The 72,089-nt window shown below is 42.9% G+C and overlaps 2 protein-coding genes across 2 annotated transcripts in view; one reads left to right on the top strand and one right to left on the bottom strand.

The window, feature by feature from the left end:
* Positions 1 to 12,765: 12,765 nt before the first annotated feature.
* Positions 12,766 to 48,867, bottom strand: sdad1 (SDA1 domain containing 1). Its single transcript, XM_084324536.1, has 22 exons — positions 48,672 to 48,867; positions 48,300 to 48,404; positions 48,049 to 48,147; positions 47,781 to 47,891; positions 43,275 to 43,346; positions 40,062 to 40,162; positions 39,869 to 39,926; positions 39,661 to 39,735; positions 38,220 to 38,321; positions 37,653 to 37,722; positions 35,757 to 35,860; positions 33,915 to 33,972; positions 32,477 to 32,535; positions 32,275 to 32,351; positions 28,564 to 28,661; positions 27,992 to 28,068; positions 27,278 to 27,419; positions 25,755 to 25,852; positions 23,880 to 24,073; positions 23,155 to 23,236; positions 15,094 to 15,255; positions 12,766 to 13,255 (listed from the first exon to the last, which is right to left on the bottom strand). Exons 1-22 carry the CDS (start codon positions 48,759 to 48,761, stop codon positions 13,208 to 13,210), a joined length of 2,082 nt encoding a protein of 693 aa, XP_084180662.1. The 5' UTR covers positions 48,762 to 48,867; the 3' UTR covers positions 12,766 to 13,207.
* A 22,945-nt stretch (positions 48,868 to 71,812) lies between these two features.
* Positions 71,813 to 72,089, top strand: part of camsap1a (calmodulin regulated spectrin-associated protein 1a) — a gene marked incomplete at both ends in the record, with an annotated part of 82,399 nt that continues 82,122 nt past the window's right edge. Inside the window, one exon of the mRNA XM_084325009.1 lies at positions 71,813 to 71,948. Coding sequence (XP_084181135.1) covers positions 71,813 to 71,948 — 136 coding nt within the window. The remainder of the gene's footprint in view (positions 71,949 to 72,089) is intronic.

Raw genomic sequence — 72,089 nt, forward strand, 5'->3', positions numbered from 1 at the left:
TGATCAATAACCTACGTATTATTACCATGCTGTTCATTATTATTAACAGGAACAATTTAAATAAATAACGTTAGTTGGAGAAGGTTTAGTGGCCGCTTGTCATTAACTAATACATTGACAATGCGCCATGATGCACCTACTAGATGTTTTTATAAAATTTTTATTATTTATTTATCTTTTGCTGTAGTGGATAGGTATATTATTTTTTATATTTATAGATAACTTATTACATACACTAAGAAAAAAAGCTGCAAGAAAACTAAATGTCTGGCATCAATGGTTTCCAAATACTTACTGTCAAATGACAGTAAAATCAAATACATTTACAGATTATAACCTTTATTTAATGGTTAATATTTTGATAAAAGGTAATTTACTGTATTTTTATGGCATTTACACTTAAAGTAGAAAAACAAAAGTAATCAGTAAAATAATAGTGAATTTCCCGTGAAAAAACATTTATTTTTTTACAGTATGATATTGTAAGGAAGGGGCAGGACCAGATAAGCTTTGCTTCTTTCTGTCCCTTCTCGAACAAAAACCATTTGTCTTGAGCATATGTTGACAATTGCTTCCATGTCTAGGAAGATATATTTTATTTTATTTGTAATTGTATTTTATTTTTATTTTTTTATTTAGTTTGTTATTTCAAGTTTGTGTGTTTATGGTTGTTCGAGATAAATAAAGATGAAAATCAAAATCAATTGTCGTTGAGAGACTGTTAGGGCAGCAGTGGCGCAGCCCAATAGCAGAACACAGGAAGAGAGAGAATGGAGCGTTTTAGGTTGGTTTTAATAAAGGCACCAGGCAGACAGGCATGAATGTACAGCAATGTACAGCAATGTACAACAGGTGCGAGCAGGTGCACTCCTCGTGCAGCACAAGAACGTCCAGGTGGGTGGTGTCTCGGGAGACAGCGTAGCTCGGGAGCGGTGTTCCTGGGCACAGGGAGAACAAAGGTTAGGACAAGGCAGGCAATAGGGAAAGAGCAGCAAGGTTAGTGTGCATCGTCGTACCTAGGTTGTTAGGATAACACTGCGATGAGGGACGACAGGATCCGTGGGTTGATGTAGGGGCTGTTGATGAGGGAATCCCTCACAGCCGCGCTGATTGATGTCCCTCTGGCAGCGTGGGAATGCTGGGGTCGGATGCTGCCCATATAAGGGTGTGGAAGCAGGAGGGAAGAGGAAGGCTCTCGTCGTGATTATGACAGGACCCCCCCCCTCTACGGGCGCCTCCTGGCGACCCTCCAGGCTTGCCAGGATTGGCCCGATGGAAGTCCCGAACGAGATCAGGACACAGGATCATCTGGCGGGAGACCCAGCTGCGCTCCTCCGGGCCGTAGCCCTCCCAGTCCACCAGGTACTGGAAGCCGCGACCGCGACGACGCACGTCCAGTAACTGCCGGGACGGTGTAGGCAGGATGGTCGTCAATGATCAGCGGAGGGGGAGGTTCCGGAGCTGGAGGGGACAGAGGACTGGAGGCCACCGGCTTCAACTGGGACACACGGAAAGAGGGATGAATGCGCATATGGGATGGCAGCTTGAGTTGGACGACTGAGGGGTTAATGACAGACAGAATTTCGTAGGGACCAACAAAACGGGGGGTGAGTTTCCGGGAAACTGATTTTAGAGGAAGGTCCCGAGACGAGAGCCAAACCATCTGACCTGGTTAATAGTCGGGGGCCGGGGTCCGGTGGCGGTCGGCAAAGCGGCGATTCCGGTCAGCGGAGCAGCGCGGTCCTGGTGTCCTCCCATATCCTCCTGCAGCGGTGAAGGTGCGCCTGCACCGAGGGAACTGAGATCTCCTCCTGGGTAGGGAACAGTGGAGGCTGGTAGCCCAGAGAAGACTCGAAGGGAGACTGACCTGTGGCCGTGGAGGACAAGGAGTTGTGGGCGTACTCGATCCATGGCAGGAAGGCGCTCCAGCCAGAGGGGTCCCGGGTCGTGATGCAGCGGAGGGCGGACCCCAGGTCCTGGTTGGCCCGCTCCGACTGGCCATTGGTCTGCGGGTAGTATCCGGAGGAGAGGCTGACCGTGGCCCCCAGGGCTCGGCAGAAGGCCTTCCAGAAGACGTGAAACACCATCAGGTCTGCAGTCTCGGAAGCAGAGGGAAGTTTGGGGAGAGCGACAAAGTGAACAGCCTTTGAGAACCGATCGACAATGGTGAGAATGACTGTGTTACCGTGTGAGGGAGGCAGACCGGTGACGGAGTCCAGGGCGAGGTGTGACCAGGGCCGGCCAGGAACAGGCAGCGGACGGAGGAGCCCGGCAGGCGGTCGGTGGGAAGCCTTCCCACGAGCACAGACGGTGCAGGCAAGGATGAAGGCGCGGGTGTCTTCCCTCATGGAGACCCACCAGAACTGCCGCTTCAGCTGGGCGCGCTGGGCCTCTCGGACGACGGACTGGATCTCCCAGGTGGCGGAAGCCACCAAGCAGGAGGAGGGGAGGATGGTGTCAGGGTGTGAGGGACCCCCTTCGGGGACAAACTGCCGGGAGAAGGCGTCCGGATGAATGTTCTTGGAGCCTGGCCTGTAGGCCTGAACCGGCCGAAGAACAGCGCCCAGCGGGCCTGGCGGGAGTTCAGGCGCTTGGCCGTCTGGATGTAGGCGAGGTTCTTATGGTCCGTCCAGACCAGGAAGCGGATCTCTGAACCCTCCAAGTTCAAGTTCAAGTTCTTTAATAGTTGTCATACAGAAGTACAGAATACTTTCATACAAAATGCTTCTTACTGTTACGCTCCAGAGACTGTGCTAGACAAGATAGTATCAAATAACATAATAACATAATATAGCATGAATTTAGAAGAAGAAAAATGAGGTCACAGTGTTCGGTATAGACATATGTACAATGTTCTGAGTTACCATATAATATACAATACACAATACTATGCAGTGTACTAATGTACAGTACTATCTAGTGCAAAGCAGAAATGGGATGAGGTACAATTTTAGGTACAATTTACAGTAAGGTGTACGAGTTGTAGTGCAATCCTTCATCCATAAATATAAAGTGTGGGGAGTGGGTGCTACAGTGTGTTTGTTTAAAGTGGGTGTGTGCTATAAAGTGTGTGGAGTGGGTGCTACAGTGTGTTTGTTTAAAGTGAGTGTGTGCGTGTGGATGTGTGTGCTATGTGCGTTTGGTGGTTGTTGTTGTGTAGTGTTCATTCATTGTTCGTTTAGCAGCCTGATGGCCTGGGGATAGAAGCTTCTTCTGAGTCTTTCTGTGCTCGCCTTGAGACTCCGGTATCGCTTGCCTGACCGCAGCAGTTCAAAGAGGCAGTTGTTCGGGTGACTGGAGTCTTTAATGATTCTCTTAGCCTTGCCCTTGCAACGCTTGTAGTAAATGTTCTGGAGGGTGGGGAGCCCCCCTCCAATTGTGCGTTCGGCTGAACGTGTCACTCTTTGTAGTCTGCTTCGGTCTTGTGCAGTGCTATTCCCAAACCAGGAGGTGATGTTGCCGGTCAAGATGCTCTCTATTGTACATGAGTAGAAGTTCTTAAGGATCTTCTGGCTGACTTGGAACTTCCTTAGGCGCCTGAGGAAGTAGAGGCGTTGTCGTGCCTTCTTCACAACACTGTCAATGTGTGTGGTCCATGTCAAGTCCTCGGATATGTAGGCTCCGAGGTACTTAAAGCTGTTGACTCTCTCAACCGGTGCCCCGTCGATGCTGAGGGGGCTGTAGTCCTTGACCCCCGACCTCCTGAAGTCCACAATCATCTCCTTTGTTTTGCTGACGTTCAGGGAGAGGCTGTTTTCCTGGCACCATCCCGCCAGGACCTTGACCTCTTCCAGGTAGGCCCTCTCGTCGTTGGCAGAGATCAGGCCCACCACCACTGTGTCGTCAGCAAATTTGATGATTGTATTGCTACTCCGCTGAGCCACACAGTCGTGTGTGTACAGGGAGTAGAGGAGGGGACTCAGAACACAGCCCTGGGGGGCCCCTATGTTGAGGGTGATGGATGAGGAGGTGCAGTTGCCTGCTCTCACCACCTGGGGTCTGCCAGTCAGGAAGTCCAAGACCCACTGGCAGAGGTCATAGCCCAAGCCCAGGTCCCTGAGCTTGGCTATGAGTATGGAGGGGACTATGGTATTGAATGCCGAGCTGTAGTCGATGAATAGCATTCTCACATAGTTCCCCTGCCTCTTGTCCAGGTGTGATGCTGCTGTGTGCAGCACATGGGCTATGGCGTCCTCCGTGGACCTGTTTGGGCGGTATGCAAATTGCAGGGGGTCCATGTTGATGGGGAGGGAGGAGCAGATGTAGCCCTTTACTAGCTTCTCAAAGCACTTCATGGCTATGGAGGTGAGAGCTACAGGGCGGTAGTCGTTGAGGCAAGCAGGCTTGGATTTTTTGGGTACAGGGATAATAGTGGACTTCTTCAGGCAGGTGGGGATGACAGCCTGTTCTAAGGACAGGTTAAATATGTCAGTGAATACTGGGGCCAGTTGGTCGGCACAGACTTTTAGGACGCGGCCGGGGATGCCGTCCGGACCTGCTGCCTTCCTGATATTCACTTTTTTAAAGGTCCGCCTCACCTCATGCTCTGTTACCCTGAACACTGCGCCTCCATCAGCAGCCGACCCCCCCCCCCCCCCCATTGCCGAGGCTTGTGAGCTGGTGTTGTTATTACCAGCATCAAACCTCGCATAGAAGGTATTGAGGTCATTTGCTAAGGAGATGTCACTGTTCAGTTTGAGGGAGGCGCCTTTGTAATCTGTCATCGTTTTGAGCCCCTGCCACATAGCTCTAGAGTCAGCTTGTTCAAACTGGAGTTCAATTTTATCCCTGTAGCGCCGTTTGGCCTCTGACACTGTCCTCCTTACGTTGTATCGCGCCACCTTGTGGTCATTCATGTTGCCTGCCACTAGGCCGTCGTTGTATGCTTTGGTGCGCTCTCTCAGAGCTTCACGGACGGATTTGTCTACCCAGGGTTTTTGATTTGGGTAAACTTTCATTTTGGTAGTGGGGATTGTTTCTTTCACCCTAGTACAAACATAGTCCAGCACTGTTTCCGTGTAGACATTAATGTTATCTGTGTCGCGGAACACATTCCAGTCTGTGTAGTGAAACACTGACCGGAGCGTCTCCTCTGACGTCAAATCCCATTTCTGCACCTCTCGCGAGACTACAGGAGTACTTTTAATTCTCTGTTTGTACTTTGGTGAAAGAAAGATGGACGCGTGATCTGATTTACCAAAGCCACTATCAGAATGAGCCTTGTAGCCACCTTTAAATTGCGTGTAACAGTGATCTAGGATGTTACCGCCTCTGGTGTTGCAAGTCACATGCTGATAGAAGTCAGGCAATACCTTTCTCAGATTGGCGCTATTGAAATCTCCCAGCACTAAAATGGCGGCGTTAACATTCGCCACTTGTATTCTATTTACCTCGTCGTGGAGTCTGGAGAGCGCAACCTTGTTGCTGGCTTGCGGTGGAATATACACTCCGATCAGGACGATCGCCGTTAACTCCCTCGGGAGGAAGAAAGGACGACACTTGATGGTTATATATTCCAGTTCTGGGGAGCAGTATAATTCCTTCACGTTAGTTGGATCGCTCCAATTTTTGTTAAACATGAAGGCAATACCTCCTCCACGTTGTTTACCGGACTCTGCTGATGTCCGATCCTTGCGATGGATAAAGAAGTGATCTGCCGGTTGAATCGCGTGGTCTGGAACCTCCGGTGTGAGCCATGTTTCGGTGAAGCAGAGGACGTTGCAGTCCCTAACGTCTCTTTGATATTGAATCCTTGCTCGGATGTCATCCAGTTTATTGTCAATTGATTGTACATTGGCTAGCAATATACTGGGCAGTGGTGTACGGTGGCGTCTGGATCTCAGCCTGTTACGGATCCCAGCCCTCTTTCCTCGTCGTCTGGGTCCTCTTTTCCTGGGATCTAGGAACAAAGGATCTGGTCCTAATCTCCGGAGAATTTCTTCAGGCCATTGATGCGGTTCGGAAAGCTGGTCCAGTGAGTAATCCAGTTGGTAAGTTTCCCGTAATCCAATGTCTATGAGTGACTGACGGTGATATACATTAAATGCACCAACAGTTGGTACGAACAAAACTCTAAAAACTATAAATATTAACAAAAGTAAACACAGTCTCGACGGAGCGCACAGATAGGCAGCCGTTCGTTGCGGCGCCATCTCTCCAGCCAGTGCCTCCATTCCTCCAAGGCCAGCTTGACTGCCAGGAGCTCCAGGTTCCCAATATCATAGTTGACCTCCGCCGGGGTCAGGCTGCGAGAGAAGAAGGCGCAGGGGTGTAGTCTCTGGTCGAGAGCGGAGCGCTGGGAGAGGACCGCCCCCACCCCGGTACTCGAGGCGTCCACCTCCACCACGAACTGGTGGGACGTGGGATGGGCGTGGAGGTGAAGCGCCTACGCAACTCGGAGAAGGCAGAGTCCACCTTAGCGGACCAGACGAAGGGCACGGAGCGCGAAGTGAGTTGGGTGAGCTGGAGCTGGAGCTGAAAGACAAAAAGGAACATAGCATTGAAGCCTCAAATGGTACAAACATTTCTAAAAGCTGTATAACCATGAAATAAATAAAAACACAAAATTATTCTGAAACTTGATCCGGATATGATTTAGAAAATAGTTGACAGTACACATTTTGAATTTAAGAGCTAAATATGCAAAACCACCAGTGCAGTCCTTCACAATGGACTAGGAATATATATCTAATCAGCAAGCACTCGCATGAGATGCCTCAAATAGTGCGGGCCATCTGGCTTTGCAGATCAGACAATGATTTGCAGATCTTACAGTTCCATCTCATAGTCCAAGCCTAACATAATACTGTTCGAAAGATCAATTTTTTGCCGTTCTAATGCAACCTCACTCGACCAATTCCGTGCCTCGGTTCTCGAGTTACATGATGATATGTCAGGCGAGCGTATTTTTAGCAAGAACTGGTTGGCTAGTATGGGCTAGCTTAGCAAGCATGCGAGCCATGTAGACCGCAGGTGCCTGACTTGGCGAGTGGTAGCTCGCTTGCTAGCTATAGTGCATTAGCCCAGTGGTTCCCAAAGTCGGGGGCGCGACCCAAAGGTGGGCCGCGAGCAGCCACGGGTGGGCCGCGAGATGATTTACATTTTTTTTTTTTTTTTTTTATATTATTATTTTTTGTCAGGCCACTGAACTTAGAAGCAGGCCAGGACAGTGTTTCTAGTTGTATTCTAAAATTATATTCTATTGTATTCTAAAATGTGACTATATGGTTTTATATTAACTTAATAAATAAACAAAAACGAAAAATCTACTTATTTCAACGAACATTTCAAACTAAATAACAGATTATGCACATAAAACGCTGAAAACAACCGAAGCAACAATAGTATTTTAATGAGGCTATTATTATTATCATTATTATTTTGCAACAAGTTAGCCCTCTCATAAATAGCACATATAAATGAATAACTAACTTGAACTAACTTAATAGGATTGAAGTGATATTTGGCTTAAAAAATCGGTCGCCTGGCAAAAAAAAAGAAGAAAAAAAGACAGACGATGTGCATTGGGCCGCGGCTCTCTGACGCCTTATTTTCTGGGCCCTGGCCTGAAAAGTTTGGGAACCCCTGCATTAGCCAACCAAGATAGTGAAGGGGGAGTCGGAATTACATGCACTCTCCTATAACGGTCGGGAAAACATTTTTCTCCTGAAATGTAAAACTTAATAGGCTACTTTTAGCAGCATGTTACATGAATAAAAACATAGTGGTACTGCATTAACTTGAGAACAGGCAACAGATTAAATGTACTAATTATTACTCACCTGATGTGCGTGTATATTTTCCCCAACAGAGTTTCACTTCCGCGTTCGGTTTGCGCCCAATCGCGTTACTCGTAACAATCGCGCCAGCAGGCTGTTACCCTAACCCTAACCTTAACCAACTAACCCTAACCTTAACCCTAACCTTATCCAACTAACCCTAACCTGAACCCTAACCTTAACCAACTAACCCTAACCTTAACCCTAACCTTGACCAACTTCGAAATAGAGCGACTTCGAAAGAGTCACCAAGCTTAACCAGTTTGTTAGGAGTAACGCGATTGGCGCTGAGAGAAACGTCAGTGGCCAATCAGATCGCGCAAACCGAACACGAAAGTGAAACTCCGTTGGGGAAAATATACAGGCACGCCGGCCGCCTGAATACTTTTACCAACGGATTTCCAGTTCCGCGTTCGCATTCTGCGCTCTGATTGGCCACTGACGTTTCTGGTCGCGCCAATCGTGTGACGCCTGTTTCTTTCACCGGTTAAGCTTAGGCACTCTTTCGAAGTTGGTTAAGGTTAGAGTTTGTCTTAGAGCAGGGCGATAGAACACCAGCCCTGATTCCATACTCTAACCTTAACCAACTTCGAAAGAGTCGCCTAAGCTTAACCAGTGATAAACTAGGCGTGAGGTAGTTTGCTGCTGTTAGAGGCGGAAATGGGCGCGTCACGCGATTGGGCGCACATGTCACATGACCAGAAACGTCAGTGGCCAATCAGATCGCACCAGAAACGTCAGTGGCCAATCAGATCGCGGAACTGGAAATCCGTTGGTAAAAGAATAGACGCGCCCCGGCCTGTAGTACCACACTCGCTGTCTTTGGATATAATGGCAATGGCATGATCCTTGCATGTGATTGGCCGCATAATCCATGGGGTGTCAAAATAAAGTCCCATTAATTGGGCGAAAGTGCCAGAGGTGAGATTAAAACCAGAGCAAAGACCTCCGTCATCTTTTCCCGGGTTGTTGTGATCACATGACTGACAAAGCCGTGTAGTGATAGGCCAGAAGTCAGTTCGATTGCATTCAGGCTCGATTGCTTATCCTGTCTGGGTAGCCCGGATGATGGTGATCGCAATTTTTTACATTGAATTTTATACACCGCAATTATGCATTCAAATCTTTTACATTGTATAAAAAATTAGAGGGTGTGCCCTATTGGTGCTTTTCCAATGGTCTAAACTTGACCATGTGCCCCACGGTTAAATAATGTGATGCAAAAGTGCCCTTTTCAGTGGCAAAAATTATAGAGGACGTGCCCATTGGTGCCCTTCCAATGGTCTAAACTTGACCATGTGCCCCCACAGTTGAAAAACATCACGCAAAAGTGCCCCTTTGAGTGAAAAAACTAGAGGATGTGCCCCTCCAATGGTCTAGATTTGACCATGTGCCCCCACAGACCTCTGGACTTGAACTGTGCTGCACTGTATTCATGTCCCCAACCACTGCACTTTTACTGTCTTATTGTTGTCTCACTGTTCTGTTCTGTTTTTGCACTTATTTATTTATTATTGTTATTCCTATTTGTGAAAAAAATCATGCACTGTAACGTCGAATCACGTTCCATTTGTATATACAATAATATGGTGAATAAAGTAATCTGAATCTGACAGTTGAAAACATCACGCTAAACCTAAAGTTCCCATTTGAGTGGAAAAAACTAGAGGACGTGCCCATTGGTGCCCTTCCAATGGTTAAACTTGACCATGTGCCCCCACAGTTGAAAACATCACGCTAAAATGCCCTTTTGAGTGGTGAAAATTTGAGGACGTGCCCATTGGTGCCCTTCCAATGGTCTAAACTTGACCATGTGCCCCGACGGTTAAATAATGTCACGCAAAAGTGTTAGCTACAACTCTGAGCAGCCTCGTCACTACAATATTCCATCCATTTAAGTTTTCAGTCTTAGACACATCCCTTCTTGAATGTTCAGATGCCAGAGGGCTTAATGCAGTCTGAGCTGTAACCCTGCATCCTACTGCTGTGTGTGAGGTAGGTAATACAGCACGCTTTCTTTGAAGTTGCAAATATTGAGTTTGTTTGACCAATTATGCATTACTAAATACTAATGTGTGTACACTGCAAGTGCCTTTATTGATGGCAGTATGTTTTAGCCTAGGCTAGCTGTATTACTACTGTAGCTAGCTAACTAAACAGGTACCTTGCTTAGCTGATATGCTAACCTGTGTTCTCAATTTAGAAATAAAGTGTACAAATTATTTTAGGACTATTTGCACAAAATATACCGATATCACTTTAAAGTTCAGTGTGAATCGCTTTTTAAAGCTAACTTAAGAGTGGTAGTAAACTTAAAAGTGGGTTTAGCATTGGCCTATATTCTATGATTACAGAATGCCAATGAGAGAAAGAAATCTGAAGAATATTAAAAAGCAGCTGAAAAATGCTGAAAGAGGCATTCTCTTTGAAAAATTGGGTCCAACGCAACAATAGTAAGGGAGGAGATAAGGATACAGGTATGTATTTGTAAGTCCTCACTACTAGCTACGTGTACAAGCTTGTCGCACAGAGCCAATAGTTTGGATTATAACTGAGAATCTGGTTCTAACATGGTCAATAATGCTTATTTTGGACAGAAAATGTGTCTTAAACATTTAAATTGACCAACCATAGATCCTTTTTATTCCAATCAAGGCAAGAGGGCTAGTGGTGGTAGTGCTATATGACATTATTTTATAAAACAATTATAACATTGTAGGCTACAGTATGAATATTATATACAGTACAATTATATTACTATTATAAAACCAATATTATTTGCTCCACCTTAGATAAAGACAGTACAGACAATGAAGATGGAGATATTCAAGAGGGAAATGATATCGGGAAGAGAGATGGTGACGAAGTGGAGGAAAGAGAAAATGCAGATGATTCTATGGAGAGAAATTATGAAGTGGAGGAAAGACAAAATGCAGATGATTCTATTGAGAGAAATTATGAAGAAGTTGAGGAAAGAGAATGCAGATGATGCTATGGAGAGAAATGATGATGAAGATGGTCATGGAGATGCTAAAGAAAGCAAGGATGAAAATGATGATGGGGAGAGAAATGATTCAAACGACACAACAAATAACTTGAATGCTCTCCTGTTGCCATTAAAATATCCCACTGATCCAGCCAGTATCCAGGTACAATATATTAACTTTAATGGAGAGAATGGGGAAGATAGAGAGGGGGGAGAGAGAGAGATAGGAGAGAAGGAGAGGACAGGATGAGAGGAGAGGACATGAGAGAAGGGGAGGAGAGGAGAGTTAGGAGAGAGAAAGGAAGCTCAACGGCACTCGAATTAACTTTAACTGTTTTATATCCTGTAAAATATGTTGTAAATAGCTTTTAAAGAATAGGTTCACTATTTTTCAACCCAGACCATATTAAAATGCTTTTTCCCAAATATTTATATTCCTCACTGATATCTTTAGCATTGAGAAATGTACCACTGCAGCAATGGTTTAGGCCTTCAAACACTATGATAAATCCACTTTTCAAACACCATGATAATTTACTTTTCAAACACCATGACAAGAGGTGAAATAAACATTAGAAAGGTGTATTGTTCCCCGTTTTTAAATCATAGAGGTGTGGTTATACTATTAATCTGGATTGTCTATCTTATTCTAATGTCAATCTTAATCAAGGATGAAGACTATTTCACCATACATGACGCATCATAGCTTTTTGTGCAGTAGGTGCCCTTTTTTTCTTTTCGCCCCTGCCCCTCAAACAGCCTGAGTCCGCCACTGCTTGGCGCCCTTTCAGGCGTCATAGTAGCATGGGGGAGGGGTGTACAGGTATGGGCTTGGAGGCAATATAGTACAGTAGAAAGAAAAAATAGGCAGTGTAAAGTTTAAACAATATAATTAACGGAATGTACACATAATGAGCAATAGGCAGTGTAATCAAGGTGCAGATGAGTCTTGAGAATACTTGTTTTCTGACAAAATGGCAACCAATGAAATCAAAAAAGTTAAGCAATGAACAAGATTCTTGTACCGGATCTCCTCTGGTAAACAAGAATACCCTGAAGGCTCTAACAGGAGCACTCATTCAAGGGTACTACGACTATGCTTGCACCTCATGGTACCAAAGCACCTCAAAGGCGCTAAAAACAAGACTATAAACATCACAAAACAAACTGGTCAGACTACTGCTTGACCTTACTTCTAAAACCCACCTCACCCCTGCCCATTTTGACAACCCAGCCTTAACCACTTTTAACTATGCTGTTATATTAAAATACTATATTATAAGTATGCTAGTCTAGACAGTGGTGTTGGTAGAACACAACTCCCTTCTCTGCTGCCTCTTCTTTTTGTTCCCCCTCGTTTCCCAAGGCGGCACGGTGGTGTAGTGGTTAACACTGTCGCCTCACAGCTAGCAGGTCCTGGGTTCGATTCCCGCTTCGGGACCAGGTTGCCAGTTACCCAGGTGGGGTATCTCCCGGGCCTTTCTGTGTGGAGTTTGCATGTTCTCCCGCCGTGCTCGCAATGGTTTCCCCTCCCGATAAGACAAACCCAATGGAAAAACATGCACAACAGATCGCTAACACTGTCGTGTCCCTGACAAAGACGGACAGGAGCACTTGGATTGGTCCCTGGGCGCGGCGCACACTGCAGCCCTCGTCTGCTGCCTTGGGAGGGAAGGACGACGAGAAGGGAAGTGCAGAGAACATTTCATCAGCGACTCTGTGCATGTGTTGTGTTCTTGTGGGTCGCCCATCGCATGCGTTTGTTAAAAAATCTGCATGACAAATAAAGACTTCTTCCCCTGTACTCTTCTTCCTTCCTCCTTCCACCAACTACCACACTCCAAACACTAACTACCATGGGTGTATGACGACATTAGACCACTGTTGCATCAGTTTGATGTTTAGTATTTGTTCCCTATACATATATTGTGGTGTCTCCCGGGAGCCTGGGATGGAACATGTGATCAGGCAGAAAAGAGGGGAGATTAATTGAAATCCAAAAACTGTTAAAAAATCTTTTAATAGATAGCAGTACAGCCAACCTATACACAAATTACAGGGACACTCAAAATAATAAAGCAGATTTATCCTGCCCATAATCTAATCATATATCACAAAACTACAAACATATACAAGTTAATTAACAGTTCCCAGAAGGCCACATTCAAAATGCCTTGATTTAATTTATTTATTATTACTCCAACTAAATAAACCTCAAACCAAATTTTATTTGCACAAGACAGTTAGCAGTTTTAGGATATGAGTGAGATTGTGGGCAGAATAAATCTGCTCTATTTTTTCGGTAGCGTTCTTTTTTAAGATGAACAATGGAAACAGCCAGAGAACAAGTTGCGGGCGGCGAGTCCCTATGTGTAGTCAGAGTAATAGCAAAGTCCATGACACGTCGAGTTGATTGTGATGACATCGTAATCTCCAGACTGTGCTACTTATATTGCTTCTTCTTCTTCAGGAGAGAATCTCGTAGAGCGATCTGGACAGAGAAAATTAAGACGATACGTTTATAAGTCAAGTCAAGTCAATTTGATTAGTATAGCACATTTCCAGGCAGCGGCAGCTGGCACCAAAGTGCTTCACAGGCAGGTTGATAAAAACTAAATAATATGATGCAAGATATAAGATTAAAACACAGTAAAGCAATGAAAGTAATAAAAACAGGTAGGACACAGTAAAACAAAGAGGATAGAAGGGCCAGGGGTCTAGTAGTGATTAAGTGGGGAGGAAGGCCAAGGAGAACAGGTAGGTTTTTAAAAGTGATTTAAAAGCCTGCACGGTCTGGGCGGCCCGTACACTGAGGGGGAGGCTGTTCCACAATCTAGGCGCTGCGGAGGAGAAGGCTCCGTCTCCCCTAGTCTTGAGCCTAGTTCTAGGCACCACCAATAGCAGCTGGTCAGCTGATCTGAGGGATCGGTGGGGGGTGTGGCGGTGCAAGAGGTCGGATAGATAGGGAGGAGCCGTGCCATTTAGTGATTTAAAAACATTTAGGGCTAGTTTAAAATCTATTCTAAAACGAACAGGTAGCCAGTGGAGCGAGGCCAAAACTGGGCTGATGTGCTCATGTTTTTTAGTTTTGGTGAGGAGGCGCGCGGCTGCGTTCTGCACCAGTTGTAGGCGGCGAAGCAGGGATTTGAGGGCATTGCAGTAGTCGAGGCGAGTGGTGACAAAGGCATGTATCACCGTCTCTAGGTTACTTTGGGAGAGGTATGCCTTTGTCTTCGCCAGGAGTCTGAGGTGGTAAAAACTGTTTTTGACTACGGCGCTGACCTGTTTGTCGAATTTAAAATTGCTGTATAAAATGCAATCAAAGCTCAGGTACCTACTGTATACTTCTTTGAAATAAATGAAGAGCACACAGAAGGAAACATCATTGCTCCAGTTCATTCTGCAGTTCACTGCAGCTAAATGCTGAAGGCAGGCAGTGACACCTGAAGTTTAGCATTGAACTTTGATGTTCATATAATGTAAATATGTAAATATATATTTATGTTACCCTGCTACAGGTAAATATATAGATATACTACCCTGCTACAGTCATGTTGTAATGTTGTGTCTACTGTTAGTCATGTTGTAATTAGGGATGCACCGATCCGACTTTTTCAGTCCCGATACAGATACCTGGCTTTGGGTATCGGCCGATACAGAGTACCGATCCGATACCCATACCATTATCTAAAAAAAAATTATAATAATCCAACCCTAACTAACCTTTACTGTCATGCACTTGTCCTAATATACTAACATGCACTGTAGCACTCAACACTTTGATGAACATTGTTACTCAGCTGATAAGAGTTGTGCCCTTCCTGATGACTTGTCGTACAGAACTTGTAAGTCGATTTGGATAAAAGCGTCAGCTAAATGACAACATGTAAATGTAAATGTAAACTTGGTTAATCCATGTAGTACCACTACCAACGCATGCATGACGGGACGACTAGAGGTTTCCCTCTGTCTGGTAAAAGAGTGCAGAGAGGACTCCTGAGGCTGCATTGGCACATCTTCAAGCAAACAGTATATATGGTATAACTCTAATGCAGTGGTTCTCAAACTACGGGTCGAGACCCAAAGTGGGGTCGCGGGTAGGTGACAGTGGGGTCCCGCATTGGCAAAAAAAAAAAAAAAAAAAACGAGGGCTGCCGAACATTTAGAATACACATCTCACTACATCCTGCCACATCTGGCCTCAATACGTTGAATCTGGGAGTACAAGGTCGGGACACAGACCCGTTTGGACTCTCAGCTCAAATGGAGAGCTGGATAAAAAAAACTGTTTGAGTTTGTGAGTTACATTATAACGGTGTGTGGGCTTACCTGTTTGTCTCTGAAGGAGCGCTTGCCCTTCGTCCTGACTTGGTCACTGTGTTTCATCATCATGAAGTTCTTCTTCCTCCTCTTCTCCTTGTTGCTGGTGCTGGCGAACGGGTTCAGCTTGGTGTGCTTCTTCACAAACTCCTTCTTGTCCGTCCGGCCGGCCTGGGGAGATGGAACCATTCAAAGGGTCACTGAAGGATTCCAACACAAGACCTTTTCAGTATAATTCTGTTGCCAGGGGGACAGCTTGGGCCCAAGTTGATTTTATTTCCTGTCAAACTATTGTATTATCAAACAAGGAAACTAGAAAAGAAGCCTGTGTAGTGTGTGAACGCCAGGGCTCGAGACTAACGATGTCCCGTCGTCCCTCGGATGATCAAATATTTATTTGGGACGAACAAAAATCTTTGCCGGGACACAAACTGGACGAAGAGGATTTTTTTTTCACAGGAAATGTCAATTAGCCGACTGTCAGTGCGCGCATATATTGCTGTCAAACGGTGCGTGTCTCGTGCTGACTGTTAGTTGACAGAGAGACGGCAACATTATCATGTGGGGTTCACTGAAATCTAAACGGTGAGTGATTTGCCGAATCCAATGACTTATCTCCGCCTTCCAACGCAGCAATACGCTAATCCAGCTGCAGCTCCTGCCCACCATTCTCATCAGCAAACCACAGCTCGCGCTGCAGCAGCGTCACACCCCAAATTAATCTCGACATCGAAAAAGAAAAACGATAGGGAAATCTCTTACCTTTCTCCACTGGTTAAAATGGTTAAAAATGCCAGGAACTGGTGATACTTGCTGTGCGCGTGAACATAATCCCTTGGACATGAACTGACAGTACGTTTTTATTGATACATCATTGGGATCCCCCTCCGAAATTGGTCAACACGTCACCACGCATTTTGGCCGGAGCTTAAAAAAAAGTGTTGATAGAATTTGACGTTCTGAGCGCGGTGGACACCTTACGTCTGTGTTTATAATGAATGGTAAAACGGATTATATTGAAACATCGTGCGAGTACTCACAACAACTATTCACACAATTTAAAACAGCCCATATTTATTTTAATTGACAGTCGCACGAGACCACTGTACAAGAACCGCGAAAATATCAGAATGTTATAAAAAAACACGCTATACTGGCATCCTCTCAGTGAAGAGAGCACCGCAAATATGCTGCGCTATTTGAAGAGGATAAACACAGCAGAAGAAGATGGAGAACAGACACAAACTGACCAACAGGGAACTGCATCCAACAATACAACCCGAGCAGGGGAGGAAATTAGGCCATTTGACTCGCCAAATGAGAGTATTATTTATGTTTGGCGAGTGATTCATGAAGAGCACTCGCCACACTGGCGAGTAGTAAACAAAACCAAAAAAATCATTCTGCAATCTGCTGATTTGCTCACTGGCACAAGCCAAACTCTGACTCCCCCCTTATGATTCCTCCCATTTGCGCCTCATAATAATCCATAACCAATGAACATCATCGTTGCGCTCTAAGCTCCTCCAATGAACACTCATTTTCTAGAAGATGCCGCCCATCTAGGGGAAGTGGACAGATCACTGCGCGTGGACCTACAGACTCCTGTCACCGGCTTGACAACGTAGACAAAAACACATCAGTGGATGAAAATAATTGCATGTAGAGTCATCGCTTTCGGATATAAGTGCGGTCTGTCTGACATGGGGGCGAACAACAGCACGCGACGCGTCTCCTTCGAGTCGGATGAGAATGACAAGTGGGTGTGAGGCTCACTCAAGTCAACCAGCATTAGCCGGCTAGCTACCTAGCATGTAACAAGCTACCATAACGCGCGTTCAACATAGTGGACTATACTGAGCGGCTTTGCTTAAATGCAGCCGAGTGACATTTTATTATTACCGAATTACCGTACTTTTCGCACTATAAGCCGCACCTGAATATAAGCCGCAGCGGCTAAATTGAATGATGTGTACATATATAAGCCGCACTGGACTATAAGCCGGAGGTGTTTTAATGTTTAATTACCATATGTAAGGGTTCGTGCACAGAGGGGATTGTCGGGAAAGTGATGGCTGTTTGAGGAAGCTCCCATTTATTAACATTTTTGTTTAACACTTTGAATGCCCAGCAGGGGGCGCACATTTAGTGCTTGAATGCCCACATCCACTTCAATGTTAGCATTAATATCGCCTAATCTATGTTTTAAATTATGGCTATGTGTCTAATCTGCCCGTCGCATTATCAATGACCCATTTCCAGTCAACATTGTCAAAGCAAATTGTTTTTTTATCGGTTCATTTCCGTTTCATAGCATTTAGAAAAACCCTCGTTTTCACGAAAAAAAAGAGGATTCTATGATAATCGCCCCGTACTGTAATATTCTAGAACGTTGTCATTTGTCGGCCTATTTATGAATAGTTTTCAAATAAACGCTAGATTATCGATAGTATATGATATGTGTACGTGTGCACGCTGGTGCCGCGCGCTGAAAATCGATTCTCTCAGTTCCTGATCGCTCTTAGAGTCAAACAGTCATATCACATTATAGGGGAAAAGCTTATATCTGTGAAAATGGGTCTGATTATCCTAAGACTGGTAACAGATTCCTTACCTGAGATCAGATGGTATCCAAATGGATTATTCCAATTCCTGATCGCCATTCGAAAAAATCGATCCTTTTATGGATCCCACGCGTATACTGTAAAAACACATAATCCCTGCTGCTCTGAGGGTCCATGATGAAGCTGATCGACCCCGGTTACATGAGTGAGAAGTAAAATGTGGAGTCCGGGTTTTTTTTTCTCATTCATTTTCATTGAGTCCAATCCAAAAGGGTGAATTACCATCTGGGAGACGATAGGGGGGCGCTTTTTTCACATCCGAGCGCCTGGGGTGGCTGATTTTCCAACGGTAGACTCGGTTGATGAAATATGAAATCAGATCGCTAATAAAAAAAAGAGAAAAAACGAATATTCTCGTGATGGGCATTCAACCCGCTGGGGGTAAACCCGAGAAAACTCGGGGTGGGCAATCAAAGTGTTAAACAGGAACGATAGCCAGTTAGCAGCGCCGGGTACAGTAGGTAGCAACGTTAGCTCTCATAACGCTAGCCAGTTAGCAGCTCCGGGTACAGTAGGTAGCAACGTTAGCTCTCATAACGTTAGCCAGTTAGCAGCGCCGGGTACAGTAGGTAGCAACGTTAGCTCTCATAACGTTAGCCAGTTAGCAGCTCCGGGTACAGTAGGTAGCAACGTTAGCCCTCATAACGTTAGCAGCTCCGGGTACAGTAGGTAGCAACGTTAGCTCTCATAACATTAGCCAGTTAGCAGCGCCGGGTACAGTAGGTAGCAACGTTAGCTCTCATAACGTTAGCCAGTTAGCAGCGCCGGGTACAGTAGGTAGCAACGTTAGCTCTCATAACGTTAGCCAGTTAGCAGCTCCGGGTACAGTAGGTAGCAACGTTAGCTCTCATAACGTTAGCCAGTTAGCAGCTCCGGGTACAGTAGGTAGGCAGCATGTTGAAAGAGGAGCTCTGAGCTGCTCATACACTAGACTCTTGCCGTAATGGTTTGTTGACGTGGTTGACGTGCACTGCTGCAGCAGATTTAGGAGTCTGATCTGACGGTCACAGAGCTGAGGGAGTGCGCCCAGTTAGCTGTAAAAATCCATAGATTAGCCGCACCGTTATACAAGCCGCAGGGTCGAAAAATGGGGGGGAAAGCCGCGGCTTAAAGTCCGAAAAGTACGGTATTACCGGGTTTCCCCCCATATCACCACTCGCCCATATGCCCTTCACAGCGGTGATGTTGTCATACTTGTCATTCAGAATACACCTGCTGAACCCCTAGCGTTGACATGAGATTCGATTCCAATGTATTGTCATCATACAGCACAAGTACAGTACAACCAGAATACGTTTGGCATCCAACCAGAGTGCAAATGTAACAAGTCAAGTTCAAGTTTGTTTTATTTAGCTATTACATTACAGTGAAATGCTTGGTTCTTTCACTGCCCAGCCCAACTTTCCCTGCCCAACCCAGTCCAGTCCAGCATCTTTCACTGCCCAGTTCAGCCCAACCCAGTCCAGAATAGTTCCCTCTTTCATGTTAATATGCGATAGGGGTGGACGGTATAAACGGTATATGGTATAAACGGTATGAATTTGCTCTACGGTATGGATTTTGACTATACCGTGTAACCGGTAGGGCAGCTCTAAAATAGCAATGACGTCATGTAACCACAGCGCGACCATTTCAATCGCATTTGCCCCTAAAAATAGATCGAATTAGTCATAGATAATAGATATGTGCAAACTGGAAAAAGTTATTTAGGAGGCTTCGCGCAGTGGGCGCACTGGGCGTGTCAACACGCAATTGTCATTTCATAATAAACGCATATCACCGCGGCGCACAGCAAGTTTCGATTTCAGTTCCTGGCATTTTTAACCAGTGGAGAAAGGTAAGAGATCTTACCTATCGTTTTTCTTATATGAATTATTCTACGTTAATAAAACATACCTGGTGATCAACTACAGTTTGCTGTAAACATTATGATATGTGTGTAGTGTTATGATAACGACGGGAGGACGGCTGCAGCAGAGGATTTGCGAAATAGCATGCAGCTGCAGAGCCGCAGAGCCAGTGGCTCTTTAAGGTCTGGTCACAGGCCCGCTCAACAGCGCCCCCCCACCAAACGGCTGAACGACCTGAAAGAGCCACTGGCTCTGCGGCTCTGCAGCTACATATGCTTCTAGCAAAATACAGCCCCGCTGTTTGCAATGGGAGCAGCACGGAGTCTCGACTCGGGACTTATTTTATTTGGAATATAATGACTTTATACGCAAAAGTAGCCTAGTTTTAAGTTAAAATATTATAAATCTACATGCCTTGAGGATGTCACTCTTTATATAGCCTGCCTATCAGGCAAAAAAAATTATTCTAACGGAAACACTGATACCGTGATATATACCGTTACCGTCTATGCTTCAAATTATACCGTGATATAAATTTTAGACCATACCGTCCACCCCTAATATGCGATATCCTAATATTTTTAAGAGTAGAGACGGTGTGATTAATATATGTTTTATGCTAATATTGTGAAGAGTAGAGACACTATATATACTTAATTTTATTTTGGGACGGTTTACATTCACTTTGGGACGGTTAAAACTGTATTTCGGGATGGTTCTGGGACGGTGGTGAAAAAAGTTAGTCTGGAGCCCTGATGAACGCACGTTGGTGCCAAGTGTGGAAACTTCTCAGTTCGGGCGACATGGAGTTGAATGGCATCAGCCGTCTCCTCGTTTATGACCCGTCATTTAAACAGGTTATTACCTTGGATGTCAGAATAATCAGCAATTTGTTGCAACGTTAACTAGCTAACGTTTGATTTAGTTGATGTACATTTCCTCAGATAGCTTGTATGTATAGAATTTTAATACAGACTTCAATAGAACTGGCACCAAAGTCTGGCACCAAGTAGAGCATAGAACACAGGTATTCTGACGTGATGACCCTTCCTTCTTTTATAGTTTCCTCATTAGCAAACAGGAACACCGGTATTCTGACGTGATGACCCTTCCTTCTTTTATAGTTTCCTCATTAGCAAACAGGAACACCGGTATTCTGACGTGATGACCCTTCCTTCTTTTATAGTTTCCTCATTAGCAAACAGGAACACCGGTATTCTGACGTGATGACCCTTCCTTCTTTTATAGTTTCCTCATTAGCAAACAGGAACACCGGTATTCTGACGTGATGACCCTTCCTTCTTTTGTAGTTTTTTGAGCATCCTGACTGGTAACATCACCTCCTGGTTTGGGAACAGCACTGCACAAGACCGCAGCAAACTACAGAGAGTGGCCCGTTCAGCCGAGCGCACAATTGGAGGGGGGCTTCCCACTCTCCAGGACGTTTATAACAAGCGTTGCAGGGCCAAGGCTAAGAGAATAATCAAAGACTCTAGTCACCCAAACAACTGCCTCTTTGAACTGCTGCGGTCAGGCAAGCGATACCGGAGTCTCATGGCCAGTACAGAGAGACTCAGAAGGAGCTTCTATCCCCAGGTCATCAGGATGCTCAACGACAATGACACTATGTAACAACCCATCATCTACATACACTGCACACACATCCACATGCACACACTCACTTTACCACTCACTTTAACACATCCCACGCCAGAAACGGCTTACGACGTGTTTCAAGTTCATGCGAATTCTGCCAATCCACGGCGTACGACGTTATTGAGATCATATTTCATTTTTTCGCCATGTTATTCATAATTCCCTCAGAGCCTGGTCTGATGCAGTGGGAGCATGCACAACTCTGCAACGCTTCAATACTGCAGCCTGGTGGATGATCGGCGAGTTGCCAAACCGGAAATGGACAAGTCGATCTCGGTGCGTCTGGGAAATGCGTCCGGCACTCTCATATTGTTGCGGGACTGTATACACACGTCCGTGTGTAGCGATCGCTGCCATAACGCAATAATCGATACGATTTGGCCGTTTATTATGATTATACAAACCGGAAATGGATTTAGGAGATCGCCGTCAAATAAGTGGGATCTTTTTCCTCCAGTCTCATCGTCGAACGGTAAGAGGACGCTGACGTCATTTTCAGCGCGTGTTTATTATTATCCATGCAAACTGCTCTGATCAATATATCACCCATACTACATAAAGCATTTACAGATGATCACGGAATTATAAACGACCCCCCCCACCCGTTCATCCGCACATGATCAGTCATAACATTTAGGATCATGTACAGTTGAAATTTTTTATATAGCGTGTATCGCCAACAAACGGCATTTGATAATCTATATATGCGTTTATGCCTATATCTCACGTTCTAGGAATTACTGCAGAAAACAATAAAAACATATTTATATTCTAGACGGTATTTTCATGAATCTATGAATGAAAAAGTAAAACGTTCCTACATCCTGAACGATAGATAATCGATGTTGAATGGGCCATAGTAATGTCAATTTAGCAATACAATTTAAAAAGTTATAGCCCTGCAAAGAAGGTGAACATCTCCATAGGCTATTAGGCTTACAGTGCTGGCAGAGAGTGGTATAAGATGCTCAAATTGCGCGGCAGGGAATGTGTTAATAATAGATAAATATAAAGTGTCTAAAGAGATTTGCACCACATTCAATACCTCATTAGCACCCTACCCCAAGTTTTGTACCTCTGCATTCTACCTCACTGGTACTAATTTTACTCTATTGTATATTGTATATATGTATATTATTGACTTTACCTACTTTTTACTTCTTAATTATCTTTTTATTTTATTTTGTTTACTTACTTTCTCTTTACTGTATGTACAGTAGCACACTCAGGGGCTCATGAGAAACAAGCTTTTCATTATAAAGTATCCTGTATTTTGACAAATAAAAACAAACTTGAACTTGAACTTCCTCCTTAGCAAACGCGGGGCCCGTTTAGAACGTTTATGTTGTCAAGTTGGAAAAGGTCTATACTAGGGATGTCCGATATTATCGGACTACCGATATTATCGGCCGATATTGGCATTAAAATGTAATATTGGAAATTGGTTGAAATCTTTTATTTTTTTTTACATTTATTTAACCTTTATTTACCCAGGCAAGCAAGTAAGAACAAATTCTTATTTTATGTATTGTCAAAAGTATGCATAATGTTGTGTTAATTCCATGACAAGAGATATGTAATGTTAATTACCTGAAATGATTCCGTTTCTTTGGGGGGGAAACCCAGCATATATCGGTATTGGTTGATATCGTTACCGGAAATTAAGAGTTGGACAATATCGGGATATCTGTAAAAAAGCCAATATCGAACATCCCTAGTCTATACAAATTTCACGTTACAGACTTCAATTTTTTTTTTTTTTTTACCAATACACATGACATGTCATTATCCCTTGCGCCATTAAAACAAAGTGAGTAGATAAATGAAGAGGAACCTAATTAAAAAAGGTTTATAATTTATAATTCTATTAAGTAGTCTAGCTGGTCACCCCGGGATAATGTTCAACCAGGAAATGACCAAGCCGACGGTCAGGTTCTTACCATTACTGTTGCCAGACGGGTTTCCTTGTCTGACTTTGGCTTCTTGTGTAGCATCTCAATGTTCCTCAACGTCAGCACCTCCCTGAAAAGTTTAAAGTTAAATAATAATAATCATTCTGATGCAGACACGGTGATCACATAGCTCCACAGTATCAACAATCACAGTTAACTCCCACACTCGAATAACATCCTGTACTTTATTATAATTTAAAACAAAACTATGTCCGCACTACTCTTTGTGTATTTCAGTTTGTGGTGTAATCCTGTGGAGTGGCTTAGATGAAGAAACAAATTAGCAAGAACATTGTACAGTTCAAAAATAGATTTAGGAAAACTCTCATTGATGAGTACAAAAACGAGGAGCTCTAAAGTAGTTATTTTAATTTCCATTTGTGTTATTTTTTTATTGATGTTTATTTTGTTTGTTATTTTAAGTTTGTAGGAGACTCTGTTTCATGTATGATATTGTGAGGAAGGGGCAGGACCTTCTGCTCCTTCTCAAACTAATTTGTTCATCATTTAATGAAGAATTTTAATTTTCATTTAAAATTTGTTTCTTTAGTTTATCATTTTTATTGTGTTTTTTATATGGTCGATTGTTCCCAGATAAAATAAACTCAACAACTACTTGGAATATCCATGCGCCATAAAAAGCCAAACAAATTCATACTCTGCAATAACCTAGTCCTATGCGTGTGGGCGTTCCAGCGAACGCCGCTGCTCACCTTGTGTTGGCATCCTCGTCGTCACTGTCCACAATCTTCCTCTTCTCGCCCTTGCCCTGCGCGCCAGAGACCTCCTTGGCCATCTGGGCCAGACGGATCTTCTTGAAGTCGTCCTGGGTGAGCATCCTGCTGCCGCTGACCGCCGCCGCCTTGGCCTTCCTCTCCTCCAGCGGCATGCTCTCCAGCTTCCCCGCCTGGGAGACGAGACAGACAGGTCAAAGTCTAACCCCCTGAGGCCGTCCCAGGTGGTGCCCAGCCCAAAGAGGACTAGGTCCCAGGTGGTGCCCAGCCCAAAGAGGACTAGTGGCGCACGGGCTGTTTTGTGTTTTCCTTCGGTCATGACATGCTTTATGGGGGGGGGGTCTTGGATGCGGATGTGGTAGGGATTGATGTGTGGGGTGTTTGGGGGACTGTTCCGAGCGACATTGTACTTATTTTATGCCTATACTTAAGTCTGCACATTTGCATTGCACTACTTTTGTTGTCTTTTATACCTATTCTTATGTCTGCACTATGCATTGTTTTTTATTCTGTCAATTGTGTGCTGATTTTATGTTTTTTTTTGATAATTTTTTTTTATTATTAATTACATGAAACAAGACAACACAATAACCACAGTAACAAAACACATAACTCCACAGGAAAATAACAAACAATAATACAGAATAACAAATTATAAAGACAAAAAAGAAAAAGAAACAGCGTTCAACCTATCAAATATAGATGGCAACTTCAATAACAAAAATGTCTTCAAACATGCCAACCTTTCACCACCTTTACAAAGTGGAGTGACTGAAAAGACTGTTTACGAGAGTGTTGCCGCAGGTTTACTGTAGATAGCCTAGGTCCCTTACACATGTTGTCAAGACTGCTAAACTCGCAGAAGGTAAATTATGTTCATTTTATACTAATTGCTGTGGGGCACTCTGGACTGCGGTAGTACTATGTAGATTGTTTATTTTTTAAATCCACTTTTTCTCCCATTTTCTATATTTTTTCTCCCATCCCAATTTCGTATCATCCAATTCAACCCTCCCCTGTCACGAACGCTGTTTCTTGCCTCCCACAAGCCGGCTGCAATGTGGACTAAGTCATACATAGCACAAGTCCCCTCCGGTACTTGAGGTAACAGCAGTCGCATCTTTTCACCTGCGCAGCTCGATCTCTGTGGCGAGGAGTAACGCGTGGGAGGCTCACGCTGCCCCCGACACTTCCTGATTCTACTGCGCAGGCGCACCAACCGACCTGTAGGAGTCGCTGTCCACAACGCCCGATCCCCACCCATCAGTTTCCCACCCCCTAATACAGCCAATGTGTATTAGTATGAATGACCAGCTAAACTGAAGGCAATGTGGAGCGCTGGGCTCGAACAGGCGAGCCCAGCGTCTCCGCATTCGTGGCGAGCGCCTTGCCCACTACGCCACGTAGCCGCCCCAGTACTTTCATATTTATTATTGTTATATTGTAGAAATGTGTGCATTGGAATGTCTAAAGTCTCGACAACATTGAAAATGAGGGTGACCTCAATTGTCTTTGAGAATAAATAAAGGTATGATTTCACTAGAGGCTTGTCCAATGAGAGAAGAACTTCCCTTTGATGAGACCGTGTTGCCGGCATAGACAGTTATGGAATTGTGTCAATCATATCTAATAACCCCACATCTTATCAGATGGGAGTCAGATGAGACAAATGTGTCTCAAACGGGGGTCCGTGGCCTAATCAATTTGGGGGTCCTTGACAGGAGAAGGTCTCTCCAAGTCACATCTCCCTGCACACCTCTTCAGATAGTTAAGACAAACATGTTTCTGTAATCCACTTTAACATCCATCAGGATATACATAACAGGCTATATGCATATGCATTTTCATTCTTACCATTTCGCCCGTTTCTTCATCAGAGGAGTGATGGACATCGATCCACTCGCCATCTTCATCATCGTCATTGTCACTTATACTGGCAGTCTCCCAGCCCTCTGATGCGTGATGAAGAACAAGACAGATACAAGCTCATTACCCGTGTATACTTTTCATAGACATAAACACACCAAGTCCAGAATGAACCTAGGCGTGATCCACTGTTGTGATATGATATCATATGATATGATGAGATACATTTATTTATATTGCGCCCCTCAACCAATAGTTACATCGGCCCAGGGCGCATCCCGGGAAAGAAAGAGAAAATAACAACAACAAAAAAGACAGGAACAATACGAAAACTGAAAAAATACATGCAGGCCAACCAAGCAGATAGAGAACGGACGGACATACTACAATACAAAACTAGCTCATGGATTGTTTATGGCGAAAAGGTAGGTTTTGAGCATGGCCTTAAAGGTCCGTAAAGTGCTAGCAGATTTTAAGTTGAGTGGGAGCTTGTTCCAGAGTGTCGGTGCTGGGACTGCGAAAGCCCGGTTTCCCTTCGTCACCAGTCTTGTGTGTGGGATTTTAACACTTTCAGAGCCGGCAGGGGGTGTCGTTAAAAACGCATAATCTATGTCTTAAATTATGGCTGTGTGTCTAATCTACCCGTCACTTATCAATGACTTGTTTGCAGTCAACATTGTCGAAACGGATTGTTTTTTAATCTGTTCATTTCCGTTTTATAGCATTTCGAATAGCTATCGGAAATTTCTGGAAAATAGAAAGATTCCGTCAAAAAACGACATTTACTGGAATATTCTCGAATACACTCGAAACGTTGTCATTTTTCGTCCTATTTATGAATCGTTTTCAAATAAACGCTAGATTATCGATAGTATATGTGAACTTATGCACGCTATAGAAGCGAGCTGAGAAATCGATTCTCTCATTTCCTGATCAACGCGCACACACACACACAGGGCACGCTGTTATCTCAGTGAAAATAGCTCAGATTATCCTAAAACTGGTAACATAGACTCCTTACCTTAGATCAGATTTTCTCCAAAAAGATTATTCCAATTCCTGATTGCCATTCCAAATATCGATCGCGTTTATTGATTGATTATTGGCTACTGTAAATATATATTCCAGGTTGTTTTCCATCTCGTGATCACTTCCCTGTTCATCAGATCCCTCGCCAGCATAGTGGAGCGAGAAGGCTCCCCCCCACACATCCACCAGTGTAATCGAATGGGGTGCAGTTACACAGGGATAGACGATAGGGGGCGGTATTTTCCCATTGGAGCTCAGAGAGAGGCTTCTGTACTAACGGGAGGCTCGGTTGATGAAATATGAATTCAGATCGCTAATAAAAAGGCTCTCAACGGGGGGCATGAACTAACGATAAATCTCGTCGTCTGCATTGAAAGTGTTAAGGCAGATTTGGTTGTTTGATCCGAGGGATCTGGAGCTGGTTGACCCAGTCCTTCACAGCAGCAGTCGTCCTGATCTCCTCAATAACAGCAGCTCCTCACCCCCGTTGTCGTCATCATCGTCGTCCTCTCCCTTCTCCTTCTCCTCCACCTCCAGGACCTCTGCTCCGGGTATATAGTCCTTGGCCTCCAGCTCCCCGTACTCCTGGATCCTGGCCTCTTTAGACGCCTCCGTGGGTCTCCCCTGGACAACAGGAGCACAGACGAGTCAAGTTTAGGTCAGGGTCTTGGTTTACGGTCAAATGTGTATTGAGATGATGATCGCATATACACCTAGACACACAATACACAGCTGTTGAAAAGCAGCTCTGCTGCTGGAGTTGCGGGGCACAGGGGTGTAGGTAGTTGGGGGTACAGGTAGTTGGGGGGTACATGTAGTTGGGGGCACAGGGGTGTAGGTAGTTGGGGGGTTACAGGGTAGTAGGTAGTTGGGAGCACAGGGGTGTAGGTAGTTGGGGGGTTACAGGGTAGTAGGTAGTTGGGGTACAGGTAGTTGGGGGTACAGGGGTGTAGGTAGTTGGGGGGTTACAGGGTAGTAGGTAGTTGGGGTACAGGTAGTTGGGGGTACAGGGGTGTAGGTAGTTGGGGGGTTACAGGGTAGTAGGTAGTTGGGGTACAGGTAGTTGGGGGTACAGGGGTGTAGGTAGTTGGGGGTACAGGTAGTTGGGGGGTACAGGGGTGTAGGTAGTTGGGGGTACAGGTAGTTGGGGGGTACAGGGGTGTAGGTAGTTGGGGGCACAGGGGTGTCGGCCTCACCCTGTCCTTCTTGTTCAACATCTGGGGGTCGATATTCCTGAACAGCTGGATCAGTCCTCTGGCGGACATCATCACATCTGACGGGCACAGACACACAGGAAGAGACAACCATTAAATAGTGTATTGAGCCTCTAAATTAGGGATGTCACAATTTGCCAGTTTCACTATTGATGATTAAAAATGTCATGGTTAATTAACTAACAATTTTTAGAAGCTATGGTATCTGTGTCTACATTATTCTATGATATTGTTTAGCCTTTTATTTATATTTTTATTTTTAGCCAAGCTAATGTTACGCATTTCCTTTTAGCCTAAAACTAGGACTACGGTACTCAGAACGCCGCCCCCCCCATAATAATAATAAAATGCACGTGTATCTTTCCCCCTCCATAGTGTTACAAAATCAATGACTGGATAATAACCGTAATGCTGTGAAATCGATTACTTGAATTACTCTCTGGACTATAATCATAATCTCCCACCGTGACATCCCTACCTCCAATAGCAGTGTTTGGTAGATTTCTGGCATTAAGTCACTAACAGACCACAAGATGGCCGTCTGAACAACTCACTCTTGTCTTTGTACATCTTGTACTGTGCCAGGTCCCGCAGCAGTTCTTCAGTGATGGCCAGGGGACAGCGAGCCACCACCTCCCTGATGGCATTGATCCTGCGTGGAGCCGAGGTACAATTCACTACAAATACTGCAACTCACAACATGTGACCAGGCACAGATAATGGGGTCTTGTTAAGCAAGCTTCACATTTTTCCTTTACATTATATGAAAGTACAGGTACTTACCTTCAAAATAAGCCATCGGGCGAATACATTTAAATCGATGTCTTATTAACAAAGATGATAACACAATAGCCGTTTTGAGCTACAGAGCTTCAAAAAGGGGCTGTTGGTTGTTCTTAACTCATTCCCCGCCAAAAATTTGCTAACTCGTAATAGCCCGCCATTCATTATTTCTTTCATTCGCCATTTCCATTCATAAACATGCAGGCAGCTGTGTGTTATCACTCGGGATGGGTCTGAGATGGCAAAAGTCCAATACCGCCGCCTAACGCCTTGCGGCCGCTATTGCACTCCATTTGAAACTATGTGGCTTGGTGTCTGTGCTGAGCTGCGGCGTGCGTGCGGGGTCTAAATACTCGGGCAGGGCAAGCGGTTATAACGGATGCATCGACGAGGGTCACCCCCCCCCGTTCATGTTCAATGCTGGATTACGTTGGAAACACGGTCGCGATCAGTACAATCTTTTTGCAGTACATCATAGACAAGGTAAGGGCTATACGTTATCAATTTTGCGTTGATCCGATAATTCTTTCCCCGCGATCGGAGCGTGTGTCTGTGGTGTGTGTGTGGTGGCGTGTTCCGTTGGTTGCGATCAAAGCACGGAGGGGCGGCTTATCCCCCCCCCCCCTTTCATGCATCCATGATGAAACATAATACCGATAATCTAGCGTTAATTGATCCAGGCGAGGAATGGCACGATTTATAGTGAAATGCAGTAAAACGCTGTTTGGCGGAGTTTCCTGGGATTACACAGAATTACTCGAAAACTATACTCATATTCACCACGGTATAAAACGGGAATGTATTGATGAAAAAATTATCCGTTTTTTGCATCTTGACCGGAAGAAACTCAATGACAATTGACTATATCATTAGATGCATAGCTATAATATTTAATATAGTTTTAGCACTACAAACACCGGCATGTATCCCCATTTCATTACAGCGCTGGGCACACAGGGCCATACGCCCACAGCGACCTCTGGCATCCAATGAGTTAAGATGCATACAGAACTACAAATACCCATGAACCCCTCCCCCACCTAACACATTTTCCAGGTGAGAGGCATTCACTGGTAGGGGGTAAGTGTGTGGAAGTTACCATAGCTCAGCATATGTACGCTGTATCTACGTGTTCGGGAGACTCGGGTGCATAAAAACCTGATTATGATCATGTCTCTCTACCACAACCACAGGCCGAGCTGTAAGTGAATTACGTGAAGGGGAGTATTATGGCAGGAGACTTATTTTACAAAAAAGAGTGAGGCGCTAGCCTAGCTTAGCATAAATTAATGGAAGAGGATATGGATCAGTTAGCCTGTTGGACAAAAAACACCTCTCCTGGAGTTTTAAGCTAGGCCAGCTGATCCGTATCGACTTCCATTCATTTGTGCTAAGCTAGGCTAGCTTGGAGCCGGATAGCCTTCTACTGAATGCACAGAGAGGAAATTGGCATCCATCTTCTTGTCCGACTCTGGAGAAGATGGTAAGAGCATTTCCCATAACGTTGGCATGTTCCTTTCAGTTGAGCTATTTTACGTTACATTAACACTTTCAGAGCCCAAGCTTAATCTTGATTTACCGCTTGAATGCCCACCATCCACTTCAATGTTAGCGTTAATAACGCCTAATCTATGTTTTAAATTATGGCTATGTGTCTAATCTCCCCTTCGCTTATCAATGACTCGTTTTCCAGTCAACATTGTCGAAGCGGATTGTTTTTTTATCGGTTCATTTTCGTTTTATAACATTTTGAAAAGCCCTCGTTTACAAGAAAAATATAAATATTCCATGATAATCGCCCTTTACCGGAATATTCTAGAATACACAAAAACAGTCATTTTTTGGCCTATTTATGAATAGTTTTCAAATAAACGCTAGATTATCGATAGTATATGTGTACGTATGCACGCTATATAGGCAATCTGAAAAATCGATTCTCTGATTTCCTCAAAGCGATCGCGCACAAACAGACACATCACAGATAGGGCGAACGCTGAGATCTCAGCGAATACAACTCTGATTATCCCAAGACTTGTAAAATAGATTCCTTACCTCAGATCAGATGTTCTCCAAAAAGATCATTCCAATTCCTGATCGCCATTCCAAAAAGCAATCGCTTTTATTGATCCAACGCTACATACTGTACATATGAGATAGGCTCGGGTTACATGCCTGAGAAGTAAAATGTGGATTCCGGATTTTTCTTTTCTCACCCATTTTCATTGAGTCCATTCCAAAAGGGTGTGTAGCTAAGGGGCTACACGACCCTGACTGTATTTAAAGGATAGGTTAAACCACTACTAGAATATTAATTAGCCAGACATTAAATGTACACAAAATGGCGGACACTCTATTAACTGAGAGGGGACAGTGATACAAAGTTAAATAATCACTTTAATGTTAATAGCAAACATACATATTATATATAGCGCAGATCTCCTGTTACTAATAGAATGTCAATGCAGTAATGTCAGAGGTAAGTATAGTCCTGGACTACTAGTACCCGACCGCCGGAGCTCTGAATGGAGTGAGAAGGAGTAAACAGCACGGGGAAAGCAAGATGGCGGATGGAGACGATATTCTCTGAGTTCCTACTCCAGAGAGCTGCAGACCAACGTGGGATAATCCTGTCGTCGCTGGTTAGAGGGGGTCTCGTACGGACCTGGTTCCTGTATTCCAAGCGCCCGATGGCAGGATTAATAGCTAATATTCCAAACGCCCGTTGGCATGATCGCTAGCTAGTTAGCCCTTGTATGCTAAGGCTAACCCGCATGTAGTCCGTAATAGGTCGTTGAATCCAGAACGCAGCTGGGTTCAGCTAGAAGTCTCTCAACATTACTTCCTTATTTGCCCGTCTGCAAATCTACAGAGATGGCTATTTACTTCACTTCGCTCGAACCAGTCACTCTACTTTGCGAATGGTGGCTCGACAATATTATAGTGGTATCTAATTAGCTGTACAGCTTTCTATCAAGATACGTTGCTTGCCGTCTGGTTTACTGCTGCGCCAAACGTTTCTTCTCTCACACACTCTGCCCGGGCATGTTCTAAGACCCTGCGCATGCGCTCACGCTGTCTACAGGTGCATGCGCACGCGCGCCTACGGCGTTAAGAATGGAACATATACAAAGAAGCGAATGATAAATACTGTTAGGTAAATAGACAACGTGAAAATATATATCTTATATATAAGGTATACAAAATAATAAACGTGGACTTTATGTGTTAATCTGGACCTTCAGAACAGGGTGCATTACCATCTGGGAGACGAAAGGGGGCGGGTTTTTCACATCTGAGCTCCTACAGGGGCTGCATACCAATGAGAGACTCGGTTGATGAAATATGAATTCAGATCGCTAATAAAAAAATAAAACGCTAATTGTCGTCGTGGGCATTCAGGCATTGGGCTGATAAAACGTGTTATGTCGTTTTGGGCATTGAAAGTGTTAAGTTATGTTAAGAGTTAAGAGTTTGCTACCTACCCTACAGTCATCACCTCCCCCGAGTTCCTGTCCGACACAAAGTTGTTGGCGATGGTCATGATCACTGGCTCGATGACCTGCAAAAAAAGCCAAAAATGTTTGCCTCACAATGTGAACTCGACAACAGAGCTTGGCGTTTGCGCCGACTTTGGGCCAGTTGGCGCTGAATAACACCGTTATGCGCCGCTGTTCTTTACGGTACCTCGGGGGGAACCAGCTGGTGAGCGGCCTGGGCGGCGCACAGGAGAATCTTCGTCACCTCTGGAGGAAGAGGAAGGCGTTGTGTGAAGTTTGGACGATAAACACAAACACAAGGCTAAAAGCTAACATCAAGGTTCCCACAGACATTGCAAAATGAAATTCAAGGACTTTCCTAAAAGCACTATTTTTCATTTTATCGGATCCAATATTTATGGCTTAAAACAGGGGTTCCCAAACTTTTCACACCGCAACCCCCAAATAACGGTGTCAGAGAGCCGCAACCCCCACTATTATAGAATTTATAATACTTTTTTTCTTTTTTTATAAATGGAAATGTATGGTTGAAACATGCAAACGTTCAAACGCACACACTAATAAGCATTGGAGGCTTTTAACCAGGGCCGGACTGGGGAAATCATTCAGGCCAGGAAATATAGTGCAAAATATAGCCCTAGTCAGGCCACTGTTTAAGCAGGGGTTCTGGGGGTGTCCCACTAGGAAATTTCTTGTTACAAAGACTTCATTTCCTGCATTCTGGTGCAGGATTTTTTGTATTTGTACCCTTTAAATGCCAGTGTTTGTGATGGCATCACAAATTATTGTTAAAAAACAGGCTAGCATATGATTAGCAAGAACACAGTTTTTTTGTAATGTCAGATTGAAAGAAAATACAATCTTTTATTCAACTTCAGCCCTGATCATAAAACCACATATTCATTTTATAATTCTAACCCTTTAAATGCCAGTGTGTGTGATGGCATATATTTGCAATATATCAAATGCAAAGTAGATTTTTCTGGGGGGGGGATTATTACAGGCTAGCATGTGTCAATGATAGCAACAACAGTTTTTTGTAAGGGTCCCGCCTCCACCAATCACATGCGGCTCCCTTTGTGTGTGTGAGAGCAAGAGAGAGAGAGAGAGATAGTTCTCTAACTTGTGTGAGTTGCAGTGATCTCCTGGTTGTTCCCCATCTAGGTTATCTAACTATTGCGCTGCTGCAACTAGAAACACTGGCCTGGCCTGCTTCTAAGTTCAGTGGCCTGACGCTGACTGCATAAAATGTTTATTTTCTTGGGGATTTTTATTTTTTTTAATCATCTGGCGACCTCCCCGCGGTGGCTCGCAACCCCCCTGGGGGTCGCGACCCCCACTTTGGGAACCCCCGGCTTAAAACCAGCTTCTGACAATTAGTTACACTTTAAATAAAAATATTTCAATTTCTTGATTCAGAACAATTTTATCATGGATGAGCAAAACTTTCAGATTGATTTGAATTTCAAGGACTTTTTAAGCACCTTGTTAAAAAATTGGCTGTTTTCAAGGAATTCCAGGCCTCGACTTTTCTTTGTGAAAAATGAAGCACTTTAAGCACTTCAAGGACCTTGTGCGAACCCTGTAACGTGTAGCGAGTGTGTGGTGGTTGTGTCGCCGCTCACCTCTCTGATGGGGCTGAATGAACCGCTGGATGAAAGGATAGAAGTTGAAGAGGTGGAGCTGTAGATGAGAAAACGACGATGAGTTTCTGAAGCTCGAGAGCAGAGAGCGAGACCTTCAAAAAGAGGAACTGCATGCAGCTTCGGAATTCATACATGTTATTCATGTGGTCCAAGAGTCCAAACATATCAGTGAACATAGGGCCGGGGCTATTAATCAGGTTTAAATTTAGTCTTCCCATGACCATGGAAACAAGATCATCGAGATAAAACGATATTATTGTGCCACATGCTGTTCTAATTTTGACCTTTGTTGTAAATGCAGTGCACCCTTCCTTCACAGTGGTGCGCTCTGCAGCCCTAAGTGAATTATGAACAACTCGCTCCCAAATCCAAAAACTAGAGGGATGAAACTCAAACGTGTGACGTCAAGATATAAAATCTGAAGCCGCTTCATAGACAATTAATTGGGGAAAGATGGTAAAGAGGACACTGACTGCACCCAGGAGAATGTTCAGAGTATACAGGTACATTTTCTGTTTCAGGACTGAGGACACTACTATAGAATGAACTACTATAGAATGAAACTCATTTGGGTATTAAAAAAAGAAAACAAACATTATGTGTGTCCACAAAAATCACACTTTATACCTAATGGCATCACAAGTTTGAGTCCTACTTCTCTGGTTCCTGGCTTTGGGAGGAGAGTAGCTCATGTTCACATAATATTAACTTCCCTAGACCGTGGAAATAACATATCGTTAGCCTCATACGATAATTGCCTAGGTAATTTTTCAAGATTTTTGGAAAAGAAAAAACGCATTTTCCAGCAAATTAGTCTTTCATTTATATTTAGAAAATAAGTTACACGAGGTGTATCAACAAGTTTGCAAACGTACAAAAACACAACAACCATTGCGTAACAAATTATGGTGATAATAATAAGTACCGGTAATAATACAAGTAATAAGTAATAAGGTGGCTATAGAAAGCAAAGCATCTAAGCTTTCAAACAATGTGATGAAGTATGTGCCAACAGCATTGTGTTTAAAGTTTAAACACACAATTAATAATTTTTCTAAAAGTACATTTACACTATAGTAAATTGAAGAAATGCGAATTAGCTTACCAGATGAATCAAAGAAAAGAGCAAAGAAATGTCACTTGTGATGAAAAAAGCCTTGGAAGTCACGCACTGGTTTGGTTTAGTGCATTTCCTACTTCCGGTTGCTACTGAGCGGACATGTTTGTGCGGACCTGTTCTCCCAAACTGGTAAGCAAATGACTGTTTTCATGTTTTCATTTTTACGTTATTTTCATTTTTACGTTATTATTATTATTATTATTATTATTATTATTATTTTTTTTTTTAAACATTGATCTTAACTGATCACTGTGACTTTATTGCTTTTATCGTTATATATGCCTATGTTTGTGTACAGCACTTTGAGCTACATGACATGTATGAAAGGTGCTTTATAAATACTTACTTACTTACTTACTTACTTACAAGTCACACGAGTGAGTTAGGCAGATGGGGATTTTTTAACGTAACAAGCGTTCCGATTGGCTGAGGACATAGGCACTGAGCCAGGGTGATGCAGCAGTGTGAGGAGAGTACAGTCAGGCAGAAATCTCAATTTGGCAAAAAAACGTATTACTTAGGCAATTAACGTATGATGAGGCTAACGATATTGGAATTATTAATAAGATAAAGATAAGATATTCCTTTATTGATCCCCTTGGGGAAATTCAGGATGTGGGCGGTGTTCCTCTTTAAAGCTGTTCCACTGAGCTGAGGAGCATCTAATCTGGCTCTAGCACGGCAGCACCATCCAACTTTACCTCATGAATTCCAACCAGTCTGGATATGAGCTCCATCATCATCATCTTGACTTCAAAACGTTCTTTGGAGTTTTCCAACTGCTTGAGGAGCTTCTCTGCAAAATCTAAAATTAAAAATAAAACAAAACAAAAAGATTATATTTCGAGGGAAACAAGACCATGCAGTGTCATCCGTCTGTAGTTTCAACGAGTTAAATAGAGACCTTTTAAGACCTTTTTAATACCACTTAGAGCAATATTTAATACCAATTTCACCCACACAACACATAGCGACACTAAACTGGCGGCTGCACTTTGCGCACCGATTTAAATTCTTGCGTGTTCCATACAAGCTCTTGCCAGGTGCACCAAGCTCCCGGTAAGCCTCCGCAATTTTTTTTAAAAAGATTTCATATATATAATATATTTGAATCTCCCGACAGCCGGGTTCCCCCGCTTCTTTTTATTTCGGGTTTTGGACACATAACAATGGTCATTCCATAAATCGCCAAAGTTTTACCAGCTAGCAGCATTGTCCAATTGTCCGAAAAGGGCTAGGGAGAAGCACTAGGCTTGGCTACCCCTGAAGACTTACGTTTTATTTTAAAATGTTTAACATTTACAGACATAGTACATACATATAGTACACATTACAGTACACATTACAGTATAGTATATGTGCAGTATATTGTAGTATATATAATAGTATATAGTATAGGGCTGGGCGATATGGCCTAAATATGATATCACGATATTTTCTGACCTTTCGTCGATACACGATACACATCACGATGTTTTTCTTTTTTACCCCAAACAATTCATTATGAGGCTTACCAAGACAGTATTTGAGTTTGCAAGCTAACATTAAAGACAAAATAAAATACCCATGCATTTAGCATTTTTATATTATACATTAGCTTTAGATTATTGGATTATTAGATTAGCAATGAGATATTATATGATTTAGATATGAAATATGATGAATTGAAAATGGGGGACCCTGATGTAAACAAGACGAAAGTCTCTCTCTGGTCTGCATCCCCTTAACAATTGTATGTATTGAGCTGTCTTGTACCCATTCTGCAATATGTTAATACAGTTCTCATTCATTCATTCTGACGGAAAACAGAATAATTTTGATTGACAGTCGAGTCTGCCAATTACGTCACACCGCTTGCACCGCCCTGCTGTTCTTAGCACCAATCGGCAAGCGCCATTAGTTTTTGACTTACTGAATGTCCTCCATTGATTTTGACGAGTGCACTGCTGACAACAACAAAGCTACTAACATTAGCTCCCCGCGGCCGACGAGTAGGAGACCAGTGCTCCGCAGGATGACTAAACGAGGCATAATGATTTTACTGCAACGAATGTTATAATAAAAGCCTTTCCATACATCTGTCCGATTGAAAACTTGATTAACAGACCGCAGAATGGGCATATCTCAGCACGGGCTGAGATATGAACGAGTAACGTGTGGACCAGATTGACGCGACACAATCCTCTTGGGCAAAACATCACGATATCCACGATACGTTGAAAAAGTGTATCGTTAATGAACTGTACCCTATATTTATATAATATCGTCATATCGCCCAGCCCTAGTATATAATAGTGTATACAACACATATAATGTGATATGAGATATATAGTACATGATATATACAATATAATATAGTACCATAATGTAATAGTATAGTGTAAATAGTTTAATATAATATACAAATGAATTATATAATGTAATATGACAGATATAATGTACAATACAGTATCATATGTATTTTTATTAATTAAATGCAATTAAAGCTCTTCTCCCTCTGTACCTAAATTGAGAATTATGAATTGAAAACTTAATTCTTATCATGACCTCGTTGACCTTGGGTAAGTTGGCGTCATAGTGGGAATGAGTGAACATACCTTGAGAATCATGGATCAGGTGAATAGCGGAGAAATTGAACACTTCAGGCCTCTTCTTCTTCTTGTGTGTCTGCCCAGTGTAAAGAACAATAACACAATGAGTTCAAAGGCTGCATGAGCATGACTAGGGATGCACCGATCCGATATTGATATCGGCACCGATATGACTAAAATAGCTAGATTGGGTATCGGAGACCAAAATATATATATATATATAGCCTACAGTATATATATTTTTTGGTTATTTAATTTGAATAATAAATAACAGTTCAGTACATTTATATCCATGTGTTAATTTGTAAAATGTTGTTTCACTAAGTTAGGAAAGTAATGTTTTAAGTAAAGTCTGATGTTGCCTTGCTCAAAAGAATGATCCCCGTCTCTTCCACACAGTGAGGCATACAGTTTATTAATTGAACAATGTGTATCGGATCGATACTCTGTATCGGCCGATACCAAAAACCCAGGTATCGGTATCGGGACTGAAAAAGTCGGATCGGTGCCTCCCTAAGCATGACCTAGAAAGATGTTATGAATGGTTCCAGTGTGCTGTATACAAAGTGGTACCTTGAGGACTTTCATGGCTTTTTCCAGCTTCTTCTTGCTCTTGGTGGTCTTCTTGCCAGTTGAATACCTCACCATCAGGTCTCTCGCTGATGGACCATCATCCTGAATGAGGACAACAGGTCGAGAGCGTGAATCTCTACACTATATTTGTTCAGTCACATCCGGATTGTGTTTCGAGAGCGTGAATCTCTACACTACATTTGTTCAGTCACATCCGGATTGTGTTTCGAGAGCGTGAATCTCTACACTACATTTGTTCAGTCACATCCGGATTGTGTTTTGCTTTTGGTTTAAAGAATTTTCTTGAAGAAAATCCACAAACATATTCTCGGTCATTATTCAAGAGTAAAGTTCACCCCTTCTTCTTTGTCACAGGTGTTTTTGGTGGGGGTTGTAGTTCGTATAACAAGTAAATACGCCTCCGTTTTATGATGTTTCAAGCTGATAAAATGTTTCCTATTGCAGGAGATCATGCAGTCTATTGTAAAGTGATCAAATGTTTCCTATTGCAGGAGATCATGCAGTCTCTATTGCAGGAGATCATGCAGTCTATTGTAAAGTGATCAAATGTTTCCTATAGCAGGAGATCATGCAGTCTCTATTGTAAAGTGATCAAATGTTTCCTATTGCAGGAGATCATGCAGTCTCTATTGTAAAGTGATCAAATGTTTCCTATTGCAGGAGATCATGCAGTCTCTATTGCAGGAGATCATGCAGTCTCTATTATAAAGTGATCAAATGTTTCCTATTGCAGGAGATCATGCAGTCTCTATTGTAAAGTGATCAAATGTTTCCTATTGCAGGAGATCATGCAGTCTCTATTGTAAAGTGATCAAATGTTTCCTATTGCAGGAGATCATGCAGTCTCTATTGTAAAGTGATCAAATGTTTCCTATTGCAGGAGATCATGCAGTCTCTATTGTAAAGTGATCAAATGTTTCCTATTGCAGGAGATCATGCAGTCTCTATTGTAAAGTGATCAAATGTTTCCTATTGCAGGAGATCATGCAGTCTCTATTGTAAAGTGATCAAATGTTTCCTATTGCAGGAGATCATGCAGTCTCTATTGTAAAGTGATCAAATGTTTCCTATTGCAGGAGATCATGCAGTCTCTATTGTAAAGTGATCAAATGTTTCCTATTGCAGGAGATCATGCAGTCTCTATTGTAAAGTGATCAAATGTTTCCTATTGCAGGAGATCGTGCAGTCTCTCTCTATTGTAAAGTGGGGTTGGGTGTCAAGAACCAAATGGGAGACATTTCCAAGAACCGTGGATTCAATAAAATGCCAGGACCTGTTGCTGGACCTAGAGTTGCATTGGGACCCATTGCTGCCTGGGACCTAGAGTTGCATTGGGACCCGTTGCTGGGACCTAGTGCTGCATCAGGACATATTGCTGGGACCTAGTGTTGAATCACTTCCGTGGTCTTCTTGTACTTGCCTCCGATTCTGTCCCGCTCTCGTTCTTCTCACCCTCATCATTACCCAGGAAGAACTTCATGCCTGCCACAATGATCTGTACAGGGAACGAAGCGGTTCTCGTCAGTGGGGGTTCTCGTCATCAGTGGGGGTTCTCGTCATCAGTGGGGGTGCTACCGAGCTATTCAATAGAATATGGAAAGGACTGACTTCAGGGCACAATTACCTACCTTAGTGACCTTGGAGAAACACGCCGTTGTGATTACGTTAACCGTTTTGGGATCATTCCTGTGACAATGGAAAACAGAACGGCAATCGGGTCAGGCCACAGTGGAAAGACTTCATTCTACGCTGTGTGGTATTCTGGATTTTACATCCGGCGACTGAATCTATGAAGCACAAGGCGGGAAGCATTGAACTCACCATATATTCCTTTTGTAGAGCTCCACCATTACGTCCAGAGAGATCTTGGCTGCTGTGGGGTTGTTGTCTCTCAGCATGGTGTACATGAAGTTCTGTAATGCCTGGGAGACAAACCATTCTGACACTCAAGACGTGGGAACCGACCGATGTCTTAATATTCAAGCATGAACATAATTCTACGTACCGTCACACAGGGCAACATATCGTTAGCCTCATATAGAGCTGCCGCGATTACCGCATTACCGCGGTATCGCTGTTACATCACGGCCACCGCAGAGTAGGCTGAATACCGCGTCACCGCTGTTTTTTATAATAATTTTTTTTAAATAAGTTGGGCTTGCGGCTCTGCAGATATACCCTACTCATCTATCGAGGTTCCAAGCGACCCTATTGGGTACCAGAAAAGTCACGTGAAACATTGCAGACCACTGATTGGTCAGAAGAGAGACGCGTCACACGTTGTAGCGTCATGCAGTGTGTTACCACCAATCGGCAAGCGCGTATTATGTTTTTACTTCCTGAATGTCAGATCATCACAACACGGCTAATAACGTTAGCTTTAACTCTCCGCCGGAGTGGACTACGATCGCTCCTAAGGAGTACTAAACGAGACACAATGATTTTACTGTCTGCAACGAATGTTATAATAAAAGCCCTTCGTTCTATACACTTGTCTGATTGAAAACTTTATTAACAGACCGCAGAATGGGACAACTCAGCACGCTCTGAGCAAAGAAAGGAACTGAGATATGAATAGAGTATTGCTTGCCTTGCTATTGTCCGGTAAATACGCTGATGTTATTGAACGTATAACTATATAATGTTAATGCCACAAAACGAATGCCTTTATTATAAAGTAGTAACTTTATAGTAATAATAATAAGAAAGGGTCGGGGGGGTTAGGGGTAACCACCCCTGCCCGCGACACCGAGTGAACGGCGCACGACCAGAGGGTAAACTTCGAATCCGTGTTTCACTTTCACTAACTAATGCGTGCTTGCCGAATCCCAAACAATATTCATGCTGCAAAGTCATCCTCTAAAAATAGACATTTAGACTAGAGGCAGGCTATATGCTATAAAGAGTAGACTACTACTAAAAAAAAATGCATTCAAACTTTTTTTTTAAATTTTTTGTGTGCATGCGGTAATAACCGCGGCGGTAGGAAATATTTTGCAAATTTGTGCGGTAAGGAAATAATCAATACCGCGGCAGCTCTAGCCTCATACGATAATTGCCTAAGTAATTTTTCAAGATTTTTGTAAATGAAGAAAAAATACATTTTCCAGCAAATGTTTTTGAAAATAAGGTGTATCAACAAGTTTGCAAAAATACAAAAACACAACAACTATTGCGTAACAAAATAAGGTGACTTTTAAACCAAATATGTTGTGACTTAGGGCTTGTGTCCACAGCGGACGTTTTTTTCAAGACGGACCGCTTTGAAAAGCAAAAAAAAAGAAGCTCAGAGCGTTTTCCTGAGTCTCGCGACTGCCACTTCCGCCACTTCCTCGATGTTGATTGGTCGGTCAAAAAAAGTTACCTTGATGAGCGGCTCTCCTCTCCAAAAGTTGAACTAGTTTCAACTTTAGGCGCTGGGAGCGCTCCGCCCAAAAACGCTGCCGCCGAGAGCGCTAAAACGCGCTGGGAAAAGGAGCGCGCCCGTCACATCTGTAGCATAGAAATGAATGACAGAAAGGAGCTGACAACTCATAAAACGTCCGCTGTGGACACAAGCCCTTAGGCATTCTTTTTATTTGTATTATTATCTTTTCCCCCCTTCTTTTTCTGTTTTTCTCCCATCCCAATGTTAGTCGTTATGCCAATTCCCAATCACCTTCCTGGTCGTTGCGTGCCCTGCCCCCTACCGTCGGTCTAGGAGGGCGGAGACTATCACATGCTTCCTCCGACACACGTGTACCCAGCCCACCGCTTCTTTTCACCTGGCAGCGCGGACTCTCACTGGGAGAGTGTAACGTGTGGAAGGTCACACTACCTCTCCCAGATCCTTCCCTTGCTGTGCAGGCGCCCCGACCGAACTGTAGGAGTCGCTGTTTACAACGACCAGGACCCACCCACGCCGGCTTCCCACCCGCTAACACTGCCAATTGTGTTAGTATGGACGGTCGGCCAAGCCGGAGGCACCACAGCCGGATTCGATCCCACTGGCTCTGTGGTGGTAGACAGACGTTTAGTCCGCTGCGCTACCCTGCCGCCCGGGACTTAGGCACTTCTTCCTCTTACATACATGTCATACACTAGGCAGTTGTTTTACTTGCCTAAGTCATGCGATCGTGTATGTAACGTTAAAATGCACAAGTCACACGAGTGAATTAAGGAGATGGGGATTTTTTAACATAACAAGCGTTCTGATTGGCTGAGGACATAGGCACTGTGAGGCACTGTGACATAGGCACTGCAGCAGTGTGAGGAGAGTACAGTTAAACAGAAATCTCATTTTGGCAAAGAAATTACTTAGGCAATATCGTATGAGGCTAACGATATGAAGCACATATATTTATATTTAAAGGACAACTGGTATAATTTTACATTGTCAGCATCAGATTGCATTAGTCTAGACTGCCGTTTCCAGATGTGTGCATCTCCATTATATTCCCGATTGTAAAGGTGGTCACTAGGTACTAGCAGGCATCTGTCCTCAGACGGCCTCGAACTGCGAACGCTCCGCTTACCGGCACCATGTGACCACGTATGTTAAACACCACAGTCTTATCCATTCTGCCACCTGAAAGGATCCAATTCAGGTGGCGGAGTCTGGGTATTTATGTGGGTATTTATTTATTTACAACAAGGGGCTACTAGCATTGCAGGGTTTCAACCTGGCCATGCTAACGTCATCTGAAAACAACTTGTAGACACTCTTCTTGGTGTAATCCATCATTACAAAAACAAGAAATTAAGATAGATAAAACAAAATGTTAATGTGGAGAGTATTTAAACTGCACACTGCCCCCCATTAGTTATATTCATCCTATGCCATGTTTTTGCAATGATGAATTACGCCTCTGAAGCAAGTAGTATGTTGAGTTAGGAATATGATGAGATATTGATAGCTGGAAACAGAACAGACAAAAAATGAGGTACAGTATACAGTTTAGAGTGCAGTCTAAAATTATAGCAGCGTTATCGTTTAACATACAAGCTCCGAAGCAAATATAGTCGGCCACGGTGCACGTGTGTGTGTGTACTTACTGTGTTGACTTTGTTGTTTTTGTGCTTGGAATTGATGTTTTTTATGTCAGCCACAATATGATTGTACAGTGTCTGGGGAGGAAGAGACAAAACATATTTATATGACAGAAAGGAGACAAAAGAGACAGAGGGCGCCCACAAAAAATAACCAGAGCAAACAAATAGAGACAGGCGACTGGCAGATAGATTATACGCAACATGACAAGATGGACTAGAATAGTGGTTCTCAACGTGGGGGCCGGGAACCCCCAGGGTTCCTTGAGGGGGTTTCAGCCAGTCCCCATAACAATGGGGAACAGTTTAATTTCACAATTTCATTTGCAAAAGGTGAAACTAAAAGTGACCGTTCTGATCATACATAGGCTCCGCTTTCTCCACTTTTATCTCCCCAGTTACACCGTAGACATGTCGAATTCTGGACTTAATATCCATAATCATATCCATAATCTTCTCAAGATGGGGTCCAGGGCCCTCATTCATCAACGTGACGTAGAAAATGTTCTATTTCCATACTTAAGCACGGAATTTAGAATCTGTGCACGCACAAAAAAAACGGGATTTATCACACGTGCGTACACAGGTTCTACGCACACCTGTCTTGATAAATATGACTTTGATCCTACGTTTGAGCTCGTGCACTGTTTTAAGTATTTGCATACCAGAACCGCCCCGATTAACCATATACGGTAATGGAATACCCCCATGAAATGTGGAAAAATGGACTAAGCCGAGGGAAGCGTGTTATGTGACAGGCTGACAGACGTGTACACGTACGGTGATGTCGGATATGATATCTATTAACCATTGCTGCCTGGGCAGCGCAAACACTAATAAAGACCGTGCTGGAATATGACTGCCTTTTCCCGTTTTGTTTGATTAATACCCAGGGATTAAAGTTCTCCTCAATTTTATTCCAAATCGCGACGGATTTTCCGTCAATTTTCTACCTGCTGCATATGATTTCTAGAGGCATACAATCTATTTTGATGTCAGTATTGGGTAGCCTATATAAACAATAATACGAGAGCATAAACAAGAACAATGAATCTCACTGCCATGTATGATGTAGCCTATACGACATGTGTAGCCTGCCTATATGTGATCAATACAAACGTGAACTTGAATTCCATCATGTCTGTGTGCGGGTCACTGCGGGAACTCACAAGGCTGTTGTCACAATGTAAATAAGAACGTGCACTGAAAAGTTACAGTATGTAGTTGGTTGATTATTTGTATGACAGTCAGTAAACCCTTGCGAAAAGTATCCGTTTTATTTAATGAATTGAAAACATGCAGCATGCCTTTCCTCCCGGCATGCAGCAACAACATGTATCAGGCAAATGCGCATCGCAACATTGACTGAGTGGAATCCCTTTCTATTCACATAACTGCATTTGTGATGGAGCTTTGACAGCTACAGTAACAGTCTATTGCTCGATCCATCTCCAATATCACGATGGACCGTGCCGGTGGCAAAGACCCGAGGGTGGAGAGGACTTGAATGAATTCCATCATCATATTTATATGTTGTGTCTGTCCACTATGTTTGTTACTTTGTTATTCCCCCCCCCCTATCTATGTAAAGCGACCTTGGGTCTCTTGAAAGGCGCTATATAAAATGAAGCTATTATTATTATTATTATTATTATTATTATTATTATCACATGCGGGAGCTCACAAATAGACTGTTAGTCTCAGTGAAGTTTCAACGGAGGTCATCTATTCTAACCAACAAATTGAAGTAGAAAGCATTTCGTGACCAATCTTATTTGGAAACATGACACACAAAATAATTCGCTTTTTATTTTAAACAATATTTAATCGCGTTTGTAGGTTGGTGTTCTGCGTCTGCCCCCCGTGGCAAACAAGCAGGCCAACCTCTTGTTCGCGTGTGAGCCCGTTATAATTACACTACTGTCGCTATTTTACAATGAACTATAATGAATTACGGGTCATACAGAGGTTGAACACGCCAGTGTTGAAACGAATGCACGGAAGCCTATTTCCGCGTTGAAACTAATGCATGAACTGAGCAGCGCATATGCCGTAGTAACGATATTCTACCACTGGGCGTCAGCTAAGCATGCTCAGAGCTGTGCGTACACATAAGCACGAAGTCAAGTTCAAGTTGAAATTGATGAATCCCACTCTTTGCTTAGAAATGGTCGTACGCACAGCTTAAGCACATATATGTGCGTAAGTCAGGTTGATGAATGAGGGCCCAGGGCTTTCCCTAAACACCACTATGACAACGCACCAGTAACTCAAAGTAACGCACCAGTTACTTTTTTGCCGTGAATTAGGCTTGGGCGGTATGACGGTATTACGGTATACCAGGGTATTTAGAAATCCCAATGGTATTGAAAATCAATACAGTCAAAACGGAGTTTTGTTGTAGTGCACACAAGCGCCAGCAGAGGGCGAGACCAGTCCTCACTAGTGGAGCGAGCCACGCAGAGCTGGTTGTCTACACACAGGAGGAGGAGGGGAACCCCGCTTCAGTGGGGGAAATTAAATGAGACACGCTTACTGTTGCTGGTGCTGCGGGCTAACTGGCTATTCTGAGAGCTAACTGTTGTGTATGATCACAACGGTGTTCACGCTTTACGGTAATGTTGCGACAGTGCTGTGAAAATACCGTAAAGCGCTGTGGTAACGAGAGTGTGTGTTGTTGTTGTGTGTAGGATGCTGCGGGCGAACTGCTACCATTCTGAGAGCTAACGTTAGCACTAGGATTCTGCGGGCGAACTGCTACCATTCTGAGAGCTAACGTTAGCACTAGGATGCTGCGGGCGAACTGCTACCATTCTGAGAGCTAACGTTAGCACTAGGATGCTGCGGGCGAACTGCTACCATTCTGAGAGCTAACGTTAGCACTAGGATGCTGCGGGCGAACTGGCCATCTCCGTGATTTGTTTACTTGGTAACACGGGTCATACCGTCATATACCGTATACCGGGGTATTAGGTAATCAAGGTATGACGGTATGAAAAAAATGATACCGCCCAAGCCTACCGTGAATGCTTGGGGCCAGCTTAGAAACAGATGCATCATTGTCTTATACGCGATTGCTCTGTCCTCTGTTCCACTGTGTTGTGCCGCGTGTGTGTGTTTGTGTTCAACGTCAAAAATATTGTGCAACCTTATACACTGTACTTAAATAAATAACTTGTTTGGAACTTACCCTTGTGTTTGCTATTTTATTGAAATTATTTGAAGTTGCAAGAAATTACAGCAAATGGCTTGCCTCCCGGACGCGTGTAGCTTATTCCCAGCGGAAGAGTGCGTCGCGTGCTTCCGCGTTTTCCCTGATTGGCTGCGACGCCCATGTGACCGCGGCAGCGCGAGAGAGCGGCAGTGCGGAAATAGGCTGTCTATTGCCATTCTCTAAGACAAACTCTAACCTTAACCAGCTCCTTAACAGCGCCTAAACTTAACCCTTCTAACCTTAACCAACTCCGAAACAATGCCTAACCTTAACCTTAACCATAACCAACTCCGAAAGAATATTGCCATTCTCTAAGACAAACTCTAACCAGCTCCTTAACAGCGCCTAAACTTAACCCTTCTAACCTTAACCAACTCCGAAACAATGCCTAACCTTAACCAACTCCGAAACAATGCTTAAAGTTAACATGCCTAAACTTAACCGGGGAAAGAATGCATGTTAAAAAAAATTGAAGGGAATCGAACTTGTCACCAACAGACCGCAGGATCCACAGCACGGCGGCATACCAGTTGAGCTAAGCGTCGAATGAAAAACATCTGGGATTACGGCTACATAATGCCGCAAGCTCTGCCGCGGGGCGTGTCGCAGCCAATCAGGGAAAACGCGGAAGCACTCTGCAGCACTCTTCCGCTGGGAATAAAGAATAGGCCTCCCGGACGGGGGAGGGGGCGGACCACCCCCTAGTTCTCAGCAGCACCATCTTGTTTGAAAGCCTAATGGGTATCAATTTGTGGGGGTCCTCAACATGCAAAAGGTTGAGAACCACTAGACTAGAGATAGAAGAAAACCCTTCAGGAAGGCCAGTAACGTGGTAGAAGTGGAGCTGGACTCTCTAGCGGTGGTGGCGGAGAGGAGGAGCCTTGCTAAGCTCCATGCCATCATGGACAACCCCTCCCACCCTCTACACACGGACTTGGCTGACAGGAGGAGCATGTTCAGTGGTAGACTAACACTCCCACGATGTAGCATTCATTCCGACAGCCATCAGACTTTATAATGCATCACTGTGCCTCACTGCATCACAGGGTGACAGTACTATCTTCCTGGACTTTTACTTTTAAACCAACATAGTAAGATGTTACACTTACTGTATATTTTTACTGTATATTTTATATTAGAATGTGTATTTTATTCTTAGGCTTATTTTTATTCTTGTTTTTTACTGTGAGTGATTTAGTAGTGCCAAATTTCCCTCTGGATGAATAAAGTATTGCTATTCTATTTCTATTTCGACTATTGGGACACAGGAAGTCCGATCCAGGTTCAGCACTGCTCACCTTCCGGAGGAGTTTGTCATGACAGCGCAGCAGCTCAAAGAACAGCTCCAGCAGGCCCGTGGGGTTGATCAGGTTCTTGTTCCTCAGCAGAATCAGCGCTTTGCAGAAGGTCTGAAAAGAGAAAAAAAGAGATTATACAAGAAAACCGTTCAAATGGCATCAATCACACCTCCTTTCGCAATGATTATTAAAAGCCACTGGAGTTACGAAGAAATCGCTAGTAGCTAAGAGAAGGGTCGTTTGTTATCGTGTTGGTCGGCCCACTTACCATTCGTAGGTCTGGCTCCAGGACGGTGTGATGTGTCAATAGCAGATTCGTCAGCTCTTGAGGGAAGGTGGCAAGATGTGACAGATAGCAGTGTGCAACCTGGGACACAAGAGGACCTTAAAATACCTTCTCAGTAGTTTAATTATTGATGTAAAAAAACTCAAAGAATAACATACAAAATAACAAAACGCATATATATTGAATCACGCATATATATTGAATCACACACACACACACACACACACACACACCTGGGCAAGGAACATGGCCAGATCTGCCAGCTCCTTGTTGGGCTTGGCAGGTTGTAATTTGAAGATCTGTACATTGGACTGGTAGTGTCGGAACTGTTGCAGAAACTATGGAAATCAGACAGACACATGGTCATTGTTGGCACAAGTTAACACTGTGTTGACAGAACCTGTAGTATCGACGTTATGCTCAATAATTACTTTAGTATATAATTATATGTATATGTGTATACGTCTTTATTTGTCATCAGATTAACATCACAATGGTCACATTTACAAGCGTCTGCATCCTTGTTTGTACGACTTGACAACTTAATAACAATCTGCACCTAGCTAGTTAGCATTAGCAACAACACATTAGCAAACAACACGTACCTCCTCGGTGTAAAGAGAGGGATCTCTCTTTATAAGGTTCTGCAATTGTGGTAAATTGTTTGGCAATTTGTTGTTGTGTCGTCCCGACATGATTTCTGATAATGTTATTTTGTTTCTGATTAAATAAAGACTAAAATCGATACGATAAATATTTTTCACAAGACAAGCGTGGCAGGTCAGTAGGCAGCCATATTGTTGTACTCTTCTTCTTCTTCTTCTTCTCCTTCTTCTTCTTCTTCTTCTGTCTTGCTTAAAGGCGGTTGGCGAGCAAATGTAAGGCGCATTACCGCCATCTAGGTTGCTGGAGTGTGACCCAAAATAAAAAGGTTAAAAAACTAAAACAGAAATAACATAAATAAACTGTAGAAATAATTTAGGAAGTAAGGAGGAAGGGGAAAAAAACGAAATACTCACAAATTCGGTCTCTCAAATAATTGAAGAGACTATTATAGACTATTATAAGCACTCCCAGGGGCGTAGCTGGGGTTTTTTTTTTTTTTTTTTTTTTTTTTTACTAGACATCACTCAGGTGTATTATTGATGCTCTCATTAATACTATGTTTGTTTCTGAAGTGTGTGTGTGTGTGTGTGTGTGTGTGTGTGTGTGTGTGTGAGATATATAGAGAGAGAGGGGGGGCTTTGGTAGACTATTGCATTGGTCCATTCATTGAAGATGAACGCAATGCGACATCCTTTACTAGGCTCACCCACCAACAGTGCAGGTGGTGAACTGCTGATCCGAATGTATAGGTAAAAACCATATTATGCGTTTTCATCAATAAAAAAATGGCCAAAAAAAATTCTGCTTGCGCGCTTGCGCGCGCTCGCATTCACTGGGGGCCGACAAATACATTCTTTCATGGGGCCCAGAATCTGGAGCTACACCCCTGAGCACTCCCCTCTGGCAGGAGGCTGCGGTCCATCAGGGCCAAAACGAGAATGAATTAAATGAATGAATGAATGAATGAATGAATGAATGAATGAATGAATGAATGAATGAATGAATGAATGAAAACTTTATTTAACAGATGGGTACAATACAGTACGGCTCAATACACACAATTTTGTTTGTACAGTTGTACAGTGTGTCCCCCCCACCCCTCCTACCCAACCCCCCCCCACTCCTACCCAACCCCCCCCCCCCCCCACCCACCCAACCACCTCCAATGTACAGTCCCCCCCCACCCCCACCTACCCAATCCAATGTACAGTTTCTACGTCAAATGTATATACTCTTTTTTTCTGGACTCTTTTTGTATCACAAACAGTACTGTAATTGCAAATCTGGTATGTCATAAATGTATAGATGTAGCAGTACTGTCTATCTGTATGTCATGTATGTCATATATGTTACGATTAATTGAAAATGGGGGACCCTGATGTAAACAAGACGAAAGTCTTTCTCTGGTCTGCATCCCCTTAACAATTGTATGTATTGAGCTGTACTGTACTGTACCCATTCTGCAATCTGTTAATAAAGTTTTCAATCAATCAATCAATCAATCAATTGTTAAGGAGATGCAGACCAGAGAAAGACTGGGATCTTGTGTGTCACTGTACCCGGGGGTGTGTTTCCCCCCGGGAGAGATAGGAGGTGGCACCGGAAGTTAAGCTAGGAAGCTGTGGGTGTTCCTAACGAGTGAGGTATTGACCTGTATGTACTCATTGAAGTGGAATTAAATAACCCAAAAGAAACATGAACCTCTCCTCATTCTTCCTAACAATACGGGTACGACAGAACGCTACATTTGGTGTCTGAAGTGGGATTAGTGAACTCGGATTGACGCGCACTGTGTACCTGTGGAGCTCCGCTGCTTGGTCTCATCGACACTCATCTGCATATTCACGTCGTGTGACGTCATACGTCTCACGTTATATTGAAGGAGCGCCAATAAACTTTTCTTGCCAGTGAGTGAACTGAAGTGAGCAGTCATGCGTCTTATTGATTACCGAAGACATTCATTCTATCTAGGCATGGCCAAACAGCGTTCGAGACAGGGGAGGGTATAATTGGACGATACGAAATTGGGATGGGAGAAAAATAGAAAATGGGAGAAAAAGTAGATTTAAAAAAAAAAAAACGTTCGTTCGTTGATTGATGCAGGGAGCTGGGCTCGAACCCAGCATCTCCTGCATTTGTGGTGATAGCCTTGCCCACTGCTCCACCTAGGGGCCCTAGTTATCTTGTTTTCATAATGGTATTTTGTTTACATTTTCAATCAAATATACGACGTGTTTGCTGGCCATGCTAATTTGGTCTGCCAGACCTCCAACTAGGAACCTATAGCACCTTATGTGAATAGTAATACTGTATACTTTATCAGATTGATTGATTGATTGAAAACTTTATTAACAGATTGCAGAATGGGTACAATACAGTACAGCTCAATACACACAATTGTTAAGGGGATGCAGACCAGAGAAATTGACTTTCGTCTTGTTTACATCAGGGTCCCCCATTTTCAATTCATCAGGACATATATGACATACATGACATACAGATAGTCAGTACGGCTACATAGATACATTTATGACATACCAGATTTGCAAATACAGTACTGTTTGTGATACAGAAGTCTTGTTGATATATCTTAAACAATATCTTAAACATATGTTTTTCATTGCACCTTTTGAACTGTATAAGCATGTAAATATTTGCATGTAATTGGCTTTGCAGCTGAATGTATTTGTAGGTGATAACATGTCGGTACACCTGTTGGAGTTCGGAGTGAACTATAGGGTGACGTCACCCAGCTGTCAAAAGATATAGGCGATTCGCGCTACGGCAGCAGTTTTCGAGGAGGTAGTAGAATTCGGCAGAACAACGGCCCAAAAGCGCCGGCTTTTTGTTCATTCATTGGTGGAGCTCCCGCATTCAGTTCGATTACAGTTGGTGACTTCATTCATAGGATGCTACAACGTCCTACAGTACTGTATGTCTACAGACTGTATGAATTAATGTTGCTGAATTAAAGAATGAATAAGTTAAACGTGTCAATTCAGCAGTCAAAGTGTATAAATCTAACTTCATTAGACGGCCGACGTACTGTACAGCTCTCTTGTCCATAATCCAAATCTTATCCATAATGGATATATAATGCATATAATATACTCTACCACCGTGGTGTAGTGGTTTGTTCTCCTTCCTCTTACGCAGACGGCCTGGGTTTGTCCGTCATTCTATTTTATTTTTTTTAGTATTTATAAAATGAAATAAGAGTTCTAAATGGCTAATTACAAGCCACATGCAGTCCATCTGTTTTCTTTGAAAACATAACGTTAATAAGGAATTAAAATATGTTCGCATTCATACAGTAGCAGCGTGACCGAAAGTGAGGTAGAGGCGGAAGTGGCAATTTTTTTTTAAATTAAAAGCAAACAGCAATTTCACGGAGAGAATTTCTCGAAAAAGGAATAACTATCTATCTAATAACACTTTGACCTATTGGTAAACTAACGTATTGATGATAATATACATTATAACTGCTGTTGTGACATGGTTATGATGTATAATTTTAATACGTTTGAAAAATAAAACGATACTTTTGTCTGATTTGTGATGTAATTTGTGGTCCGCAGATGGACAGCATGGGAGGAATAGATTAATAAAACGACATACAGTACATGTACAATAATGTATTTAGCCAAAACACGTTATAAAATATTAAAAAAAAAAAAAAAAAAAAAAGGGGTGGGGGAAAGGAGATTCGAACCGGCTTTTTGCAAAGTGTGAGTGTTTGCGAAACGGGAATTATACCACTGTACCATGGTGACATATTAAAAAATCACTCGAATATCTTCATCTTATAGTACACTATAACAAAATCGTTAGTAAACGCGTGAAAATGCTGAAAATATACACATTGACTGCTAATTTGACAGGAAATGCACATTCAACGCATGTGATGATTGATTGAAATGTGTTTAGTCCCTTGTTTGAGCCGAATCTGGGTTTAACATGATTTGTTGAGCTTCCTCTGGTGTAGTGGTTGTGGTGATTGATTGATTGATTGAAAACTTTATTAACAGATTGCAGAATGGGTACAATACAGTACAGCTCAATACACACAATTGTTAAGGGGATGCAGACCAGAGAAAGACTTTCGTCTTGTTTACATCAGGGTCCCCCATTTTCAATTCATCAGGACATATATGACATACATGACATACAGATAGTCAGTACTGCTACATCTATACATTTATGACATACCAGATTTGCAAATACAGTACTGTTTGTGATACAGAAGGAGTCAAGAAAAGGGAGTATATACATTTGACGTAGAAGGAGGAGGTTGGGTGGGGGGGGGGGGGGGGGGTTGGGTACATTGGGATATTGACAACCATACTGGGTAATTTTCATTGGAGGTGGTTGGGGGGGGGGGGGAGACACACTGTATAAACAAGCAAAACTGTACATTGAGGGGGGTGGGGGGAGGAGACACTGTACAAACAATCAAAATTGTACATTGGACTATTGACAAAACCATACTAGGTAAATGACTGTACATTGGAGGGGGTTGGGTTAGGATATTTACAGGGGCCAGTTTTGAATTGCAGTCTCCCGTAGGTGTCCCTTGAGAGAGGTTTTGAAAGTGGGTAGTGATCCACATTCGGACCTTTGGAAAGTATTTTGACATTTACATGGGTACCTTAGTCGTATAGTGTATCTTGTAGACCAGGCCCATTGCAAGTTGCTGTACTCTGTCGTCTACTCTAAGCCATCCTAGGTTGTCAAAGTGGGCAGGGGTGAGGTGGGTTCGGTTAGTTAAAAAGGAATGATACCATCTTATAATGAGAGGGTGGACATCGTTTATTTGTTTTATTTTGTATTGATTAAACATAAGTCAGTTACTGTACATGACACTGTACATGTCAAATATGCTAAGGTAATTAGCGTTAACTTATTGCTTATGGAGCAGTGTCCCCATTTATCCCAGAGGAGTTGATGAACACCGCAGCTGTATTATGTAAGAAATACATACAGTATATAATAATTGTATATAATAATTGTAAAGTGTTTTTTGATGTTTTTTTTGTTGTTTTGGTGTAAATATTGTTGAGTGTTTGATCTCATCGACACTCATCTGCATATTCACGTTCACGTCGTGTGACGTCATACGTCTCACGTTGTATATATTGAAGGAGCGCCAATAAACTTTTCTTGCCAGTGAGTGAACTGAAGTTCAAGTTCAAGTTTCTTTAATAGTTGTCATACAGAAGTACAGAATACTTTCATACAAAATGCTTCTTACTGAAGTGAGCAGTCATGCGTCTTATTGATTACCGAAGACATTCATTCTAGATACCAAGTATAGTTTCACTACCGCCAACAGGTTATGGGCCCAGGCGTGAAGCAGGAGGAACCAGGTGGTCTAGATTGTGCTTTGATGGAGACGAGGGGAATTACGAACTATGGGAGACAACGTTTTTGGGTCACCTGCGTCTGGTGGGACTGAAAGATACTATCCTAGACGACCCTGACCCCGACCAAGGGCCAGATGAGGAGGGAGACGCTGCGGACCTCGATAGAAATGAACAGGCGTACGCAGAACTGATACAGTTTCTGGACGACAAAAGCCTGTCTATGATAATGCGGGAAGCGGCAGACGACGGGAGAAAGGCTTTCAAAATGCTGAGAGACTATTATGCGGGGAAAGGAACCGTGATGGGAGCGAGTACCTCAGACGGACGAGGGAGAGGGAGGCCTACTGCACCCGACGTCAGGTGCTACAACTGCGGGGATATGGGACATATAGCCCGGGCGTGTCGGCGCAGTGAGCGCCAGAGGCAGGCAAAGTGGTGTAGTTACTGCAACAGCCCCACACACACAGATGCAACCTGCAGGAGTAGAAGACGGGACAACGCGAAGCAAGCGGTCGTTGAAGGAGGTGACGACGAGGAACACGCGTATATCCTCACAGCAAGCGACGTCCAACTAGCCGGTGCCAAGCAAAAGGGGCTGATGGTGGACACCGGGGCAACGTCACACATAATAACAGACATACGCAAATTCAAGAAGTTCGACGGTACGTTTCAACCAGAGAAGCACTTCATCGAGCTGGCGGATGGCACCAGGACGAGCGGCGTGGAGACCAGAAGAGGCGATGCAGAGGTACATCTGGTGGATCGCACAGGGAAAGTGGTGAAGGTCGAGCTGAGGGACGCGTTACTGATACCATCCTACCCACAAGAGATCTTCTCGGTGAAAGCAGCTACTGCCAACGGAGCTACAATCAAGTTCGAACAAGGACATGACGAACTCATCCACAAGAGTGGCACGACGTTCGACATTGAAGAACACAACCGACTCTACTATTTAAACACTGAGTGATGTTCCTATAACTGACAATTCATGTAATGGCTGTTACGATATTCAAACGTGGCACACAATCCTTGGGCACTGTAACTATGATGATGTTTCCAGGTTACAGAATGTTGTAGAGGGAATGCAGATTAAGGGTAAATTTGACAAGAGCAAAATTAATTGTGATATATGCACACAAGGTAAATTTGTTCAAAGCAGAAATAGGGAGCCTGACACAAGAGCAAAGGAAAAATTTGAGCTTGTACATACAGATTTGGCTGGTCCTATTGACCCAGTAGCCAAAGATGGGTTTAAATATGCCCTAGCTTTTACAGATGATTACTCAAGTGCCGTATTTGTGTATTTCCTGAAAGCTAAGAGTGATATGGCGAAGGCTACCGAGAGATTCCTCGCAGACATAGCTCCATATGGAAAAGTGAAATCCCTCAGGTCCGATAATGGCACCGAATTCACAGGACAGGAGTTTCAGTCTCTGCTTAACAAAAACAGCATTAGACATGAGTTCTCAGCACCGTATTCGCCACACCAAAATGGTACGGCTGAAAGGAATTGGCGCACGTTGTTTGACATGGCACGGTGCATGTTAATTGAGAGCAATATGCCAAAAGAGCTGTGGACGTATGCTGTACAGACAGCGGCAGTGATACGCAACAGGTGTTTTAACAACAGAACCAAGCAAACCCCATTCCACACGCTGACAGGCAAGAAGCCAAACTTGTCTAAAATGAGGGTATTTGGATCGGTGTGCTACGCATACAAACAGAACAAAAAGAAACTGGACCCACGAAGTGAGAAAGGGATTTTTGTAGGTTATGACAAAAATAGCCCTGCATATTTAGTGTACTACCCAGACACTAGGAAGGTCATGAAACATAGGCTAGTGAGGTTTGCCACAAAGCCTGAGACACAAAGAGAGACACAGACACAAGAGACACAGACGGATCCACTTGTGATTGATGATGACTTCCCTGACTTACATAGGAGGAGAAGTATCCCTAGAGCCGATGTGACAGAAGCGACAGGTGTGTCTCAGGATCTGATAGATCCTGATATATCTATAGGATCTGATAGACCAGACAATATTAAGATGGAGGGAGGTGATTCTGATGATTCTGACAATATTCAGATAGAGGGAGGTGAGCCCCGTTACCCGAGGAGAGATAGGAGACGCCCACAGTACCTCTCTGACTATGTTACCAATGTAGATTGTTGCTACAGAGTATGTGACACACCGCAAACCTTCAGAGAAGCAATGAGCTCAGACAAGGCAGACAACTGGACTAAAGCCATGCATGAAGAAATGGATTCTCTTAAAGAGAACGACACATTTACTTTGACCACCCTACCAGAAGGAAAACGGGAAGTGGGGGGCAGGTGGGTCTACACAGTAAAGACCAGTGCAGATCAATCTGACACCTACAAGGCTAGATATGTAGCCAAAGGATATAACCAAATGAAGGGGATAGACTATAAGGAGACATTTTCTCCCACTGCAAATCTGACGTCAATACGTGCCCTTATGCAGATTGCAGCGCAACAGGGTCTTAAATTACACCAAATGGATGTAAAGACAGCGTATCTACATGCTCCTGTCGATTACGACTCGTATATATTGAACAACCAGAAGGGTTTGAGTTAAAATCAGACACAGGGGAAAAGTTAGTCTGCAAACTAAACAAATCACTATATGGGTTGAAACAATCTGGCAGGAACTGGAACAGGATGCTAAGTGATTACTTGTGTGAAAATGATTTTGTGCAAAATACTGCAGACCACTGTGTATACAGCAAACAAACAGGAACAGAAAGGGCAATAATCCTCATATGGGTTGATGATTTGATAATTGCAGCAAGCAATGATGATCTGTTGAATGATGTAAAGAAAACACTTGCTATGAAATTTAAAATGAAGGATCTTGGGAAACTGAAACATTTCCTAGGCATTGATTTTGACCAGGATGATGCGGGAACAGTTAAGATGAGCCAGAAAACATTTCTAAGATACTAGAAAGATTTGGTATGTCAGATTGTAAACCAAGATCCACCCCATGTGAACAGAAATTAGACAACAACAGTGATGCTGACCCAGTGGATCCCAAAAGGTACCGTGAGGTTGTGGGGAGTCTAATTTATTTAATGACCTGTACCAGGCCTGATTTGAGCTGGGTTGTGGGAAAGCTGTCACAGCATTTATCAGAACCAGATGGACAGCACTGGGTAACTGCTAAACATGTGATGAGGTATTTGAAGGCCACAGTAGACCACAAGCTATGTTACAGGAAGAGTGAGACAGATCTCAAACTTGTGGGATATAGTGATTCGGACTGGGCATCTGACTTAAGTGACAGACGAAGCACGACAGGTTATTGCTTCAGTCTAACAGATGATGGCCCACTGATTTCTTGGAGATCAAAGAAACAAGCTACAGTAGCCTTGTCAACCTGCGAGGCAGAGTACATGGCGCTGGCCGCGACCACACAAGAGAGTTTATACCTGATACAATTAATGAATGGGATGGAAAACAATGGTCAATATGCACCAGTGAAAATATTTGGAGATAATCAAGGTGCAATTGCTTTGTCAAAAGATCCAGTGTGCCGACAAAGGTCCAAACATATCGATATCAGATATCATTTTGTTCGTTCTGTAATAAATGATGGTAAAGTCATATTTGAGTACTGTCCTACAGAAGACATGGTGGCTGACGTTATGACCAAACCAATGACCAAGTTCAAAATGGAGAGATTCATGCGATTCATGTTGGGTGTGTGATCAATAGAAATGCACGTCAAAGTACCTTTTGTTCATTACGATATTGTGTTGATGTTTAATGTTGAGTACCTTGTTCTTTACGGCGTTATACAGTATGAGATCAAGTGGGGGTGTTGAGTGTTTGATCTCATCGACACTCATCTGCATATTCACGTTCACGTCGTGTGACGTCATACGTCTCACGTTGTATATATTGAAGGAGCGCCAATAAACTTTTCTTGCCAGTGAGTGAACTGAAGTGAGCAGTCATGCGTCTTATTGATTACCGAAGACATTCATTCTATCTAGGCATGGCCAAACAGCGTTCGAGACAGGGGAGGGTATAATTGGACGATACGAAATTGGGATGGGAGAAAAATAGAAAATGGGAGAAAAAGTAGATACAAAAAAAAAAACGTTCGTTGATTGATGCAGGGAGCTGGGCTCGAACCCAGCATCTCCTGCATTTGTGGTGATAGCCTTGCCCACTGCTCCACCTAGGGGCCCTAGTTATCTTGTTTTCATAATGGTATTTTGTTTACATTTTCAATCAAATATACGACGTGTTTGCTGGCCATGCTAATTTGGTCTGCCAGACCTCCAACTAGGAACCTATAGCACCTTATGTGAATAGTAATACTGTATACTTTATCAGATTGATTGATTGATTGAAAACTTTATTAACAGATTGCAGAATGGGTACAATACAGTACAGCTCAATACACACAATTGTTAAGGGGATGCAGACCAGAGAAAGACTTTCGTCTTGTTTACATCAGGGTCCCCCATTTTCAATTCATCAGGACATATATGACATACATGACATACAGATAGTCAGTACGGCTACATAGATACATTTATGACATACCAGATTTGCAAATACAGTACTGTTTGTGATACAGAAGTCTTGTTGATATATCTTAAACAATATCTTAAACATATGTTTTTCATTGCACCTTTTGAACTGTATAAGCATGTAAATATTTGCATGTAATTGGCTTTGCAGCTGAATGTATTTGTAGATGATAACATGTCGGTACACCTGTTGGAGTTCGGAGTGAACTATAGGGTGACGTCACCCAGCTGTCAAAAGATATAGGCGATTCGCGCTACGGCAGCAGTTTTCGAGGAGGTAGTAGAATTCGGCAGAACAACGGCCCAACGCGCCGGCTTTTTGTTCATTCATTGGTGGAGCTCCCGCATTCAGTTCGATTACAGTTGGTGACTTCATTCATAGGATGCTACAACGTCCTACAGTACTGTATGTCTACAGACTGTATGAATTAATGTTGCTGAATTAAAGAATGAATAAGTTAAACGTGTCAATTCAGCAGTCAAAGTGTATAAATCTAACTTCATTAGACGGCCGACGTACTGTACAGCTCTCTTGTCCATAATCCAAATCTTATCCATAATGGATATATAATGCATATATATACTCTACCACCGTGGTGTAGTGGTTTGTTCTCCTTCCTCTTACGCAGACGGCCCACGCCGGGTGCGTGTGGCTTTTTCCCAATCCAACAGTGCAAAAATGCGGAAGCATTCGTCACCGCACGCCACTACGGTAAAGCGCCTTTCTTTTCAGGCCCGCTTTGGGAGCTGTCGCGCGGAAATAGGCTGTCTATTGCCATTCTCTTTGACAAACTCTAACCTTAACCAGCTCCTTAACAGCGCCTAAACTTAACCGTTCTAACCTTAACCAACTCCGAAACAATGCCTAACCTTAACCTTAACCTTAACCATGCCTAACCTTAACCATAGAAAGAATATTGCCATTCTCTTTGACAAACTCTAACCTTAACCAGCTCCTTAACAGCGCCTAAACTTAACCGTTCTAACCTTAACCAACTCCGAAACAATGCCTAACCTTAACCTTAACCATGCCTAACCTTAACCGGCGAAAGAATACACGTAAAAAAAAAATCACGTTAAAAAAAATATATTTGACGGGATTCGAACTCACTAGCTGTAGGATCCACAGCCATGGCGTCTTGCCAATTGAGCTATTTCTGGATACTGAATTACATCTTATTGCATGCGCGCAATAAGAGTTCTAAATGGCTAATTACAAGCCACATGCAGTCCATCTGTTTTCTTTGAAAACATAACGTTAATAAGGAATTAAAATATGTTCGCATTCATACAGTAGCAGCGTGACCGAAAGTGAGGTAGAGGCGGAAGTGGCCATTTTTTTTAAATTAAAAGCAAACAGCAATTTCAGAATTTCTCGAAAAAGGAATAACTATCTATCTAATAACACTTTGACCTATTGGTAAACTAACGTATTGATGATAATATACATTATAACTGCTGTTGTGACATGGTTATGATGTATAATTTTAATACGTTTGAAAAATAAAACGATACTTTTGTCTGATTTGTGATGTCATTTGTGGTCCGCAGATGGACAGCATGGGAGGAATAGATTAATAAAACGACATACAGTACATGTACAATAATGTATTTAGCCAAAACACGTTATAAAATATTAAAAAAAAATAAAAAAAAAGGGGGTGGGGGAAAGGAGATTCGAACCAGCTTTTTGCAAAGTGTAAGTGTTTGCGAAACGGGAATTATACCACAACAAAAGAGTTTATACCTGATACAATTAATGAATGGGATGGAAAACAATGGTCAATATGCACCAGTGAAAATATTTGGAGATAATCAAGGTGCAATTGCTTTGTCAAAAGATCCAGTGTGCCGACAAAGGTCCAAACATATCGATATCAGATATCATTTTGTTCGTTCTGTAATAAATGATGGTAAAGTCATATTTGAGTACTGTCCTACAGAAGACATGGTGGCTGACGTTATGACCAAACCAATGACCAAGTTCAAAATGGAGAGATTCATGCGATTCATGTTGGGTGTGTGATCAATAGAAATGCACGTCAAAGTACCTTTTGTTCATTACGATATTGTGTTGATGTTTAATGTTGAGTACCTTGTTCTTTACGGCGTTATACAGTATGAGATCAAGTGGGGGTGTTGAGTGTTTGATCTCATCGACACTCATCTGCATATTCACGTTCACGTCGTGTGACGTCATACGTCTCACGTTGTATATATTGAAGGAGCGCCAATAAACTTTTCTTGCCAGTGAGTGAACTGAAGTGAGCAGTCATGCGTCTTATTGATTACCGAAGACATTCATTCTATCTAGGCATGGCCAAACAGCGTTCGAGACAGGGGAGGGTATAATTGGACGATACGAAATTGGGATGGGAGAAAAATAGAAAATGGGAGAAAAAGTAGATACAAAAAAAAAAACGTTCGTTGATTGATGCAGGGAGCTGGGCTCGAACCCAGGATCTCCTGCATTTGTGGTGATAGCCTTGCCCACTGCTCCACCTAGGGGCCCTAGTTATTTGGTATTTTGTTTACATTTTCAATCAAATATACGACGTGTTTGCTGGCCATGCTAATTTGGTCTGCCAGACCTCCAACTAGGAACCTATAGCACCTTATGTGAATAGTAATACTGTATACTTTATCAGATTGATTGATTGATTGAAAACTTTATTAACAGATTGCAGAATGGGTACAATACAGTACAGCTCAATACACACAATTGTTAAGGGGATGCAGACCAGAGAAAGACTTTCGTCTTGTTTACATCAGGGTCCCCCATTTTCAATTCATCAGGACATATATGACATACATGACATACAGATAGTCAGTACGGCTACATAGATACATTTATGACATACCAGATTTGCAAATACAGTACTGTTTGTGATACAGAAGTCTTGTTGATATATCTTAAACAATATCTTAAACATATGTTTTTCATTGCACCTTTTGAACTGTATAAGCATGTAAATATTTGCATGTAATTGGCTTTGCAGCTGAATGTATTTGTAGATGATAACATGTCGGTACACCTGTTGGAGTTCGGAGTGAACTATAGGGTGACGTCACCCAGCTGTCAAAAGATATAGGCGATTCGCGCTACGGCAGCAGTTTTCGAGGAGGTAGTAGAATTCGGCAGAACAACGGCCCAACGCGCCGGCTTTTTGTTCATTCATTGGTGGAGCTCCCGCATTCAGTTCGATTACAGTTGGTGACTTCATTCATAGGATGCTACAACGTCCTACAGTACTGTATGTCTACAGACTGTATGAATTAATGTTGCTGAATTAAAGAATGAATAAGTTAAACGTGTCAATTCAGCAGTCAAAGTGTATAAATCTAACTTCATTAGACGGCCGACGTACTGTACAGCTCTCTTGTCCATAATCCAAATCTTATCCATAATGGATATATAATGCATATATATACTCTACCACCGTGGTGTAGTGGTTTGTTCTCCTTCCTCTTACGCAGACGGCCCACGCCGGGTGCGTGTGGCTTTTTCCCAATCCAACAGTGCAAAAATGCGGAAGCATTCGTCACCGCACGCCACTACGGTAAAGCGCCTTTCTTTTCAGGCCCGCTTTGGGAGCTGTCGCGCGGAAATAGGCTGTCTATTGCCATTCTCTTTGACAAACTCTAACCTTAACCAGCTCCTTAACAGCGCCTAAACTTAACCGTTCTAACCTTAACCAACTCCGAAACAATGCCTAACCTTAACCTTAACCTTAACCATGCCTAACCTTAACCATAGAAAGAATATTGCCATTCTCTTTGACAAACTCTAACCTTAACCAGCTCCTTAACAGCGCCTAAACTTAACCGTTCTAACCTTAACCAACTCCGAAACAATGCCTAACCTTAACCTTAACCATGCCTAACCTTAACCGGCGAAAGAATACACGTAAAAAAAAAATCACGTTAAAAAAAATATATTTGACGGGATTCGAACTCACTAGCTGTAGGATCCACAGCCATGGCGTCTTGCCAATTGAGCTATTTCTGGATACTGAATTACATCTTATTGCATGCGCGCAATAAGAGTTCTAAATGGCTAATTACAAGCCACATGCAGTCCATCTGTTTTCTTTGAAAACATAACGTTAATAAGGAATTAAAATATGTTCGCATTCATACAGTAGCAGCGTGACCGAAAGTGAGGTAGAGGCGGAAGTGGCCATTTTTTTTAAATTAAAAGCAAACAGCAATTTCAGAATTTCTCGAAAAAGGAATAACTATCTATCTAATAACACTTTGACCTATTGGTAAACTAACGTATTGATGATAATATACATTATAACTGCTGTTGTGACATGGTTATGATGTATAATTTTAATACGTTTGAAAAATAAAACGATACTTTTGTCTGATTTGTGATGTCATTTGTGGTCCGCAGATGGACAGCATGGGAGGAATAGATTAATAAAACGACATACAGTACATGTACAATAATGTATTTAGCCAAAACACGTTATAAAATATTAAAAAAAAATAAAAAAAAAGGGGGTGGGGGAAAGGAGATTCGAACCAGCTTTTTGCAAAGTGTAAGTGTTTGCGAAACGGGAATTATACCACAACAAAAGAGTTTATACCTGATACAATTAATGAATGGGATGGAAAACAATGGTCAATATGCACCAGTGAAAATATTTGGAGATAATCAAGGTGCAATTGCTTTGTCAAAAGATCCAGTGTGCCGACAAAGGTCCAAACATATCGATATCAGATATCATTTTGTTCGTTCTGTAATAAATGATGGTAAAGTCATATTTGAGTACTGTCCTACAGAAGACATGGTGGCTGACGTTATGACCAAACCAATGACCAAGTTCAAAATGGAGAGATTCATGCGATTCATGTTGGGTGTGTGATCAATAGAAATGCACGTCAAAGTACCTTTTGTTCATTACGATATTGTGTTGATGTTTAATGTTGAGTACCTTGTTCTTTACGGCGTTATACAGTATGAGATCAAGTGGGGGTGTTGAGTGTTTGATCTCATCGACACTCATCTGCATATTCACGTTCACGTCGTGTGACGTCATACGTCTCACGTTGTATATATTGAAGGAGCGCCAATAAACTTTTCTTGCCAGTGAGTGAACTGAAGTGAGCAGTCATGCGTCTTATTGATTACCGAAGACATTCATTCTATCTAGGCATGGCCAAACAGCGTTCGAGACAGGGGAGGGTATAATTGGACGATACGAAATTGGGATGGGAGAAAAATAGAAAATGGGAGAAAAAGTAGATACAAAAAAAAAAACGTTCGTTATTTGATGCAGGGAGCTGGGCTCGAACCCAGGATCTCCTGCATTTGTGGTGATAGCCTTGCCCACTGCTCCACCTAGGGGCCCTAGTTATCTTGTTTTCATAATGGTATTTTGTTTACATTTTCAATAAAATATACGACGTGTTTGCTGGCCATGCTAATTTGGTCTGCCAGACCTCCAACTAGGAACCTATAGCACCTTATGTGAATAGTAATACTGTATACTTTATCAGATTGATTGATTGATTGAAAACTTTATTAACAGATTGCAGAATGGGTACAATACAGTACAGCTCAATACACACAATTGTTAAGGGGATGCAGACCAGAGAAAGACTTTCGTCTTGTTTACATCAGGGTCCCCCATTTTCAATTCATCAGGACATATGACATACATGACATACAGATAGTCAGTACGCGTATAGCTTATCCGCAACAGTAAGTTACTTCCGGGGTAGGCCTGATTGGCCCCGACAGGCACGTGACGCGCAACTTTCTTGTGGAATTACGTAACCGTCCAAATCCGCTATGACTCTCATTCGGCGCTTTAGCTCACCTGGCATAGCAGCGGTCCGTGGTCCTGCGGTTCGTTGTTGACGCGAGTTCAAATCCCATGATTTTTTTTTTTTAACGTGATTTTTTTTTTAACGTGTATTCTTTCGCCGGTTAAGGTTAGGCATGGTTAAGGTTAAGGTTAGGCATTGTTTCGGAGTTGGTTAAGGTTAGAACGGTTAAGTTTAGGCGCTGTTAAGGAGCTGGTTAAGGTTAGAGTTTGTGTTAGAGAATGGCAATATTCTTTCTATGGTTAAGGTTAGGCATGGTTAAGGTTAAGGTTAAGGTTAGGCATTGTTTCGGAGTTGGTTAAGGTTAGAACGGTTAAGTTTAGGCGCTGTTAAGGAGCTGGTTAAGGTTAGAGTTTGTCAATAGACAGCCTATTTCCGCGCGACAGCTCTCAGCAGCCTCGTTGCGCGTCCTGAGTTTGCCGCGTCACGTGCCTGTCGGGGCCAATCAGGCCTACCCCGGAAGTAACTTACTGTTGCGGAACAGGTATTTAAAAACTATTTACATCTTCCTGTAGTTACTATATGATGAAATTATATACTGTATGTATAGTACTACTAAAAGGTGCTTCCTAATTGTATATGATATTTCTATTTTCACTGTATTTCACCCATATTTTTCTAGCAGGTGTGGCTTCTGTTTATATGCCTCACAGTACTCCATTCCGTACTTAAAAACTACAAAAGGGTGCGCACAGGTGTATTGCATACTGCCAATGATTCGAGTGGGACTGACTGTAGTTTTTTGTATCCTGCCTGTCCATTGTTGAGTCATAATATGATCTGGTCAAGGTCCAATAGACCGAAAGCTCACATTAAAGTGAATTATTGCACAGATTTAAGTGCGCGGAAATCTTTTCTTCTTCATTTTTGATTCACTGACGCTTCCAGCACCTTAATAAAGACTACGCCGGGTGCCTGTACGTTAATGCCAAGCAAGCAGTGCAAAAATGCTTCCGCATTCGTCACCGCACGCTAGTGCGGTAAAGCGCCCTTCTTTTCAGACAAATGCTACCGTGCGTGCACCGGCGGCGGCGTGCTCGCTCAGGTGCGTGCGTGCGCCGGCGTGCTCGCGCGAGGTGCCCGCGCATGCGCATGAGATCCCGCCTTGAGCGGAGCTCAATATATATAAGTCACCGCCCCTTATTCAGTATCTACCAATAGCTCAATTGGCAAGGACACATGGCTGTGGATCCTATGGCTTGTTTGCTGGCGAGTTCGAATCCCATCGAAAATATTTTTTAACGTGATTTTTTTTTAACGTGTATTATTTCGCCGGTTAAGGTTATTTCGCCGGTTAAGGTTAGGCATGGTTAAGGTTAAGGTTAAGGTTAGGCATTGTTTCGGAGTTGGTTAAGGTTAGAACGGTTAAGTTTAGGCGCTGTTAAGGAGCTGGTTAAGGTTAGAGTTTGTCAAAGAGAATGGCAATATAATTTCTATGGTTAAGGTTAGGCATGGTTTCGGAGTTGGTTAAGGTTAGAACGGTTAAGTTTAGGCGTTGTTAAGGAGCTGGTTAAGGTTAGAGTTTGTCAAAGAGAATGGCAATAGACAGCCTATTTCCGCGCGACCTGGGCGCTGGGCGGCGGAAAATGAAAGGCGCATTACTGCATGCCACAACGGTAAATTTTTGCACTGCTTGCTTGGCATAAAGCTACACGCGAGCCGGGTGGAGCGGTAGTCATCCTAAAAACCCCAAGTGTGTGAATTTTTAGAAAAACAAGCATTTGTCTCTTTTTTGTCTCTCTCTTTGTCTCTTCCTGATTCAAATGTACATACACACCTAAAAAAAAGCCCCAAATCGATATGCATTTGGCTTGGGGCCCCTCATCTAATACAATGTAGGCCAAAGCTGTCAATAAGGTTGAGTTCTGGGGCTCATTTAGAATTTTTTTGGAGAGAGGGGGGGAGTTGACCCTGTAGACATAGATTGTTGTTTTTTATTCTGCAGGGCTCAAGGGTCATTCAGGGGGGCTATTCTGCTGGGCTCAAGGGTCATTCAGGGGCCTACACTGTCAATGTGGTTTAGTTCTGGGGCGCATAGAGAGAAACAATAATCCATTGTCTGTTGCAGCTTACAGGGTCATTAATGATTGAAGGCAGAGCGAATTCTCCCCTTCTCCTATTTTCTTGGTAGCCTACTGTCCAATTATTTACATTTACATTTTGTAATTTAGCTGATGCTTTTATCCAAAGCGACGTACAAGTTCTATACGGCAAGTCAGCAGTTCGTGGTTGGTTTTTAGGCCTGGTTTTACTAGCCATCCGTGTGAGGGTCGATTGTCGTTTAAATCTTAAATCTTAAAAAAAGATAGTGCTGAAAAACTGTTTTCCTTGTGCTGTTATGTAGTTATGATCTATTTCATAACATTGGTCTAAAGGCTGAAATGTAACAAAATAATAATTTTCGTGCAGAGCTCAGTTGGACACGTGTTACATGTTGCTGCTCACGAGTGCCCCCTCCGGGCCTGATGATATTCTTTAAATAACAAAAGGTTACATTTCTGAAAGTTCAAATCACTGTCCAAGATGGTTTCTACCCTGCAGTTTTTAGGATACAAGATCTGAGATCAATATCTCTTCAGGGGCTTTTTCATCAATCACCAGTATGTATTAGTATGAATGATTCAATTGGAGGATGGGAGAAAAGGTAGAAAGGCAAAACAAATTTTATTAACTGGATGGAACGGGATGGAACTGGACCCCCAAGTCTTTTTTATTTTTCTTCTTGCAGGAAGCCTACAGAAGTAGAGATAATCGTGGATTATGAAGCAAGAAGAGGAACCCTGAAGATCAAGACGGACCAGAGAAACGACCCTACCTACACACTCAGACATAAGCTACTAACCCTACTACCCTCAGTACCTATACACACTCAGACAGAAGCTACTAACCCTACTACCCTCAGTACCTACACACTCAGACAGAAGCTACTAACTCTAGGGGAGAGTGGGGTAATTTGTGCCAAGGGGCAAGTAGTGCCACCCCTGTTATCTAGAAAACCATAGAAGAAGTTGGTCATGTGACAACATATTTTTGAAGAGGCATCCATTTCACTCAACCTGCAAAGAAGGGAGACATATTTAAACACATGTAAGTAAAAAAAAAAACATGGTTTTGCCCTCCAAAGTAAAATTTGTATGATCAAGGTTTTTTGATTGCTGTGTTTGAACAATTATAGACAACTTTGAAAACAGTTCACACATGTTTTAGGGCTTTAGTAAGCTACACCCCTCCTACCCACCCCCCCCCCCCCCCCCCACCCAACCACCTCCAATGTACAGTCCCCACCCACCCCTCCTACCCAACCCCCCCCCCCCCACTCCTACCCACCCCCCCCCCCCCCAACCACCTCCAATGTACAGTCCCACCCCCACCTACCCAATCCAATGTACAGTTTCTACGCCTAATGTATATACTCTTTTCTTTCTGGACTCTTTTTGTATCACAAATACAGTACTGTAATTGCAAATCTGGTATGTCATAAATGTATAGATGTAGCAGTACTGTCTATCTGTATGTCATGTATGTCATATATGTTACGATGAATTGGAAATGGGGGACCCTGGTGTAAACAAGACGAAAGTCTTTCTCTGGTCTGCATCCCCTTAACAATTGTATGTATTGAGCTGTACTGCACTGTACCCATTCTGCAATCTGTTAATAAAGTTTTCATTCATTCATTCATTCACACCATGAGTCTATACAGTTAGCATGATGCTAGCTCAAAACAGCTGGGGGATGCATTTTTTTCAAAATGGTATAGGCTTGGGGTGATTTGTGCCAAAGGGCCTTTGTTAAGTTGCCCCAACTTATAATTATTAACTATATATATTACTTTATTGTATTTTATTGTCATTGTACATTGTATTCTTACATTTGATCACTAAAACGATGTGATATTCTTAATTTTAGACCAAAATCCATCATGCCACGCAGATACAAACGGAAGAGAGACAGGGTTTCAACTCCTCTTGAGAAGTTGGAAAGAGCAGTGAAAGAGGTGCAACAGGGGAAGTCTATACGTCAGGTTGGAAAGGAGATGAAGATCTGCAGGATGCTTTTACCACTTTTGAGATTAAAATGATCTGTTTTACTTAAAATTATTAATGTCACAACTTACCCCGCACCGGGGGCAAGTTGTGCCACAAAACCACTTTTTTTTTCTAAAGCTAGATTTCTGAAACAGTTTATTTAAGATCCAAAGTGATTGTCCCCAGGGATGCACAACATCCTAAACTATATGTACATATTTTAGTTGGGGGCATTACTGTAATCGCCTTGCTTTAAAGGCACTTTAAGTAAAAATTGGCACTACTTACCCCACTATCCCCTACTACCCTCAGTACCTACACAGTCAGACAGAAGCTACTAACCCTACTACCCTCAGTACCTACACAGTCAGACAGAAGCTACTAACCCTACTACCCTCAGTACCTACATAATCAGACATGAGCTACTAACCCTACTACCCTCAGTACCTACATAATCAGACATGAGCTACTAACCCTACTACCCTCAGTACCTACATAATCAGACATGAGCTACTAACCCTACTACCCTCAGTACCTACATAATCAGACATGAGCTACTAACCCTACCCTCAGTACCTACACACTCAGACAGAAGCTACCGACCCCCTCCAATGTACAGCCCCCCCCACTTACCGAACCCCCACCCCACCTACCCAACCTCCTCTAGTCTAATGTACAGTTTCTTCCCCCTCAAATGATATACTCTCCTTTTAGAAATGTTTGTACTCATAAACAGTACTGCATATTTGTAGATCTGGTATGTCATAAATGTCTAGATGTAACAGTACTGTGTCATGTATGTCACGTATGTTATGATGAATTGAAAATGGGGGACCCTGATGTAAACAAGACGAAAGTCTTTCTCTGGTCTGCATCCCCTTAACAATTGTGTGTATTGAGCTGTACTGTATATTGTACCCATTCTGCAATCTGTTAATAAAATTTTCAATCAATCAATCAATCAATCAATCAATCAATCAATCAATCAATCAGACCCTACTACCCTCAGTACCTACACAATCAGACATGAGCTACTAACCCTAATACTAATACCCTCAGTACCTACACACTCAATCACAAGCTACTAACCCTACTACCCTCAGTACCTACACAATCAGACATGAGCTACTAACCCTACTACCCTCAGTACCTACATAATCAGACATGAGCTACTAACCCTACTACCCTCAGTAGTAGGGTTACAAACATCTCAAAACAAACTGGTCAGACTACTGCTTGACCTTACTCCTAGAACCCACCTCACCCCTGCCCACTTTGACAACCTAGGATGGCTTAGAGTAGACGACAGAGTACAGCAACTTGCAATGGGCCTGGTCTACAAGATACACTACACGCCCAAGGTACCCATGTACATGTCAAAATACTTCCCAAAGGTCAGTGAATACCACGATCACAACACCAGAGGGAGCTCCACAAATCATGTTAAACCCAGATTCGGCTCAAACAAGGGACTAAACACGCTTTGCAATTATGCCACATCAATGTGGAACGCCCTACCCAAAGCTGTAAAGGAATGTGAATCACTACCCACTTTCAAAACCACTCTCAAGGAACACCTACGGGAGACTGCAATTCGAAACTGGCCCCTGTAAATGTCCTAACCCAACCCCCTCCAATGTACATTAATTTACCTAGTATGGTTTTGTCAATATTCCAATGTACAGTTTTGCTTGTTTGTACAGTGTCCCCCCCCCAACCCCCTCCAATGTAAATTACCTAGTATGGTTGTCAATATCCCAATGTACAGTTTTGCTTGTACAGTTGGTACAGTGTTTTCCCCCCCAACCCCTCCTTACCCAACCCCCCCCACACAACCCCACCCAACCTCCTCCAATGTACAGTTTTTACGTCAAATGTATATACTCCCTTTTCTGGACTCTTTTTTGTATCACAAACAGTACTGTATTTGCAAATCTGGTATGTCATAAATGTATAGATGTAGCAGTACTGTCTATCTGTATGTCATGTATGTCATATATCATATGTCCTGATGAATTGAAAATGGGGGACCCTGATGTAAACAAGACGGAAATCTTTCTCTGGTCTGCAATCCTTAACAATTGTGTGTATTGAGCTGTACTGTATTGTACCCATTCTGCAATCTGTTAATAAAGTTTTCAATCAATCAATCAATCAATCAATCAATCAATCAATCAATCAATCAATCAATCAAAACCTACACAATCAGACATGAGCTACTAACCCTAATACTAATACCCTCAGTACCTACACACTCAATCAGAAGCTACTAACCCTACTACCCTCAGTAGTACTACTAACCCCCTGAACCCACACAGAAATATATTCTTCACATCGCAGGCGCAGCGCCCTCGGCGGCCGTGGAAGGTGTGTTGCAGACGAGGTGGGTGGTGATAGAGAACAACAGCCTGCACGTCCCCATAGAGACGGGCGCATTACAACGGGACCACCGGATCATCTAACGTCCCCTGCACACATTATTTTAATTAACATAATGACAGCAAATATATGAAGCGCTCCTCGGCTGAATGAAATCAACCATCCGGTCGAAAAAAAGAAAATTAGACGGTCGGTATTTTTTTTTGGATCAATAATGATAACCCTGTGGATGTAGCAGCTACTGTTGGCGGTGAGAGAGACAGGCCGGTGAGAAGCGTTGGATTGTGTTGCTGGGTGCCGGGGAGTCGTCCGTTATTATTAATATCTCAGCACTGGCTGCTGTGGATGTAACGTTACGTGATACCACCGTCGTGGCTGTACAGTTTCATGATCATCCATGCATTAAAACGGGGTAGTGGATTTAATGCGCAGCTAAAGGTAACGTAACATTTAATTCCAAGTCCTAATGTTAACGTGTGTGTGTAATTATGCTTAGCTAAGTCAGCTAATAATGCTGCTTATTATAACAGCTATATAACTATAGTTCACTCATATAGGTCATTCAGTTCTCCAGCACAGAATCGAGCAATCTTGGCCGACAAAAGGATGCTATAAATTATAATAATGATGGATTATGTTCATTTTACCAGTAAATCGTGTGACAACCAGCTAATGTGGATAATAATAATCTCTCCAGAATCGCACATCAGAGGATACGTGGGCGTTTCATTCATTGATATGTATTTTTTTTAATGAATGTTTTTTTCTTGCGAGGCCGTTGTTGTTGTTGTTGTCACAGCCAGCGATATCGATGATGTCATGTCATGCAACCAACCGGGCCCTGTTAGAATTTGGTCATCACGATGCACGGCGACATGTCTCTAGAAGCGCTACTATAGGATTCAGTAGTAGTGTGTGTATGTCTAGTGTTTCCAGACATGTCTGTGTTGGCTGTGCAGGATCAGGATGGCAGATTCGGCTGCAGCAGCAGGTGCAGCAGGCAGCAGCACCGTGGAGGTGGTACCGCTGGAGCTCTACGACTCTGCAAGGGCCAAAATAGATGCGAATCTCCGCTGGTTGTTCGCCAAAGCTTACGGTAGAGGTAAGTCTCATCACGACTTGGGAGTATTGCACAAATTCACATGCAATCGTCGCATCTATAACACAATTGCCCACTATAAACACTGACACACCAGAGAGCTATTGTCTTCAAAAAACAACCCCCTCCAATGTACATGTTTCT

Source organism: Notolepis coatsorum (genome assembly GCF_963971535.1).
Source record: "Notolepis coatsorum genome assembly, chromosome: 11".
Taxonomy (NCBI): Eukaryota; Metazoa; Chordata; class Actinopteri; order Aulopiformes; family Paralepididae; genus Notolepis; species Notolepis coatsorum.

Excerpts from the sequence above, each read along its gene's own strand:
- sdad1 (XM_084324536.1), bottom strand. The coding sequence starts at position 48,761 with ATGTCGGGACGACACAACAACAAATTGCCAAACAATTTACCACAATTG. Across the intron at positions 43,347-47,780 it reads ATGACAAACTCCTCCGGAAG|ACACTGTACAATCATATTGT; the intron begins GTGAGCAGTGCT and ends CTTCCTCCCCAG. Across the intron at positions 39,927-40,061 it reads CTCTACAAAAGGAATATATG|GAATGATCCCAAAACGGTTA; the intron begins GTGAGTTCAATG and ends CCATTGTCACAG.